At 44.1% G+C, this 72,089-nt stretch overlaps 2 protein-coding genes across 5 annotated transcripts; one reads left to right on the top strand and one right to left on the bottom strand.

The window, feature by feature from the left end:
- Positions 1–12,886: 12,886 nt before the first annotated feature.
- On the bottom strand, positions 12,887–64,036 carry SP4 (Sp4 transcription factor). The gene is made up of 6 exons (XM_084793865.1): positions 63,951–64,036; positions 63,413–63,528; positions 61,340–62,894; positions 29,203–29,431; positions 19,547–19,746; positions 12,887–16,242 (listed from the first exon to the last, which is right to left on the bottom strand). The coding sequence occupies exons 1-6, from the start codon at positions 63,955–63,957 to the stop codon at positions 15,995–15,997; spliced, it is 2,355 nt and encodes a 784-aa protein (XP_084649991.1). The 5' UTR covers positions 63,958–64,036; the 3' UTR covers positions 12,887–15,994.
- LOC311604235 (uncharacterized protein) lies at positions 64,031–67,456 on the top strand. Of its 4 annotated transcripts, none has more exons than XR_014781411.1 (3): positions 64,031–64,757; positions 66,059–66,222; positions 67,310–67,456. XR_014781411.1 is itself a non-coding variant. In XM_084793866.1 (2 exons), the coding sequence occupies exons 1-2, from the start codon at positions 64,132–64,134 to the stop codon at positions 67,401–67,403; spliced, it is 720 nt and encodes a 239-aa protein (XP_084649992.1). In that variant the 5' UTR covers positions 64,031–64,131; the 3' UTR covers positions 67,404–67,456. The 4 variants fall into 4 exon arrangements, 2 of the variants coding, with proteins under 2 accessions (XP_084649992.1, XP_084649993.1); XR_014781412.1 differs by having other exon boundaries at positions 66,059–66,311; XM_084793866.1 differs by lacking the exon at positions 66,059–66,222.
- Positions 67,457–72,089: the final 4,633 nt, after the last annotated feature.

Raw genomic sequence — 72,089 nt, 5'->3', positions numbered from 1 at the left:
TCACAAACCGAAAAGGCAAAAGACAGAGTTTCTCTGTGTAGCCTTGGCTGTCCTGGACTCTTTGTAGACCAGGATGGACTCTAACAGAGAGCTGCCTGTCTCTGCCTCCCTGAGTGCTGGGATTACAAGTGTGCACCACTGTGCCGGGCTCAATACTATTATTTTTATTTTTTTAAATTTCTTATTAGTTCTTTGAGTTTCATTTAACATGTGTTTTTTTCTTTTTCATATCGATCTCCTCCCCTAATACTTCCAAGGTCCACTTTCCCCTCCCGACTCCACGGGGCAGTTTTGTGCCTTATTTCTCTTTTCATCTATGGAGAGCATTTATGCAGAGCAAATACTCTTGGATGTGCGGTCTTAAACTCAAGCATGGTTGACTAATCTAGGGCAACACTCTTAGAGACAATGACAACAGGCATTAGCTCTACAGGTACGGGTGGGACTTCAACCCTAGCTCCCTCCCCATCTTTCATCTATATGTGCGGTTGGAGCCTCTCTGGGTTTATATGTGCAGCTGCTGAGCTGTGTCCAGAAGGCAGTTTCCTCCAGTGATGCAGCCCCTCTGACTCTCACGGTCTTTCTACCACCTCTTCTGCAATGAGGTCACTACAGGGACTCACACCCATCACTACAGGCACTCACACCCATCACTACAGGCATCTCACACCCATCACTACAGGTACTCACATCCATCACTACAGGCATCTCACACCCATCACTACAGGCATCTCACACCCATCACTACAGGCACTCACACCCATCACTACAGGCATCTCACACCCATCACTACAGGCACTCACACCCATCACTACAGGCATCTCACACCCATCACTACAGGCATCTCACACCCATCACTACAGGCATCTCACACCCATCACTACAGGCATCTCACACCCATCACTACAGGCATCTCACTCACACCCATCACTACAGGCATCTCACACCCATCACTACAGGCACTCACACCCATCACTACAGGCATCTCACACCCATCACTACAGGCATCTCACACCCATCACTACAGGCATCTCACTCACACCCATCACTACAGGCATCTCACACCCATCACTACAGGCATCTCACACCCATCACTACAGGCACTCACACCTGTTACTACAGGCATCTCACACCCATCACTACAGGCACTCACACTCATCACTACAGGCATCTCACACCCATCACTACAGGTACTCACACCTGTTACTACAGGCATCTCACCCATCACTACAGGTACTCATTCGCATCACTACAGGCACTCACATCCATCACTACAGGAACTCACACCCATCACTACAGGAACTCACACCCATCACTACAGGAACTCACACCCATCACTACAGGAACTCACACCAATCACTACAGGAACTCACACCTATCAATAGAGGAACTCACACCCATCACTACAGGCAGTCTCCATACCACAAGCTGTTATACTAAAGCAGCTGCATGTGGCGCAGTGGAGGTTGGTTAGATACAGTGTGTAACAGTGGAGCAACATGCAACTAGACAGAAGAACAAGCCTGTGTTCACATGCATCCCGGGCTGCTTTCTAGGATACCTTTGCACAGAAAAAGAAAGAGAGACGAATGAGTGTAGTTTCTGCCATCGATGAAAGCGGGATATTGTAATATAGCATTTGCCTATATTTTGTCTTAATAAATGTAACAGAATAATCCCCAAACTAAAATACAAAAGTGTTTATACATGGGTCAGGAAGAAGGAAGACAGGCTTTCAACATACTTTGTATAATGATTTGGCAGCACCTAAAGATACAAAAGCTTAAACTTTGAACCAAAATCTATAAAAATCTAATGTAAAATGGCACCAATGCATTGTGTGTTGAGTCCGTGGGGAACCAGATGGAATGGTTTCAATTGTAGAATTTACAGTAGCAGTTAGATAATGTGTCCCTGACGTAGCTCTAACCCAAGGACAGGCAGAAGTGCACAAAGCCACAATAACATACCATTTAAGAGGTTTTGCCCACAACTGTGCTGTTGATAGTCTTGTTGGGAGGCTGCGCATGTGTTGTGAACATGCTGCGGTCACAGGCTGGCGTCTCCAGCACTCACACGTTGTTCATAAGGGAATGCTCCTCGGGGACTGAGGACCAAGTAGAGGCAGAAGGTGGACAGTCATGCAGTTGCAAGAAAAGCCGTGCTCTTATCCTCATGGAGCTCTTTCAGTGGAGGCTAGGGAACCAACCACACCGTCAGGGCTCTCCAGCCTCAAGTACGGCAGCCTTTGGATGTGAGTTCACTTGGCCAGGAGAGTGCACACTTGGGTAATATTGTGGCCCAGGGCAGGCTTCAGTTGTGGGACACCAGCCAGCAACATTTTTAATTGGTAGAAATACCATGATATTATTGCCAGTGTGTGTGTGTGTGTGTGTGTGTGTGTGTGTGTGTGTGTTTATGCCAGGGTGTGTGTGTGTGTGTGTGTGTGTGTCTATGCCAGGGTGGGTGGGTGTGTGTCTATGCCAGTGTGTGTGTGTGTGTGTGTGTGTGTGTGTCTATGCCAGGGTGTGTATGTGTGTCTATGCCAGTGTGTGTATGTGTGTGTCTATGCCAGTATGTGTGTGTGTGTCTATGCCAGTGTGTGTATGTGTGTGTGTGTGTCTATGCCTGTGTGTGTGTGTGCACCCTCCACACAAAAGCAAATGAATTGAAAATTGTAACTGCATTGAGATTCCACCTCACGTCAGTGGAATAGCCAGAACCAAGAAGAGAAGGGGGAGTGACTGCAGGGGCCCTGAGGTTGGTTCCCAGAACCCACACCCGGTGGCTCACAGCTAGCTGAAACTCTAGCTCCAGGAGTTGCGGCCTGCGTGGGCCTGCGTGCACACTGTGCACACACAAGTGAGTAGGCACCTACACATAAATACAAATTGTTGTTTTAGTGTTTGCAAGGATGGCGCTGGAGTGGGGAGTGAACCTTCACACTCAGTTGGTGGCAATGTATATGGGCGCAGCCACTACGGAAAGGTAAAGAAACGTCCCAACTAAAGGTATACCAGGTGCGGTGGAACGTTATTGTGATATCAGCACTAGAGAGGTGGAGCTAGGAGGATGGGTGTTCAAGTCTAACCTCACATACATAACACGTCCAAGGCCAGTTTAGGCTACAGGAAACTCTGAATCAAAAACCAAACACTAGCTGGGCACGGAGGCACACGCCTGTCATCCCAGCACTTGGGAGGCAGAGGCAGATGGATCTCTAAGTTCAAGGCCAGCCTGGTCTACAAATGGAGTCCAGGACAGCCAAGGCTACACAGAGAAACCCTGTCTTGAAAAAAACCCAACAAACCATAAACAACAACAACAAAAACAAAACTATCCCCCAAATACTACCATCACCACTACACACACACACACACACACACACTCACCCACATATATGCACATGTGCATATCTCATGCACACACAAATATATATACCACATACACAGAGAAAAAAAGAAAGATAATAGCATAAGATAAACGATGGTAAATTGAAAATTCTTCATACCTGGTTTTGAAATTAAGGTTTCAATATAAACTCATATTGTATTTTATCTTTTAAAAATTATTGCTTAGTTTAAAATTAGAAACAAGTGGGGTGTTGACATGATAATTACTTAAGAGTGGGAGGAAGCTGAAAACACTTTCAGGAAGTGTCTGTACAAATGGTTGGAGGTGCTTTTGAGGAGGCAGTGGTGACGATGTCAGATCTTACAAAGGGATAGCAGTAGTTCAGAGCTCTTGCTGCTCCGTCGGAGGACTGGGGTTCTGTTCCCAGCACCTACACTATGTTGGCTCAACACCACCTGTAACTCCAGATCCAGGGGATCCAGCTCCCCCTTCTGGACTCTGTGAGTACTGCATACTCATGCTGCACAGACATGCGAGCGCCCGCGCACGCACGCACGCACACACACGCGCGCGCGCACACACACACACACACACACACACACACACACACACACACACACACACACACGATGAGACTCAGAAGGAACAGCCTTGTAAGGCAGCAGATTATCTGGTAGCCCTGTCACCTGCATCCGGAGGGATGCGGATAGCTAGTGAGTGGGTGACTTAGGTAGGGGTGTTTCCAAAGGCTGCTCGGTTTCTTCCCACATACAGTGAAAGGAACAGATGGATGAGGAAGAGGGCAGAAGCCAGCACGGGCAGCACACTGTCGCCCCATGCCTCTGCTGTGGGTCAGCTGCGGACCTATGCCTAGGAAAAAGAAGCTGAACGGAGGTGGGGCGCAAAGGCGTGGGGCGCAAAGGCGCGGTAACGCTTCCATCCCTCGCCCCAAGCCCGGTGGCAGCGTGCCCGGCCTAACGAAGTCTGAGGCTTAACTAGACCGGACAGCCTCTCGCCATCACCACCAGTGCTGTGTGACAGACAACAATAATCTCATTCTGAAGGATAGGTGGGGACATGCAGGGACACGCTGAGGCCTGAGCTGGAGCCAACAATCAAGCAGGCACTGGGACACTCTCTGGTGAAGCGGTCCCGGCATGAGCTCAGCTGTTGAGGGACTTAAAGCCTACAGGGCTCAGAGGGCAGCCACAGCAGGAACACTCCAGACCAGGCTGACCTAGTGACCTTGCCCCCCCCCATGCCCCCCCCATCCCCCCCCCCCCCGCACATGCATGCGCATGGGCGCACGCGGGAGCGGGTACACACACACTCTCTCACACTCACACTAGAGACCAGAAGGGAAAATGCCAACAACCAACCAACAGAACCAGATTCTGGTCTGACAAGGTGTCCAGATTCTCAGGAGGAGGTGTAAATAATTAGGAGTAATTGTTATAAAGTTTCTGATAGAAAAGATCAGAAAGTAATTTGATCAAAGTGATAAAACCAGGTTTTTTTTTATTTGTTTGTTTGTTTTTGTTTTGTTTTGTTTTTTAAGTCATGGCAGTGCGGAAGCAAAGCACCCACGCTGTATAAAGAGCGCCCACAAGAGCCAACACAGTTAGTGAACTTGAAAACAGCTCAACGGAAAGACACCCACGGCCCCACGCTGCACAGTGATGCTAGTCTCAGGGTCAGAAGTGGAACCTGGATAGAGAAAAGAGAACTACTAAGAAGAAATGTTTTTGTTTGCTTGTTTGTTTTGTTTTGTTTTGTTAAATAACAGCTGAGACATTCTTCTGAAATTAACAAATGTCAAACCACAGATTAAACAAACAAACAAACAAACAAACAAACCCCAGAGGACACCAAGCAAGGAAGACACCAAGCAAATCAGGATAAAGCAACAAGCCACCATGTAGGTGCGTCCCACTCAACCTGCAGAAGATGAAAGGTGCAAAGAACACCTTGGGAACAACCAGAGGTTAAGGTCAAAGATGGAAAGAAGCCAGGCGAGGTGGCGCACGCCTTTAATCCCACCACTCACTCAGGAGGTAGAGGCAGGTGGATCGCTGTGAGTTTGAGGCCAGTCTGGTCTACAGAGTGAGTCCAGGACAGCCAAGGCTACACAGAAAAACCCTGCCTCAAACAAAACAAAACAAAACAAAAACAAAAAACAAAACCCAAAAAACAAAAAACCAAACCAACCAAAAAAAAAAAAAAAAGAAAAGAAAAGAAAAGAAAAGGAAAGGAGAGAGTTGTATAGACTTCTCTGTGCCAGAAAAGAACGGGGGCACGTGGGTAAGGGGCTGAAAGGAAAGAACACAAATTCAACGGAAGCTCTCCTGTGTCACATTTAGGGTTCTGCCAGGGATCAGAAGCAGTTGAGTGAACATATACGTACAAGGGGGCTTATTAGATTGACTTCTACAAGCCAGGCTGCGGATCCAACAATGACTGTGCACTAGAAATGTTGAGAACCTGGTAGCCGTGCAATGTCCAAGGCTGCTGCCTCAGTAGAGAGATCCTGAAGAGGCGAGTGTCTGCAGTCCATGTCGCGGAAAGCCACAGAAGCTAGGTTCTCGTGTCTTCGGAGGGCGGCAACAGTAAGATAGACACACCCACTGGGTGTGAGAAGCAAAGATCCTCACTTCATAATGAGGGGACTGGGGGACCCAGAGTAATGAAAGTGAGCAGTTCGTTCACGACCTTCTGAAGCTCAGAGCAAGCCTAGAGAAAGGGTCGCATGGCTGCTTTGCGGAGCTGGCGAAGGGCAAGAAAGCAGAAGTGGAAAATAATCTAATATTGTGTCTACTTCCTGTCAGACAGGAAGCATTGCTTTCTGCTGCTGCTGTTCACAGAAAACCCAGGGCCAGCAGCTGGTGACACACGGCAAAGATGTCTGCAGTCCTCGAGAACTTTGAATGTATGGGACGTATTGGCAACGCAAGGCCAAGACTGAGAGATAAGGATGGGTTATTTTCAGTTCCCCTCTCCCCAGTGACTCAGCAGTTACAGTGTCGCCATGGCTAAAGACTGCCTTTTGTCCCTGCCCTTAGGCGACAGTGTCCTGCCAGATTAGGGAAGGTCTTTGAGTCTCTGCTATCAGAGAATACTACAAACTGGCTAGTTTGTAAAGAATAAAAGTTTGTTTGGCTCAATGTTGTTCCAGAATTGAAGTTGAGCAGGTGGTGAAGACCGAGCCACTGCGTGAAGAGCAGGGAGCCTGCGGGGCCCATGAGAGGGCTGGATGCATTTGAGCAGGAGCCCACTTCCTTGTTATCCGAGGGAGTACATTTGTGTCGTATCCTGTGGCCAAATTACCTCTCAAAGGGGCCCTCCTCTTAATACTGTGCCCGGAAGAAATTTTAACTCACTTAAAGAGAATATTCAAACAATAACAAGGAAAACCTTCATTTTTCAAGCAGTGAAAAAGAAAAGAGAAAACTTCACGTAGATGCCCAGAAACTTCTTCCTGTGTCATGGCCACTAGGATGAATTCTCCCACTGTTGCCATGGCTTTTAAGGCTCCACAGGCTATATTCAGACAACAAGCCCCATATGACCATTAAAGGCTTGTTGTGAAAAAAGCACGGGGGGTGGGGGGGGTGGGGGGGTTGGGGGGACTTATTCAGACAGCAACACAGGAAAAGAAATGAATAAAGGGTAAAGTTACCCACAGTTCCACCTTCAGGATACTGACATTAAGTTAACGGAGGGCAAGAAGCACGCACAATTAAGCAGTCCTGGCCAGAATGGGTTCTATCTATGCGTCATTAAACCACCACCATCTCAGCTGCCGTCTCTCAAGGTGTCAGACAGAATATGCACTTGCTTATCTGTGCGTCCTAGTCCATTCACAAGATTTGCTGCTCCTGGAACATCGTGTGAGCCAGGCAAAAAGGTGAAGGACCGCGGTGTAGCTCTGAGCCTTCGGCCGAGGTGCAGACCTGAAATGCAGGGAGCAGTTCCAGGCTTCCCTCACACTTCAGTTCCCTTGTGGGCCAAGAGAGGAAGGAGCCAATGCTTTTTCTGCAACGGCTAGTTCTACAAGCCTTTCTCAGAGACCAAGTATAAATGCTGCATTTCCTTGGAGGAATGTGGCTTCCTTGGGTGGCTTACTTTGGACCCATCTCCAGCCTCCCTCGGGCAGGAGGCCACGTGAGCGGAAGGGAGGGGCTTCCGGTGGTCGCCAACAAAGACAAGTTTTTATCTTAGATGCTCCTCACAGCACTTGACTAACAGTGAGCAAGCCACCTGTGACAGCGCTTAAGACTTTGGAAGGCAACAAAAAGAGTATGAATCCAAGAAAACCACATTACTTGGATAATGGTAACATTTTGGCCTAAAGGTTTTATTTAGCAAGACAGAGAAGCTTGGTGCTGCTGTTTAGGTTGTCGGCAGGGAGGTGTGGATGAGGCCGGAGGCAGCCAAGGGCTGTGGGCCCAATGAGGTGGCATGCAGGTTCCCATCAAGAAAGCTAACTTCCTAGAAGGGTCATTCCAAATGAAAGCACCATCTGTGTTCCCTCCTCGCCCCCTTCTCATTTTGGCAGAACAAGTCAGAAGATAACAGAAAGAGAAGAACTTAAACATCCTTCTAGACCATAGGCGTGAACTTAATAATTAAAGAGGGAAAGTAACAGAAATCTGAGAGGTTTGCAGTAAGAGCAATATTGTAATATGTACATAGGACTGCCCAAGAAGAAGTCACACAAGACTCACCCAGGACGTAGCCCGATGCCTCCCTGGACCAGTGATGCCTTCAGCCTTAAGTTGCTCTTATTTTCATGGTTGGCTCCCCATTGGCAGTAACTGAGCCCTGTGAAGGTAGAGATGTGAGCAGATAGCAGAGTTTGGTGGGCGTACTGAGGGAGTTCGGGTTCTTGTGTGTCAAAGAAGCCATAGAGCAGAGGCACACAGCTGCAGCAGAAGCAAAGGTAGAAAAGATCCACTCCCAGGAGCAAATGGTGGTTGGCCAACCCAGAGGCCCTGCAGTGCTGCACAGGCCTGGGAAGGCCAACCGTGTGGTGGTGGGGCGTTCCAAGAGCAGGATGGAGGTTCAGACAGCGGGCAGCAGGAAGTTGGGCTGGGCATGAGCAGCCACTAGTTTGAATGGGAAGACTTCTACTGAGTTGGGACTCTACAGAGTTTGGAAAACAACAACAAAGGTGATCTTGCCTTACATTCAATAAATAGCAAAGACATTGTTGGAAGAAATCAATCTTGTTTCTCTGTTAATGTCGCATTCACTAAGCACTTCTCTGGTTTACCTTTTAGGGTCACAGTGTGATGATCAGATTGGTTTGTATCCTATGCTAGTTTTAGGGGAAGTTTTGAGTTAACCCTAACGATTTCTAATGAAAAACGACTTCTGCCTGTATTTTTCTTCATTCTCATGTTTAAGCAAAATTCCATCTAAAAGCATGGGATTTATCATAAATTATTTTAGCAGTTAAGTGGATGTTTGGCGAACTAGGTTTTTCTGTTCAAATATTGAAAGCAAGGGTATAGGCAGAGCACAAAGCCACCTGGGACCATACTGGCTATTAAAATACTGAGAACGTTCCACACAGCCGTAGGAATAGACAACTCCCCAGCTCCATCCCAGGTCCCAGCAAGGAGGGGAGCAGAGGAAGGGCAGCTGCTCTGGGCACCATGTACATCTCCTTCGCTAAATGGACTGGGCTTCATTACGTAAGTCTCTTGGTTGTCACCCTGGTCTTTGAGTTGCTGTAGCAAACACCACAACCTAGGCAGCTAATCAAGAACAGAAAGCTTGGGCATGGGAAATTCAACTGTTGCTGCTTTGAGAAAAAAGCCATCGTTATTTTACCTATTGAGTAAGATAAAAACAAAACAAAACAAAACAAACCCGCAGCCCGGGCCTCTGGAACAGGCTGTGAGGTCTTCGGGTTTAGCCTACTGCTACTCTCCAGCTTAAAAGAGAACAAGTAACACAGGTGAGTGGTGTGGAACTTCCTGAAAAATCACACTTTGGGATCATTCTGAATGCTGGAGTTAAATGCGTTTTCTATTTTCCTAAAAGACTTAAGTATCTAATTCATAGATCTAATTAAAATTCCATTAGAATAAAGTATATAAGCAGAAGTATAGTATTTAGATTTTTTTGTTGTTGTTTCCCCCCCCCCCCCCTAAGACAGGGTTTCTCTGTGTAGTCTTGGCTGCCCTGGACATACTTTGTAGACCAGGCTGGCCCCCATCCTCCTGCCTCTGGCTCCCAAGTGCTGGGATTAAAGGTGTGCGCCACCATGCCCAGCATGCATGCATATATATATATATATTTTTTTTTTTTTGGGTGGGGGGAGAATCTTACCTCATAATATGTGCTTTCAAGAATTGCCAAGACCATAGGTTCAAATAAGTTTAATTAACATTTAAAATTCACTTTTATCAGCAAGATAATTATTTTCCTAAAAATACAGAAAAAAATGCCTGTGTCTGCAAAATGATTAACTCCAAGAAATTTGCTAGGTTTGCTTTTTTTTTCTTCACTTTTTAAGTATTTTTTTTCCTACAAATGGGACGTAAAAGGAAAGAACTTCCAGTTACTTACAGAATTTGTGGACCAATTTACAGACTTTTAATACAAACTGCCATCCATATTATTAAAAAAAAAATAGCCAAATAAACATAAACAACCAACAAAAAAAATCACCATGGGTTCATTAAATAATATATGACCACCAAAATGAGGCTTGCTTTTTCAACAATATTTTTTTCTCCATGAAATTAGAAAAGAATACAATATAAACTCTTAAACTTCATTCTTACAAAGCAGCATTAAAGATAGAACATTCCGCCAAACACATACAGGAAGCAAAAGCTAGTGGAAAAAAAGCTGTGAAGATATAAACTGTTACACTAGCTAGAGTGTAACTAGTTACACTATTGTTGAATTGGATACTTTTCTTTTTTGTTAGCTTGTTTACTTTTATGTGATTTTCCTTAGTAGTGGTTTTCAAACTTGTCATGTGATCAAATATTTAGAAATAATGATGCCCTTCACACAGTACCATAAATTACTCATACATTTAATTCCAGCATAAAACCACACAAGCTAGAAACAATTTTTATCAGCAGAAAATAAAACTTTATTATAGCTTCCACATCACAAAAATACTACTATAAATAAAATATTTATTAGACTGCATTTCATAGTAGGATAATAAATAACACAATTTAAACTGAGCCAACCACTCAGAAAGGTAGGATGCAAAGATGAGATGTCACCTGAGGCAGCTGTACAGGGGTCTCATCTTTTCCTGTCTCCCATCCTTTGCTGGTGCCTGATCGCTGGCCCCGATGAACTTTCTTAGTTGTCTCGAATCGTGGGCATCCTTACTGTAGCGCCCTGCTTCGCCTCCTCCCAGGAGGCACCATCACCACGTACTTCCGGATCCTGTCTTGTTCCTGGCGAGTCATGCCACTCCAGACACTGTGGTGATGTAATTTTGAGGTACAATACCACAAACTAGCTCAACTTGAGATGAACATGGTTGAGATGGGAAATTCCTATTTCTTTGATGCAGTTGAGAGCCGGCATTGCAGCTTGGTGCCCCTTTCTGGGCAATTCATCATTAACCTTGTTGGGAGAGCTATTCAATGCCTCTTGCTGTGTCTAATGGTTTGTCTCCCCGGACTCCCATGTCGAATTCAATCCCCAACATGGTAGACGAGGTGAGGCCTCTGAGAAGTGGTAAGGTCATAAACATGGCATCCTCCTGAGGCAGAACTAGCACCCCAAGAAGAAAGGCCCCCAGAAAGCTGCCTCACCCCTTCCACCATGTGTCGTCATGGGAACACAGAGAACTGGCTCACCTCAGACACTGGGCTTGGCTTGGGCTTATTCCGACTGTTAAACAGCCATCCAGTACAATGACTAAAGCATCCCCTCCTAGGTTAACTACTGAAAATGCCGCTCCTTACCAGGTGCTTGGTGTAATTCCAAACGGTATCAGCCATAATTGTGCAAATAAGGACAAGATGCAAAAAGGTTAAGTAGCAACAAGCAGATCAGGAGCCCAGCTTGAACACCGGCTCCTTCTGCCAAGTGCTCTCATCAGGGAGAGATTAAGTGCATTACCAACAGCCCTCCGTGTTCTTGCCTTTCCCCCTCTGCCCTTTTTCCTTGTTTCCTTCTACTATTTTCATTGAGATGTTGCACATCCAGCAAATCTTAAAAAAAAAAAGCCTTTAAAACCCTGCAACACAATTATAAATTGAGCATATTCGGCACCTCACACGCGGGCAGCAGTCACTGAGGAATCAGAGATGCCACATTTCTTCCTGGCATCTGAAGTCTCTGTACCCCTGTAACTTAGCACCCAAACGCTAAATAGAAAAGCTGTAGGCACTGCTGGCCATAGCTGTCACAACAGCGGCTCTTGCCACCTCAGCGGCCCACGGGATGGCTTCCTGTCTGTCAGCAGTCAGCTTGTGACGAGCCCACTTTACGCTTCAGTCTTGTGCAAGCAGGTGAAACTCCTAGTCGAGAAAGCAATAAGGGGAGAAGCTTAGGGTTTGAGTTTTGTGACCGTCTCATGCAGGGTCATCCCGATGAGCACACACCCTTGTTTTGTGAGGGGTAACAAAGCAGAAATTTAATTGTTGCTCACTGGTAAGAGGAACAGATGAGCTCAAGAAACGGTAAGTTTATCTTTGGGGACCAACAAGAGTTTTGAGCTTAAATAAAGAACTTAAGTGAGCAAGAATCAAGCATAGCTAAGCAGTCCTGGTCAAGACAGATACCTTTACTTTTGACATGAAATCTTTGGATCAAGTTGCTACTTGGTGGAGGGGCATAAATTTAACTGCCCCTTGGTTTGGCCGCCGTTAAGAACATGTGCTACGTATGTTTGTACGCTGTAATAGAGCCATGCCCTCAGGCTGTGCTGTGCAAGCTATGTGCCCACACAGTACGCCACCCTACCTACTCCATGTTTAAATACTAGTTGGAAGCTGTGGGCAGCTCACTTCCCTTTGTGCCTAGCATCCCGCAGTTCTGCCGTCTCTGCACACTTTAGAAATGTGTCCACCCCCGTCACGTTGTAACGTGCTCGCAGGGCAGAAAGGTTTCTGTGAGATGTGCAACTCTCTCCTCAAAGGGAAACACAGTTCTTCCTTCTAGACCGTTCCACACCCAGGAAGCCGACAGTGCTTCTAGGTGTTGCGGTGAACTTAAACATTATTTTAATTTTGTTTTTCATTTTTTAGACCATCCTAGTATTTCCTAACATTTATTGCTTTAAATTATTGGGATAGTGTCTCTAAATCAAAATTTAATTTCCATAAATGTCTACAGCAATGGCCACAAATTAACATGCAATTTAAACTGGTGCTCTTTGGTGGTGTTTTCAGAGGGGTGCTGATCAGAGTTTAACACCAAGATTAAGAAGGGTTGCCGATACCTTTTCTAGTGAGAGGCATTTAAGCTTTCAGGTGTTCACCGTGACGAGAAGTGTGCACACTTTATTGCTGCTCTACAGTATACAGAGTTAAATGAAGCTTGATCAACCCAAGAGAACTTTAATAGGTTACTTGCAATTGTTACCGCAGGCAACAACTTGTACATGATTTTATTTTCAAATCCACAAAAAAACAAATTTTATACAAATCAGCACTGTAAAAATGTCAGTTACAGCCCCAGAGGCTTTGCTGGCAGAATAATTGTCTAAATTCTAGAATATGGGAAAACAGGTTTTTTTCTGGATTCATCTTTTTTTTTTCATTTTCTTTTTTACAAAAAATTTACAAGTGAAATGTTACTACGAAACTTTTTATAAGGAATTTTTGCAAAACATTTACATTTTACCATCAACTATTTCTGTTTTAAAATCATTATGTAGATTTAATACCCTATGCTGCACATCAATTTATGTGGGATGACAACTTAGTGACATGCATAAAAAAACCACCACAAGGCATTAAAATGGAGACTTAAATACAAATATTGTTGCAATAAAACAGTTATAAAATTGAAAAATAGGACCTAAACATGCTTATCTAAGTTTGACAAATTAACTTTTTCCTCCTAGATTACACACTTTTATTACTGCTCGCATGAGTGTGATAAATAATGACTTAACATCCAGTTCTAATGTAACCAGCCACACATACACAAAGCTAACCAAAGAGCGTATACTGTCGGAGAAGACTATGCTAACACTGGAGCCCCACGTGTAAACGCAGAGCTCTGCACTGAGAACTGTACAACGAAAGCTTCCTAACGGCGGCAGAGAGTGAGCAGTGAGCTGCCATCGGCCCGACTGCACTGCACAGCCATGGCCCACTGAGTCACTGACGCTGACGGCTGCTCTAAGACAGACAGGTGGACTCAGGGTGGTATGCAGGACAGACTGTCAAAATATTTCTAATTTCAGTGGTGAAAATGTGCCTGCTGACAGATTATTGTATATGCTGTGAGGCTATCCAGATTCAATCTGATACATACATTTATACTAGGCCTCATGCGGGTTGAGGACAACCTGCACTTCTGATGGGCGTGTGTGGGCTGCATGAAATTGGCTCATGGGCTGGGGATGTAGAGTGCTCATACTTGGTGCTAACAACAAAAAGTATAGCTCGAAGCAAACATGAGTAAAACATTAAGAAAGTCTCTTTGCATAAAAAAATTTATAGCACTGATTGTGTAGCATGATAGATAAAATATATTTTTGATGTTTCAGCTCCTATATAATAAAATTAAAATTAACACTACCAAATGCTCTTCTGTACCAGACAAAACAACAAACTGATTCTGATGTTTTAAAGCCAGATCCATCAGCTGTTAAGAGTACATTAAATAAAATATACAAAACAATTTACAAAATCCAACTAAAATTTAAAGACTTTGTTACAAGTCTACAAAAGCTTTAAGAAACTTGAAATTTATAACCACAGTGTAAAAATTTTTTCCTTTAATCTCAAAGCTTTTTTATACAAACCGAAAGCACAAAAGGCCTCCAGTTTTATATAACGCTACAAAGGGCTGGCCTGAAGTGTACATAGTGTAAACAGTGATCATTACAGTATTTCTCCTTCATCAAAAATACAAGAAACATCACAATTTTGGAAGAGAATTCTCATGAGTAGTATTTTCCTGAAATAAAAGAGTGCACAGGAAAACACACACCTATGTTCAAACCAGTGACACAACAAAGGAAGTAGGAACAAACTTTTCTCTCCAGACTGTCAGTTTCAATAGTTATGATTTTGTGTAAATGCGTCCTAAAAACATGAAGTGTCTTACTAATGTTTAATCTATTAGAACAATCCAATTGTTTTTCATATGAAACGTTTGGCCATCTTTCCTAATAAGACACTGCTCCATAAGACCCTTGCACAAACAATGAAATATATTTTCAGTCACTATTTGACTGAAAAGTATTCTGGTTTTCCAAAAATAATTTTTGCTTCATAATATCATATCTATTATATATTTGTTAAGCTGTCTAGACCTTTAGGGAAAATTCTGTTATTGATACAACATAAAGATGTCACCGTGATGTACGTTCCTAATTAATCTAATACAGTACCAGAAATAAAATGGGATTTGCCAATTTTTAGTAAAGGAAATGAAGGTTATAATGCAGTTAAAAATAATTTTCTGCTGGCCTTGAGAAGTATGATAATTCTTTCTTTGGCTACCAAGACAAAGTATAAAGAATCCAGCACATTGTCAAAATAACCCATATTTACAGAATATGAAATTACATAGATCTGTAATCTATGCATGTATTTCCAACATGAACATTTAAAATGAAACTTTGCTACTGAACCCAGGGTTAGGCACACAGTCAACCCTGACTTTAAAACATTGTTGAACTGCTTTGTCTTGCCTTTTTCTGAAGACATCATGGATTCATTCTAACAAATTTTCCCCCAGCATTTTCTTAAGGTTTCAATCTAAAATTTAACCTAAGATTTAGCTCTAAGGTTTGCTTGTGTCTCCAAAATGGAGAAAATAATTGGGTTTCACTGATTGTCTGCATACACACTACTACAATGTAGTGTAATAAAGATCTGAGACACAGCTCAGATTACTATTTTGGAACTTAACCTAATTCAGCTTTTGAAGAATTTTTGATATTTAGAAAAGACGGCCAAAACTATTTTGAACAGATTTTTCTAAAAACCAAGCTAAAGAAACACAGTATTATCCCTATTGTCAGATCAGAATCTGTTTTCTGTGCTAGAGAGTAAAGAAATGATTGTAAGTTATTCCTGACTAAATTTTTAACAAAGTACTTCCAGACAGAGTAAGTCCAATTAAGGCCTGGCCTGCAAACTCACGTGGTTTATGTAGACATGTCCACAGCACAGGACGGAAAAGGAGGGAAGATTCTGCTTAAAGGTTATGTGATGTATTTCCAAATAACTACAGCAACTTATACCATGGAAGAAATACTTTTCTGTTTCCAGTATATTGGTTTTCTTTTTCTATTTTTTTTAAATTTCAACACTTTCTGTGTTGAACCAAAATCCCTGGAATACTTAAAAGACGCCAAGGATGCAAACATGTTTCCTACTCTGTAGTTCACTTGACCAGCCCATTTCCAGATTTTCAACGGTGTGTAAACTTAAGTGCAGCACGAGAGGTCTTTGTTACAAACAGCGTTTCAGAATTCTTCCATGTTTGTTGAAACATTGGGAGTTGCTGGATTCGAATCTTGAGAAATGGCCGCAACTGTGACAATCCGTGGAGAGCCAAGCACCTCTGTGACAGATGAGTCCAGTTCCCCCGAGGTCACAATGGCCAGAGCTGTCCCACCTCCCTTCTTATTCTGGTGAGTTTTGACGTGTTTGGAAAGGTGATCACTCCGCATAAACCTTTTAGAACATTCTGGACATTCAAATCTCTTTTCACCTGTAAACACAGCATTAAATAAAATTATATACATTTTAATTAAATGATTTTTAATTTCTAGTAATTCTCTTCCAAGCATACTCCATTTGTTAAGATAGAATACGCACAGATATGCCTACTTTGAGTAGGTACATGATGAATTTTTCTTGTTTCTAGGATGGTAAGGGGCAAATCCAGGGCCTTGTTCATGGTGGACAAGCCCTCTACCACTGAGCTATCTCCCAGCCCTTTCTGTTAACAAACAAAACAACAACAACAACAACAAATAAAACAAACAGTGTAGAAGAAAATACTTGTGGCTGAAAATAAAAGACCTGAGCTTAGAAGTTGTGTTTTTGCCATGAACTGGGAGCAGGGCTGGGTGGGGGCAGAGTTGGACCAAGTCGAATAGCCACCCTGAGCCTCAATCCTCCCACCACACTAAAAGGATTCCTGACAAAAGAGCTCCTAACAGTCTCTACCAACTAACAAAGCAGAGTGTGCAGGATCACGTGTGCTGAAGTTAAAGTTGATATAGCTGGTCTCACCATTAAACCTGAGATGCGTGGCATGTTTTACAAGTATTTTAAGCTCAGATTTAATAGCAGTTGAGTTTTACAAGTAAAAGTGGGAGCTGAGTATATATATTTCAATTAAATAGTTTTAAGCTTTCAGGGAACAACAGTGATACTTTGGTCCTTAAATATGTTTTCTACAAAGTATAAGACAATTCTAATTAGAAGCACTTCTATTTATTGAAATAAAAACAAATGTTAACTAAAAAAAAAGCCCTCTTCTTTTTGAATAATAGAATAAAATACGTGAAACTGGACTGACAGCTCTGTCCTGATGCTCACAAATGGCTAACATTTAGTCTTAACTCTATCTAGTCCCTCCTATTGACTGTCACGGCAGTGAAACGGGTTTTCTTAGTGAAATAACAAAACTCGGATAATACACAGATTCATTCAGTGGATTTTTTTTCCTTATCAAGAGAAAAATCTACAATTTCAAAATTTTCCATATCAGATACTCCCTCCTTTTATCTCCAGTGCATTTGCAACATAGAATCTTTCTTTTCAAGGCTAAGTAGATGCATTGGACAAACTTCTCAGAGGCACGGAAAATTCAGGCAGCAAATCTCTACAGTAAAGGAGTCTAAATATTAGGAATGCTGATCCTCGGTGGGGGGGTGGGGGTGGGGTGGGGGGGTGAAAGTAAGATCCAGCCGACAAACAGCATTGAAGTCATTTATCTTCTATTTTACCATAAAAAAAAGTCCTCTGTTTACAACTTTCAAGCTGGAAAAATCCCGAGGATCTTGTTTTATATTTTCATTTATATATGAGTTAAGCTGAGGCTTATAAACTAATTAGCTTGCCTGGAAGCCATAGAACTTAAGTATGGGCTTTTTATGTTACCCCACACCACTGTTACGTCACACCAACCGAGTCCGCTACAGGCCAGAGGGGGATGGCGAAGACACGGGCAGGGAGCCGTCTCTAGGCACACAGCTGGAGGTGAATCTGTACAGTAACGGTCTAGCAAATACTTATTAACTGCAATATTCATAAACCCAGTCACTTTCCAACAAGTACCTGTAGACTATCTGCCCAAGGTGCTGACCACAGAAAAAACTGACAATTTCTGACTTTAATGTCTGTTCTCAAGTTACCTGTCACCATGCATGCAGACATACCGTGACACATGGCAAGTGGGAAACGGTGGTGTCTTGCGCAGTGACTTGCCCAGCCTGTCTACCATCCATCTGGCTACTAAGTTAACGTCAAGTAACTAAGGAACAGACCAGAATCTTAAATATTCAAGTCATACTGTACAAAAATTCTTTCCTTAGGGAGTGACTCCTTTTAGCTCTACATCCTTCAGTGAAGTGTTTTCTGGTATATTGGGTGATAATTTTTTATTTCTCACCTTCAGCAAACACTGTTGTGAACTTTACTTCAAGGATGTAAAAAAATCCTTACATTAACTACAGATGATACAATTTTATAGTCCAATAATATTTGGGCCTTCAAAATTCATGATTACAAACTATCTAATTAATAAATCAATTGATATTGGCTACTGTCATAAGAGAATGTGGTCCTACAAGGATTCTATGTCCCAATCCCTGGAAGTTACATATATGTTACTGGGCAATGGAGTTTCATAGCTGTAACTAAGTAAGTTATGGAATTGGATGGCATAAAATTATTTTCAACTGTCCAGATGGGTCCAATCTAATCACAGCAGCTGTTCAGAGCGACTGCCCTGCACCCAGAGCTGGAGAGATTAGTGGGGGCCAATCAGAGCTCTGGGACTGTGTCAGGACACATGTGAGAAGAAAACCAGGCACCTTCCAAGAGCAAACACTGGCCAGGTGACCAACAGCAGGGAAGCAGGGACCTGGCGTAAGGTTGAGGCTGAACCAGCTGACTGTGATGGGCTCAGAAGCAGCTTATTTCTCCGAGCCTCACGGAGTGCAGCCCCACGCACACCCTGACCTGTGCCGGGCAGCAGCTTCTGACCTAAAGGGCAACTGTGTTAAGATGTAAATTTGTGTTATTCTTTTCAGTTCAGTTTTATGAACTTTTCAGGACAGAGAGTCTTGCCGAATACTGTATTATTTAAACCACAGTCACTTTGAGAATTCTGTTTAATTCTGTACCCCATTTTTTTAATTAGGTAATTTGGTTTAATTGGGTAATTTGGTGGTATTTAATTTCCTGAGTTCTTTATATATTTTAGATATTAGACCTTTGTCAGATGTAGGGTTGGCGAAGATCTTTTCCCAGTCTGTAGGCTGCAGTTCTATTTTGCTGACAGTGGTGTCCTTTGCCTTACAGAAGCTTTTCAGTTTCGTAAGGTCCCATTTGTTAATTGTTGGTCTTAGAGCCTGAGATATTGGTGTTCTGCTCAGAAAGCTGTCTCCTGTATCAATAAGTTCAAGGCTTTTTCCTACTTTTTCTTCTAACAGATGTATCTGTCTGGTTTTATGTTGAGATCTTTAATCTACTTGGACTGATGGGCTGAGGTCAGATAATGGGGGAGGAGGGCTCCCCCTTTCTGAAGACTAGGGGAGGGGAAAAGGGGCTGAGGGGTGGATGGGGGAACTGGGAGGCGACGAGGGAGGTGGGTATGCATACACAAACACACACACACACTTAGAAAAAACATTGTATGAATTTAACATTCTAAAAAGCAAAAGGAACAAATTCCAGGTCATATAAATATGGTGATAAAATTTAAGAAGTAAAATAACTGTGTATCAAAAAGAAGGCATTATGACCTTCAACCAGCTGCAGCCCAAGATGAAGCAACTGACCTGTGTGGGTCCTTCTGTGTCTCTGCAGCTCGTCACTCCGCGTGAACCTCTTGCCACAGAACATCCAGTTACATATGAACGGCCTCTCCCCAGTGTGCCAGCGCAGGTGTGCTCGCAGGTGCGAGGTCTTGCCGTACACCTTGCCGCAGCCTTCTATGTGGCAAACGTGCTGCTTCTTCTTCCCTGGCTCACTGCTGCCCCTAACAGAGCAAACCACACCACACCCCAAACTCAGGCCATCTTGTGATTAGAAAACGGGTTTCTGAGTGTGTCTGAACACAAAGAAACACATGAGAACATTTTTCATTGAGGAAAAAAATAAAATACGCCCCTTAGCACACAAAAACTTGCATGAAAATGAGGTAAGCTTCAGAATTTATTCTGTCTATAGCATAGCTCTGACTGCCTGAACTTGCTATACAGTGGAAGTTATCCTCAGATTCACAATCCCCCGCCTCAACCTCCCTATTGTTGGGACTGTAGGCATGCCACCCACACCCGAGGAAAGAAAACAAATCTCTTGAAAATTATCCTCTAAATATCAAAAAGATGGCTAACCTCATTTAAAGCTGTAGGGTGCCATGACTGACTTCTAGCAGGTCAGGGTGATAAGGAGTTTCATGAAAGCCTTCCAGCCAAACTAACACATTACACATCTCCCTCCCAACCCACTATTCTAGAGTCTCTGGTCACTGCCCTAAAAACAAGTAACAGCAGAAGTTACTACTCACTCTGAAATGAGAAAGAAGTGTGTAAGAACAGTGAGTCTATACACTCACTCCTTTTGTTCTCTTATACCTCCATGACAAAGGAAAAGTACAGACTGGCACAGCTGTCAACAGGGTTCCCGCCTGCCTATCTTCCTGAGAGGGGCAGAGTGCAGTGTTTCTCATTCTCCTGCCTGCTGCTAAGGCTGAGTTCCAGTTGAGTGTGGCTGAAAGGCATCCAGCGCTAATTCACTGAGCTCTGCAGTAACTGTGACATGATGAAAGTTCATGTAGTTCATCAACTAGAGCGCCCAAGCTGGGAGAGGAAAGGCTAAGAAAACCTGAGACTCTTGCTGTCTCTCCTTCCAAGCAGTCAGCTCCTGTAACAGCACATCCCTCTGTCCCACTTCCTGCCTAAGAGCCCTGACTCCAAAATTCTACCCAGAAACTGACAATCTGAAAGAAAGCTGAAGTTTAACTGGAGGGCTTGTTTTAAAAAGGAAACAACTATTGCAAAGGCACCTGGGGGAAAGACACAGTGTCACTGGAGATAAGGCTAAATGACAGGTTGGTGAGTCTGTGGAAGGAAGCAAGGGTAGAAAGGAAAGTGAGCTTTGAGAGCAGATAAATTTCAAACATACGCTTCTTGAAGTCAACAAAATGATAAAGCTTCAGCTAAACTAACCAAGACAAAAAGAACCCCTCACAGATGAAAAACATTGCCAATCTCATCAAAACAAAAAGGATCTTAAAGGAACATTAGGAATACATCTGTTACTAATCACTTACGCAGAGAAGTTCTTAGAAAAATTGAAAACTGACAAAAAACAATCAAACAAAAACAACTGGTCAATCAAAATAAATCTGTAACAAAAAGAATTAGTCAGAACTACACAAAACCTAGGGCCAAATAGTTTTACTGGTGCAATTCTTTCCCCAAATATATATAAATTTTTGTTGTTTGTTTTTTAGATGTACCCCTGGCTGTCCTGAAACTCACTATATAGACTAGGCTGGCCTAACACTCAGAAGAGAGCCCCCTGTGTCTGCTCCCAGTGCTGGAATTAAAGGTGTGCACTACTATAGCCACCTCCCCTGTATTGTTGGTGTTTTTGTTTTTGTTTGTTTGTTTAATTTTTTTTTCAAAGACTTGTTCAAAATAAAACTGCAAGGAACACTTCCCAACTAATTCACTTCATGAGGCCAATAATGTCATCAACAAAAAACATAAAAAAAAACAGACACCAGCACCTCATGAACAGAGATGAAAAGCATCCTCACTCAGCATTACAAGCTAAGCAGTGTGTGCGGCACATGCTTATGGTGTCAGAGTCTCTGGAGGCGGAGGCATGTAAGAGAGGCTGGCGAAGGAAGGGAGGGGGAGGGAGGAGAGAAAGGGGCAGCAGATAAAATCCCCATCATCTATAAGAGAATTATACGCCATGGCCAGGAGGATTTTACCATACATATGCAAGAATCCTTTGACTTGTAACAACTACTTCTATAACAAACTATACAAAAGTATTTTTAAAAGCTCATGATCATTATACCAAATGCAATAAAGTGTTTGGCATAAAAATGGCTAAATGAGAAGAAAAGATAAAATGGTAGGGAGCGTCTTCACCTTGGTCCAGGGTTCTAGAGCTGGTCGTATTTAAACAGTGAGAAACTAGATGACCGCCCCCACCAAAACAAACAAACAAACAACAAACAGGACTACTCCAGAGTGGAAAAATGAAATAAAATCAAGTTATTTTTATTTACAGAGACTATAATTGCATCTATATACATACTATAAGTACAGTACTATAATGCATGCAATGCTATAATATAGAAATCTTTTCCTTTTATTATTTTTCTACACACTATATTTTGATCATGTTTTCCTCTCTTCTCCCAGAACGTCACCATTTTCCTATCCAATAATTTTATGTTGTGTCTCTTTTTTAAAAGAAAACAAAACCACAAAAATAAAGTCAGAACTGGTAAAAGATCAACAAGACAAAAAGTGCCACAACAAAGCAAAATGAAATAAAAAGGCTACCCCCCCCCCACACACACACCCTAGAAGACAGAGAGTTAGTTTTGTGCTGACCAACCATTCCTGGTGATGGGGGCTGCTCTCGAGTGTGGCCGATAAACCCAGTGACGCTCCATTAGAGAAAACTGATGTCCTTTTGCTAGTGGGTATCAGTTGCAAATAGCATCTTGGTTGGAGATGAGACCCCATGTCCTCTTCCTCCTCTCAGGGCTGGGACCCTGTCTAACCTGTACAGGTCTTGCACATGTTTTCAGTGTCTTTGAGTTCATATGTGCATCAATCCTGTTATGTCTGGAAGACACTGCTCCCTTGGATTCATCCACCACCTGTGGCTCATGCAATCTTTCTACCTCCTCTTCCACATACAACTCCAGGCTCGAAGGGGAGAAGTCTGATGAAGGCATCCCATTTAGAACTGAGTTCTCTCACTCTGTGCACGATGTCCAGCTATGGGTCTCTGTTAATTCCTATCTACTGCAAGAAGCTTCTCTGATGAGGACTGAGTAAGGCACTGCCCTGTGGGTACAGCAGGATGTCACCAGCAGTCACTCCATTGCTATGTTCCTTTAGCAGAGGAAGGAGGTTTCCCCCCCCCCGAGGCCCATGACCTATCTAAATCTAACCTCAGGTGTTTGGGCGCTTTATCAGTTTTAAGTATTGTAGTGGATGTAAACATGGGCTTTTGTTGGTTTGTTGGTTTGTTTTTTAATCCCAAGTGTGGGTTGTGAAACTGCCTTGTGTGAGGGCATGTGATGTTTGTCCAGTAGAAAGGGAACTGGCTCTTGGGGGCGGGGCGTGGTCTTTGCCAGTTGAAAAGCATCCTATATGGACTATGGGAGAGTGTAAATAGTCCAAACGACAAAGATCAATCGCTTTTGCATCGCTCTGCATCTCCTGGCTGTTTATTGCTCCACTTTGAGATGCCCCTAGGAAAAACTGCTCCAGAGGATGCTTCTAGGTTCTGGCTGCTGTAGTTGTGGCGGCTTGTGCTTTGTTGTGGGTTTGTTGTTTAATAGGTCTGCTGCAATCCTGATGATGAAGAGTGGACCGCCCCGAGGAACTTAGTGTAGAAGGTCTGCTTCCACTGTCCTCATTAACCTCCTTTCTCTCCTATCTACGGTAGGTGGGCTGGAAGGGAGGTATAGGCATTAAAGAATCCCAAATAAAGTAGGTATTTAAAAGATCAAAGCCAACGAGGTATGGGTTTCATTCATGAAGAGAGCATTGAATTTTAACAAGTAGTTAATTGCTCCCATAGCATTTGTGCCACTGATGTAGCAAACTATCTTGCAACCAGGTTGCAGGGTTTGTAGCTCAGCCATCTTTCTCTTGCAGCATGCAGAGGACCTTCTCAAAACCATGAATGCCAGCTAGTAGAAGAGAAGCCTCTTGTTAGGTATTAGTTTAACATAAGGATTGTCTTCAGAAATAGGGCCTTACTATTAAGATGCAGAGAGCAACTGATAGCCTTGGCAGTAGCCTGCAGTGTTTGGGAGCTCGATGGAACCCCATTGGGTAATGACTCAACAAGATGTGACCGTGTGAGCAGCATTACACACTCGTCCCTGGCACCACAGCTCTTCCTTAGAGGCACAGTGTCTAGTCAGGGCACTGCCATCCCTGTTATTTAGTGACTCCATTTAAATTCCTTTCATATACACTCAGGAAGCTGCTACAGTAGCAGGTTTCCATATGCAGTAGCAGCAGTTCTTTCTTTTCCCAAACAGCTGATGGCACTCGTTGTGCCTCTCCATCTCCCCCTTTACTCTTCTCCCCCACCTCCTTTATCTCTCCATAGCTTTACTTTATCTTTCCTGAGAACATGGATCTGGGTTACCTTACTCAGCATGTTTTTGCTTTTTATGGCTCCATACATTTACCTGCAAATTATATTCTTCTTAACAGCTCAATAATATTCTACTGTGGAAATGTGTCACATTTTATTTGGTTTTTTTTGGTTTGTTTGTTTGAGACAGGGTTTCCCTGTATTAGCCTTGGTTGTCCTGGACTCGCTTTGTAGACCAGGCTGGCCTTGAACTCACAGCGATGCGCCTGCCTCTGCCTCCCGAGTGCTGGGATTAAAGGCGTGCGCCACCACGCCCGGCTGTGTCACATTTTATTATCTATTCATCAGCTGATGGACATTATGAACAGCCAGGGTTAAAGACTTTCTAGAATTCAATGAAAATAAAGGCACAACAGACCTAAACTTACGGGATACAATAAAAGCAGTGCTAAGAGGAAAGTACATAGTACTAAGTGCCTTCATAAAGAAATTAGCTGATAACAGCACACCTGAAAGCTCTAGAACAAAAGAAAGGAAACACATCAAATAGGAGTAGATGATAAGAAATCATCAATCTCAGGGCTGAAATCAATAAACTAGAAACAAAGAGAACAATACAAAAGAAATCTATGAAATCAATAGCTGTTGAGAAAATCAAGATAGACAAACCCTTAGCCAAACTAACTAACCGACAGAGGGAGACCATCCAAATTAACAAAATCAGAAATGAAAACGGGGACATAACATACTAAGGGGAAAATCGTTAGGTCTTACTTCAAAAACCTATATTCCACAAAATTGGAAAATCTAAAAGAAATGGATATTTAATGATAAGATTTCATTTATGACAGTTTGAACAGTACCCCTAAGGAAATAGAGGTAGTCATCAAAAGTCTCCCAACCAAAAAAGCCCAGGGCCAGATGGCTTTAATGCAGAATTCTACCAGACATTCAAAGAAGAATTAACACCAAGACTCCTCAAACTATTCCACAACATGGAAACATCACCAAACTCATTCTATAAAGCCACAGTCACCATGATACCCAAACAACACAAAGACTCAACAGAGAAAGAGAATATCAGACCAGTTTCATTCATGAACACTAATACAAAAATACTCAATAAAACATTTGGAAACCAAATCCAAGGACACATCAAAATATCATCCACCATGTCAAGTAGGCTTTATCCCTGGGATGCATAGATAGTTCGAGATAAGGAAATCCATCAATGTAATTTAACATATAAACTAGCCTTCCTGTATACAAATGACAAACAGGCTAAGAAAGAAATTAAGGAAAATACATCCTTCACAATAGCTACAAATAATACAAAGTATCTTGTTCTAACTCTAACCAAGCAAGTGAACGACCTGTATGATAAGAACTTCAAGTCTCTGAAGAAAGAAAATGAAAATATCAGAAGGTGGACAGATCTCCCATGTGCGTGGATCAGTAGGAGTAACATAGTAAAAATGGCCGTCTTACCAAAAGCAATCTACAGATTCAATGCAATTCCCATCAAAATGCCAACACAATTCTTTACAGATCTTGAAAGAAAAATTCTCAACTTCATATGGGAAAAACAAAACAAAACAAAACCCCAAACCTCAAATAGCCAAAATAATCCTGTACATTAAAAGATCTTACATAGGAACTGCCATCCTGATCTCAAGCTGTACTATAGAACAACAGTAATAAAAACAGCATGGTACCGGCACAGAGATAGGCTGGTTGACCAATGGAATTGAATCGAAGACACAGAAATGAACCCACACACCTATGGACACTTTATTTTTGACTAGAAAGCCAAAAACCTACAGTGGGGGGTGGGGGTAGGGGGATGAAAAAGAAAAAAAAAAAAGATAGCATCTTCAACAAATGGTGCTGGTCTAACTGGATATCCACATATAGAAAAATGCAAATTGATCCATATTTCTCATCCTGCACAAAACTCAAGTCTAAGTGGATCAAAGACTTCAACATAACACCAGACACACTAAATCTATTAGAAGACAAAGTGGGGAAGAGCCTTGAACTCATTGGCACAGGAGACAACTTCCTGAACTGAACACCAACAGCTCAGGCTCTAATATCGACAATTAATAAATGGAACTCTTGAAACTGAAAAGCTTCTGTAAGGCAAAGGATATTGTCAAAAGGACAAAGTGACAGCCTACACACTGGGAAATGATCTTCACAATCCTACATCTGATAAAGGGCTAATACACAAATTATATAAAGAACTTAAAACATTAAGCATCAACAATCCAAATAATCCAATTAAAAACTGGGGTGCAGAGCTAAACAGAGAATTCTCAACAGAGAAATATCTAATGGCTGAGAAGCACCTAAAGAAATACTCAATGTCCTTAGTTATCAGGGAAATGCCAATCAAGACAACACCGAGATTCTGTTTTGCACCTATCAGAATGGCTAAGATCAAAAACTCAAGTGACAGCACATGCTGGAGAGGGTGCAGAGAAAGGGGAACACCTTTCCATTGCTCGTCAGAGGTGCAACTGCTTTAGAAATCAATCTGGCGCTTTCTCAGAAAACTGGAAGAGCTTTACCTCAAGACCTAGCTATACCTGGGTATATACCCAAAAGACGCTCCACCATATAACAAGGACACTTATGCAACCATGTTTACACCAGCCTTATTCATAATAGCTAGAAGCTGGAAACAACCTAGATGACCTTCAACTGAAGAATGGATAAAGAAATTGTGGTACATCAGCTATTAAAAACAAAGAAATCAGCCGGGCGTGGTGGCGCACGCCTTTAATCCCAGCAGAGGCAGGTGGATCACTGTGAGTTCGAGGCCAGCCTGGTCTACAAAGTGAGTCCAAGACAGCCAAGGCTACACAGAGAAACCCTGTCTCGAAAAAAAAAAAAAACCCAACAACAACAAACAACAACAAAAAAAAAACAAAAAAAAAAAAAACCAAACCCTCCTCACTCAAAAAAAAGAAATCATGAAATTTATAGGCAAATGAATGGGACAAGAAAAGACAATCCTGAGTGAGGCAACCCAGGCCCAGAAAGACACACATGATATGTACTGACTTGTAAGTGAATCTTAGCCATATAATACAGGATAAGCACATTACAATGCACAGACCCAAAGAAGCTAAGTAACCTGGTAGATCTAAGGGAGGTTTATACCTCACTTGGAAGGGGAAATAGAATAGACAGGAGTAGAGGTTGAAGAGACGGAACAAAACAGGAGAGGAAACAGATGTGAGAGGGGAGATCAGATGTTGGGATAGCGGGGATAGAAGGACAAAAAGAGAAAAGAGAAACTGTGGTCAGGGGCATCTCTGTGACAAGGTGGAGTCTTAATTCAGGGTAGACTCCCGATATGAGAAGGACTCCAGCAGAGACTCCTAGCAGGAGCCATAGAGACTGAAGAGGAGACCCTCTAACTAGACAAATCTCCTAATAGAGGGAGGGGAACACCAGCCCACCCACAAAAACTTTGACTCAAAATTCACCCTGCCTACAAGATGTGCAGGGATAAAGATAGAGCAGAGATTGAGGGAATGTCCAACCAATGCCTGGCCTAACCCAAGACTCACCCCACGGGAGACAGTCAATCCCTGACACTATTAACAAAATTCTTCTATTGCTTGTCGACAGGAGTCAAGCAGAGTTGCCCTCTGAGAGGATCTACCCAGAAGTGCCTCGAAACAGATGCTGAAACAACTAAACATTGGGCAACGCATAGGGAGCCTTGCAGAAAAGTAGGGGGAAGAAGAAAAGGACCTGGAAGTGACAGGAGAGTCACAAGATGACCTACAGAGCTAACTAGCCAGGGCCCAGAGGGGCTTGTGGAGACTGAAGCACCAACCTTGCATGGACGGGACCACTGGGGACCTGGGCCCCCACACAGATGGAGCTAGCGGGAAGCCCTGACGTGGACTCTGCAATGGAGTCTTCAATATGACATCAAAAGCAAAAGCATCCAAGAAGAATGGACAAATGATACTTGAAAAGATCTTGTGTTTTGAAGCGCACACTCCTTACAAGTATTTGGGCATCCCACACACTAGGAAACAATGTCTCTACACCATGGACTGCTGGGATCTTATACTCCAAATATATAAGAAACCACTATTCAATGATTGTTCTTTTAAATTAATGCAACTAAACGTGGAAAAATGATCTAAATACACACTTCTCCAAAGATACAAAAACAAGGAAAACCACACAAAAAGATGATCAACATCACTAATCACTAAGAAAATTTCAATCAAAACCACACAGTGATACCACTTTCAGAGAGTAGTAACTGACTTTTAAGAAGTAGACAGTCAGGTAACGATGAGCAACTCTATGGAGAAGTGGACGCCTCCTCATATAGTGCTGGAGGAACACAGTAGTGCAACCACTTTAAAAAATCGTGTGGCAGTTCCTGAAATGGTTAAACACAGCAGACTATCTGGCAAGCCTATTTCTATTCATGTGTGCACGCGCGCGCGCGCGCACACACACACACACACACACACACACACACGCACACACGCACATACAGAGAAGGGGGAACTGAATTCTGCACAAACATTATATACATGTATACAGTGGCATTACTCATAATGGTCAATAAGAGTTTAGCTGTGTATAAGATGTTTCTATACACACACACACACACACACACACACACACACACACACACACACACACACCAGAAGAAATGAAGGGGCCATCACAAAAATTCAAATACTGGATGACTCCATAAATACAGAAATCAGTTCAGCAGAGCTGAGGAATTTGGGGTCAGGACTTTTTGAAATGACAGGAGTGGTTCAAAGCAGACCATGGTGACACCTGTGTTACTGTGACTGGGCTCCAAGCTACTGTACTATATACGGAGAACTCATAAACAGTACGGCACAGGAGTTAGTCTGAAGTACATAGAGCCGTTCAAAGATCTTACCTAGTAAGTGAAAAGGAAATTCATTTACTAAGAACTTAAAAAGCACAACACAGGACTGCCTCACACAGTCCAACTTAACTCCTGATGTAACCCTGCACTCCAGCTTCTGAGAGACAAGGCTAGAGGAAATGGCCAGGGACTGATTTAATTAACTGCAGAGAGCCAGGGTGAAACAGCCATTACCTTCCTTCTCCTTCCCTACAGTTAGGACACGAGCAGGCGACTCGCCGAAGCCTCTTGCCAGGCTGCACGTCTGCATCAGGGGTCGGCTGGCCCTGCTGCAAATGCACTTGTGTGAGCTGGTCAGGACTGACAGCACCGATCGTCGCATTAGCAATGCCTCCGACTGCCACCGTTACGGGAGCTATCGTAGCTTGCTGAACTTTCACTCCATCCTGTCCTTGTTGCTGGCCTAAAAGAGACAGACAGAAAAACAGAGCATTTTAATACATTCTATTCCTAAAAGAATATGAAAAAAAAATTAATGTGGACATTTTAAAGTTTTAAAAACATTAGTTTTTAGCAATTCACAAAAAGCAAATGCGTTAATGATTTATACCAGGTTAACCTTTCCATAACATGCGACATTCATCCAGCTGCTGGGGTCCTCTGTGCACACAACCCCCTGACTGAAACACTGTGAGGACACGTGAGATGTCTGAAAACCGTGACGCCTAGGCTGAAAACCCTACATAAATATAAACCAGCATTACTATTTCCTGCCAACAACGTATCTCATATGGTAAGGAAATACAGGAATAAAGATAGTGGTGGCACCCACCTTTAATCTCAGTACTGAGAGGCAGAAGCAGGCAGAGCTCTGAGTTCGAGGCCAGCCTGGTCTACAGATTGAGTTCTAGGACAGCTAGGGCTACAAAGAGAAACTCTGTCTCAAAAAACAAAACCAGAAAATACAGGAATGAGAAATACATAGGGAAAGGATTAAGTATTATGGATAGTTATCATTTTTAAACAATTAAGCAAACATCTCCTTAATGAGGACAAATTATGTTTTTGCTTTTGTATAGAAACAGAAACAAATGTTTTCTTACTTTATTGGTTTGAAACAGGGCACTGCTATATAGCAAAGGCTGACCTGGAGCTTACTACATAACTCAGCGGTCATTCTCCTGCCTCAGCATCCTAGTGCTCGGGTTACAGGCAGACACCACCCCGTGTCTATCCTAAGTGGTTTAAATGCAAAACCAACAATGACATACGTACAGCCAATAGAGATGAAAGAATTTCTATTTTTAACTTTAGTTTTTTTTCTTATGCGTTTGCTGTTTTATTCCTTACATTTGTCTCAGGTCAAAACTAGCTTCTTTTCTAGGGAGAGTATAAAAAGTGCAGAGTACTGAAGGACAAATATGCCCATTCACCTCTGTCTCCAGGTCTGACTCATGGGAAGGGCCTGGAAGGAAAATGTCAGTTGATGAGTGCTCTGCCTCAGAGATTTGATGTAAGGATAAGTTAGTACTTACAAGTCCCACGTGTTAACTGCTGTCACCTCTAGTCACTGAGGTGAGTGGCAATACATGGATACAGTATGCCAGGAGAAACAAACGTGGGTGTAAAATAAAAGAGCTCATTTTAAAACTGTACTTGTAGTACTTTAAACATTTGGGAAAACAGTAAAAATCACCAAGTAAGAAAGACTATACTTTTTATCAACAAACAACCCCTGACTCGACTCCCCCATCCAATTTAATCTCCACTCCCACAGCCCCTCACCTCCTCAGGAGCCCCCAAGGCTAAGTCACAGTGGCAGCCATCCTTCAGGACCGCCCCCCTCCATCACCATCAAGTCCCTCACATAAAATGGCATACCCAGCATATTCCCACTAGTTTATATCACCACTAGTTTACCTGTAACATCTAATACAACCTATGAAGAAGCTGTAATAGTGTACCACGCTTTTAAAGTCTTCCAAGTTGCTGGGTGTGGTAACACACCTTTCATCCCAGCCCTCAGCAGGCACAGGCAGGGGGATCTTTGAATTCAAGGTTAGTGTGGTCTACAAAGTGAGTTCCAGGACACCCAGGGCTGCGTAGTATCCCTGTCTCAAAACAAGTTAGCCGAAGCCCTACATCTCAGGCCCTGCCCAAGTGTTCCATTTGTGGGTTGGTTAGATCTTAGGGCTGAACCATAAGACGCAGTAGTAAGCTCAGTGTAAAAAATCCAAAAACCAAAACCAACCAACCAAAAAACAAACAAACAAAAAAAACCTTTGTTGGAAGGGTTTCAGGAAGTTCACAACGTGCTCACCTTTGAATCAGCACATATGGTAAATGAAGTGATCCAAGTGAGGCCCCAGCTGTGAAATCACTGCACTCTTGGGGACTCTGTGCTCTTACTCCAAGCAGTCACTCTGACTTCCCTAAAAATCCTTGCATCTTACTGATTTTAAGAATCATTTCTGCCAAATACTGTGGTGCATACCTTTAATCTCAGCATTAAGGAGGCAGACGTGTAGAGAAAACTCTCTCTCTCTCTCTCTCTCTCTCCCTCCCTCTCTCTCTCAATTCACAAAGCCTGACATTCAATCCCCACTCAAAGAGGGAAGAGGGTCACACTTCTCATTATCAAGTTGGTTTTTCATAGGTAAAAATCTTAAATTGTAAAGCAATATACAAATACAAAGTATAATTACTATGCTCAAATGAACCTTGAATATTTGCAAGTTTGATGTATTCCATAAGAGATTCTTGGCTAAGCAAACTACTCAAACTACCTGGACACCTGGGATCACAGTGATGTCCACCATGGAAACAACAGCTCTGGAAACAGAGTTCCGTGTGAGCAGACGCTGCACAGAATCTTTACAGCTCGGCACTCAAGGAGCAGAGATGCTCCCACACGGGAAACACTCTTTACGCCCCTGAGGTCACGACAGTCTAATCACAAAGTTCTAGCTATCACTTACACAACCGTGGGTTGTAACATCTACCACGACCTTCACTGTTTTAAGTAGTGGCTGTAGGTCCCAGCATTCTTAGAGCCCTGACCACATTGCTGAGTAACTCCAGCTCTGCACTATGAGTATTTCCATCTGCTCAAGGTCTGTACAGCTTGACAAATTACTCTGATGGGTATTTTAGGGCAAGGTATAGTTGGACTTATATGGTTAAGTCTGGTACCATTCTTCATCTGGACAAGTTTCCCAGACAACTCAAGTTCAATACACTGACTTTATTTCCACTACCAGTAATCCACGGAACCCTGTAGCAGAACACGTAAATGTCCTGTGAGCAGACAGTACAGTCTTTCCCTGGTCTACTCCTAAACAAATTAGAGTGCTCTTCTTTGTAGGGCTTGTGCACACACTCTCCAGCTTGGGCAGGGGCACTGTTGCTTCTAGATCTTTGGATGGTTGGCTCTTCAGCGATGCTCTGGTTTCAGTTCTCTTTAGAAATGGCACTCCTAATCACACACTGACAAGGTCTCCATCTCGATCATTACCTGGCTTTGTCTGTCTGTTTCTTGTTTGGTGTGTGCACACACGAAGCCAGTGGCAGACCCTGGGTGTCCTGCTTTATCACCCTGCTTTGTTCTTTGGAGACATCACCTATTAGTGGCTCCTGCCTCCTGATTTTTTGAACTCATCTCACTAGATGATGCTCCATCTGCCTCAAGTTCTCGTCTAAGTCTAAGAACACTGTAAGTCAGCAAGCTCAACGTAGGCTGCTTTCCCCAGAACCTATTGCAGCCAACGCAGGCAAAAGAGGTGGCTCAGAAGTCGTGTGCTGTTTCACGCACCGATGTCAGATGCTTACCTAACACCTGTATTAGTCTACCTCCTCGGGATTCAAACACCCTATTCTGACTCCTGAGGGCACTGCACTCAGGTGTGCAACCACCACCCCAAGATAATTAAAAAATAAAATCTTTAAAAATGAGAAGGTCCTACTACATAACAATTGTTCCTTTATCTTCTCTATTACCAGGGTCATTATTGTGATTGTGTTAATATGTATCTTTGCCAGGAGGTCAGGGGTGGAGTAGAATGCGACAAAAAGTTTTCAAAGGCTGCTATTCTGAACACAACACTTCTGTGCTCACTGTCAATGGTGGGCTGCGCCATGCGCGTGCAAAGCACTCCACCACACAGACCGCACTTCTGACCAACAGATCCTTCCAACCCAAAGTCAGTACGTCACAAGGTCCCAGGCTGCACTTGCTGCTGCTCATTAGCCCACCCGACACTGCACTCGATGGGCTTTTGATTTTGTCAGAAACGTCTCCCTTCTCTCCTAAGTTGATCCGTTAGCCAACACTTACATCCACTCTTACAGATCTGCTTTCTTTATTCCTCATCACTCATTCCCTTTCCAAACTACTCAAGTTAGGTATGTCTCCCACCACTGCTAAACAGCATGAGAGGAATAACTGACAATGCATGTGTTGGCAAACCTACAGGCTGTCTTCTACGGACTCTTCCGCTCCCCTGATCACTCTTCCTGAGCTCTCCTGTGCTTTACTGACCTCTGTCCACTCTGACCACCTCACTGGGCTGCTTCTCCCTTACAATCCCATGTGCTTTCTACGGTTCTGGCTTCTCAAGTTGTGAGGGTGATCGCATCTGCTTTCATGTTTACTTCTATGTGTAAGCTAATGCTCACCAATTCTCTCCCTCCTACTCACACGCACCCCAGGAGCGCCGCTCTGTCACTGTCTTACGCCAGGAGCATTCCCAAACAGATTCCTCAGAGGCAATCGGTTTAAAAACCAGACAAGTTAGTCTAGCTCTTTATTCTGTCCAAACACGACATCTGGAACCCCTTTCTGACTCCCCTCCTTTTCTATCTTCCACAACAGAAGCTATCATTTAATACCTGCTGTGAGGTAAGAAATTTTACCAGACATTTTACATACTAACATCCCAATGGACTTATATTAAGCTTTTAAGGGGTATGGAAAATACTCAAGGTCACAAAGCACATGTGAAAAGGCCAACTTCAGAGGCCATCTTTGTCGTATTACCATACAAATTGTTTATTTTGGTCCACTGCCCACCCCACCCCCCCATTGAGACTACTCCGTCAAAATATCTATTTGTCCACATTATCTACCTGTTGCACGTCTAGTTCCCTCCAGATGTCGTGGGGTGAATCATACGGAGTTAACATTTTTACCACAGTCCACACTTGCCGAGCTGACAGCATCTTCTTCCACTCTACTCTCATCCCTACAGTCAGCGAGCCCCCATCTCCTTTATGAAACTCTAGCTCTATTTTCTTTAGATCTCTGGCACATTCTCCTATCCCAAGACCCCAGTCTTACACTATTCACTACAACTTCAATGTTTATACTCTCAACTATAGCCCTACAATCAAACACACCTCAAAGTGCACAAATGAAATTTAAATATGGTGCACTGTGTAATTCTGTGCCAGTTAGCTATAAGTAACTGGCCTACGCCTTTCAAAGACGTAGACAGACGTAGGGGCTGGAGAGAGAGAGCCTGTGGTACAGGGTAAAGCAAACACGCCTGCACTGAGGGTTTAGCACTCGCTTTTGCTGTGGTCACGGCTTTGGAGAGGGAGGATTTATTTGGCTCACAGCTTCAGAGGCTTCATTCCAGGGTCACTGTCCTGGTTTCTAGGCCTGGAGTGACGGAGGTGTCATGGCAAATGGATGTGGCAGAAGAAAGCCAGTCTTTCATGCCAGATACTGAGGTCAAGTTACAGGAAGAGGTCAGGAATAAGGTCACGGACTTTTGAGACGGCTCCAAGGGTGAAGGTGGCGCTTGCTCCCAGGCCTGACACCTTGAGCTCAATCCGTGAGACCCACATGCTCTCCTAAGGTGATTAAGATCTGCCTGTCCACAGCCTCGCTGTTCTGACTGCCCAGCCCGTGCCCAGCCCGTCACAGCTCATTCAGTATGAATTCATCAATGAATGATTCCATGAATGAAGGTAGCAACCTGATGATCTAATCACTGTTGGGGGGCGCCACAAGTTGGGGACCAATCCTTCAATATATGAGCCCTCTTAGAGCACATTTCATATCCAAGCCCACCAGCACATCTGGATATTATGCGTCTCCATTAGAAAATGATCTTGTATCAGGTGAGGGCTGCAACCATCTGCTTCCCTTCAGGTAAACTACAGCCTGAGAACATTAAGGCACAGCCAAGCCACTTCTTCTCAATGTAAGTGAATGAATAACAAATGACTTCCAGGGCTCCTTACAGACTGTGGATCATGTACAGCTTGAAAACCAATATTCAGATACTGAGTAATCACAGTGTTAACAGTGCTTACAGGCTCAACGATCTTTGAGGCAAACACTCCTCTCTAAGAGTTATGGCTCCCCGGTCAGTCTCTTCTTTTGAGATGAGGGAAGAACAGGAATCAACTGAGATGAAGTGTATTTATTTAGAACCCAACGTACAATGTCTGGAATACAATAAACACTCCAGAGAAATGTGAACTCCAATAAAGGTGAAGCTGTAAAATCCATAAAGTACAGCTGCTAATAGCAGACATTCCGATTTCTACATCTCTGCAGGAGAACAGCTGTAGCTGAATCTGGAATTCACCCCTTGAAGGGCCAGCTCAGAGCCTGGTCCCAGCCTGGTGCTACTGGGAAATCATGGGCACTTTACGTGGGACCTAGCTGCAGCGTTTCATGGAGCGGGGATGCCTCTGGAAGGAGACTATGGATTCTGGTTTTTCTGCCTATGTCCCTGGGGTGAAGGAATGAGGATGTGCTGCACCCTCCTCTCCCCTCCCCTGAACACTAGGGGGTAAAACCTACAAAACTGTGAGTTATTTTAGACTTTTCTTTTTGTAGTTTCATTATTTCAGGCATTTTATAGTAACAGAAAGCTAATGAACACAAGAATGCAGTATATAAGTGAGATTTATCCACCCCAAAACACACCTCCTAAGTACCCACTTATATTTGATGTTTAATATTTCTAGCAAAATAAAAAATAGAGAATCTAATGTAAAATACTTCCTGTAAAGATAATAAACTCAAAGTACTTATAATATGCACAATAAAGCAATGTACACAATATATCTACACTAGACACAAGAAAGTATTTACAATAAAGAGCAATGATAAGAACGTATTTAAAACCCCAACTCCAATGCAGCATGCTGCTAGGGATTAAAGTTTTAAAAAGTGAAGAGTTAAGTAGTAAAAAAAAAAAAAATCCTCCAAGAACGCAGCGTCCCAGCAGGATTGTTAGTTTAAGGCCAGTCTGACCTGCAGAGCCAACTCCTGGTCAACAAACCACACAATTCCCTTTAGGATTGGAGGATAAACAGGAAGGATCTTAATCAATTTAAGATATTCTAGATTAGGGAAAGGAGACCATTGTTGAGACATGTCATCCTCCCCTATGCAATGCACAGAAAAGCTGCCACTTAATGTCATTTATGCTTAAGCAGTTGACTAAGCGGCTACAATGATCGTCCCTGTGCACGTAGGCACTGGGTGTTCTCTTCTAGACCACAGAGGCTTGACAGATCCCTCACGTCTGTGCAACTCACCACCTGAGCAGTAACAGGCACGGACCTACATTAGCCAGAATTCAGAGCTGTGCATCCTTTTCAGGACGGCAGCTGCGTCCTTTCTTGGGAATTAGGGATACTATTTGAGGTTTGGAGACACAAAAGCTCTATATACATATTACCCACCCACCAATCAGATGTCTAAAGACATTCCTCCTTGGAATATCCCTAAACTAGTAGGAAAGAAAGCAGCCATGTACAAAGCCAGGCGTGGCCATGGCTGCATATGCCTATAGCCCTAGCTTATGTGGTGGGGTGGGGGAGACAGGCAGACCACTGGCACTCGCTGGCCAGCCCTGAGCCTACCCAACCAACGAGTTTTGGGTTCTTTGGGTTACCCAACACCAACACCTCTGGTTGCCACATGAATGTGCACATACGTGTACACATATACGTTATGTGCGCGTGCACACACTTAGTCCAAACAAAGACACATTCCTTTTTTATTTCTAATTCTTTCTACTTATTTCAACCTTGTTAAACAAGTACAGCCGCCTGTCATCCACTATCCGTACTGAGCCATCTTATACATAAGTGTGACAACAAATATTCCACGAAGTTCTAGAAGACTACTTTTCAGGACAGACTTTTGGGGGAGGGGCCAGTTTGAGACAAGGTTTCTCTTGAAGTTCTGGTCGTGCTTTGTAGACCAGGCTGGCCTTGAACTCACAGAGATCTGCCTGCCTCTGCCTCCTGAGAGCTGGGATGTGTTAAGGGAAGAATGTTCACGGCCTGGTCCTTGCCGTCATGCCTCTCTAAGGAGTGCTGTGTCTGTGATTCCCTGACCACATCACGCTACTCCATGAGGCTGTGCTTTGACCATGAGTGTCCTTACTCTGTCAGTCTGACTAGCCTCTAGCCGTGACTCCTGAGTTACTTTCTATCACCTTCTCCGGGAAGCTTCTTCACAAATTCCTTCAAGGACAGTTTCCACACAGGAGGACTCATATCCCACGGGACAAGGATTCTTGTATTTAAATGCACTATCACACTGTGTCTTTACAGCTAGGATGTCACACACACCCACAGCCCTCATTGAACATACAGATTGTAACACAGATTCTATAAAGCCCTCTTTCACTTAGTTTCTGTAGCTACCACAGCACCTGGCACCTAACAAGGTCAATAAATATTTACTAATCGAATAAATATAATCTCCACTCAAGCTTTTCTGTAACAGTCCCAAGGCATCACCTTCTCTCTGTTTTGAAACTATCCTGGTGTATTCTATACCTACACTCTTAGCACCCTGTTTCAGTAGCGGAAGGCTTAGCTTAGCATGCTTAAGTTTTATGGAGTAGAACTGTCCTGCCAAGGTTTCTGTGTAGTGCAAATGCTGAAACAGTGCAGGGACCTGAGCCCAGTGCCTGGCGCCCAGGTGAAGATCCCAGCGATGGTAATGCACACTGCAGTCCCAGCGCTGCTGGGGTGGAGACAGGAGGATCTCTCTGCCTTGCCTAATGAGTTAGCAGTAGGCCAGCGAGACCCTGGCTCAAGGGAGGTGGACAACTAAGATTGTCCTCTGGCTCATACAAATATGCACAGTGTACCTGTGGACACCACAAAATACACGTACATATGTCAAGAGCAGAGGAGACCCCGAGTGAGTGACGCTGAGTGACTGTGTACTGCTGCTGCCACAGGCATGGTCATCTCGAGGGCTCCAGTGGCCTCGGGGAAGCCATTGCCATGTAGGTCAGGCTCCTAAAGGCACAGCTGTCCTCTGGGCTCTAAGTATGCGCTACTGCAGCCTGACCTAAAGCCTCGCTTCAGCTCCTGCCTCCAGAGCGCCCACAGCCCGACACTGTAGGCCTGGAGACTTCCTACTGAGAGGCAATTCATCCCCTGTGCTGTACTTCACGGCGGTGCTGAGGCTGCAGGCTATGCAGCAGGTGCCGCCCCACCGCAGTATACACATCCTAGCCTCCTGGAGCGTTTCTGTACACGTGTCTTGAGTATCTGCTCTTCCTTCATCCCTTGACGTCCCTAAGTCAGGGTTCCAGGACCCAAGTTAAGAAAGAATAGGCACACATTAAACAGCCACAACAACAACCACCACCACCATTCATCATTCGTTTCACTTTTAGTGTCTGATATCATAGATTTATTCCTACATACTAGAACGTCGACCTTCTAGAACGCAACAGCTTATACCTTTACCGTCTCAGAATCTAACCCTAACTGGACAGGACAGACATGCCTGCAAATCCAGCACAAGGAAGTAGAAACAGAGCAGCCCTGAGTTTGGCATTGGTTATGCAGTAGAAACTTGGTAAGAACAAAGGACACAATCTTAGCTGTGCTTGTTTTTAGTGAGACTATAGGAGATAACCAGAGAGCACATGTGTCTGAGAGGCAGGAGGAGCTGATCCACAGCAGCCAGGGGTAAACAAGGAGAGAACAGTGATTTGCTATAGTCAGAGAATATGAGCAAAGGCAATCAATTTTATTACTGTAATCACCCAATAACCCTTGAGATTTTTGTGTTCTATGCTCAAAATACATGAGAAAACACATCTTCTGAATGTCTTTTATTAATATTTATTTTAATGAAATCTGTCACACCAAAGGAAGCAGGAGCTCGGTAGATGGGTGTTAAGAATTCCTAAACCATCCCGAGCGTCTTAATTCCACAAAGGCTTATAGCCAGTCTTCCCAGCGCTGGAGATGCAGAGCTGGTACGGTACGCTCTGTCAGTTCTTAGGGTCATCTCCTAAAATAGACAGACAGTGTAGGGCCAAGAGAAGCCAGTGTAGCTCCTGCTGCCACAGAGTAGGCTAACCTCAGAGGGATGGCTATTTTAAGATGCATCTCTAAACAGCAAACTCAACAACCAGGAAAACACTTGCTTTCTACTTTCAAGTGTAGCCACAATTTTCTCTAAACACTCTGAGGGGGGCCCTCCTGCCACACCACACCCAGCACCCAGCACACTCCACCATGCAACCCGGCCTATCTTCAGCACGGGAGCTCAGCGGCAGCCACTCTCCTCTCATTTCCAACTAGGACAGGAGAGCGTGAGTATTTTTGAGGAAAAGAAGCAGATTATCTGGTAAATTTTCTTTTGGGTACAAACAACATTCAGCTCATGCTAGAAGGGTCAAAACACGGGCTTCGCTCACTGTCCTGATGAGTTAGTGTGAATGTTAAAAATCCTTTAGGGTAATAAACACGAGCAAAAGAGCCACTGTAAATATGATGGATCAGACTAATGTAAATGATACACAGAGACGCTCAAGAAGGAATGAGTTTTACTGTGAAACTAATTTGAGCTTAACCCTTTCAATGGACAGCTACATTTCCTCTTCAAAACTGTTGCGAGAACCCAAATTCTACAGTATTTTTAAAAAATTTCCTTTATTTCAATAAATCTCTAAACCATGGGTTTGTGATATTGGTGTTTCGGTTTTATATTATATTTTATTTGCATGGGAGTTTAATATACACTTCTGTCTAATACACACCCATATCTGCAGAGGCCAGAAAAGGGCTCGATCCCTTGAAACTGTAGATGCAGATGGCTGTAAGCCACCATGCAGCATGTGGTGCTGGGAACCAAATCCGGGCTCTCAGGGAGAGCATTCAGTCAGTGCTGTCACCCACTGAGCAGCCTGTCTCTGCAGCCCTTGAAGAGCTCACTGCGGAGACATCCTCGGAGCGCTGCACAGACGCACACTTACCCTGACTCATGAAATGGATGAGGGGCATGATTCAAGGCAGAAGTGCCAGTGGCGCATCACAGTCACAGCCCTTTCCCCTCCACCATCATGGGATGAGCGTTAGTTTAGTTTTCTACTGTGTTGCCTCTCAGAAAAACTCAATGTGCCTTTACAGCTTGGGCAGACAACGATCTAGTCATGACCAAGAAGCAGTTTGGCACACTGACCCTTGAAGATTCTGGAAAGAAAGAGATGTAGTAAGTGGTGACTCCACATGAAGCCAGGTTGGGGATTGCTTTTCTGAAGTGCTTGGGACTTAGGAGTGTTTTCGATTTCATTCGGATTTTTAAATATTTACATATATACTAATGAGGGAAGGTCACCTAGATCCAATTATCTCATACATACTATACGATGTCTGAAGGTAATTGTGTACATTTCCAATGTGCCTCCCTGCGTTCTACGTGACCCACTGTAAGATCAAGAATGGAACTTTTAAAAAGAATGGAAGTTTTTACTTAGGAAGTCAAATCAACCATACCACTCAGTTATATTACTCCTCTGTACATACCCCCAAAACTCTACATAACAGAGATACTCTTACATCCATGTTTATTGCAGCTCACTTTACCAAAAGATGAATGGAAAATAAAAATGTGGTATATACACACACTGAAATTTTATTCAGACATAAAGAAAAATGAAATAATTATATTTGTAGGGAAATGACGACCTGGAACATGATCATTAAGTGAGGTATCTCCGTCTCAGATGATCACTGCATGTTCTCTCCATGTGGATCCTGGTTTCTAAAGGTTCAACACAGATGCCTAAGTGGGAGTAAGCATAGGGAGAAGCCAGACAACTAGGCAGAGGGGCGTGAGGTGGGACGGGAGTCAGCTTAGGGAAGGGAAAGGGCAGCAGCACATGACCTGAAGGGAAAAAACAGGAGAAGGGAGGAGGGGAGAGGAAGGCGTGGGGACTGCAGCTGTAGTAAATGGATACAAAGTTTGTATTTCACCAATACTGCATTTACATTGTTGTGAATGTTACATGTATTTAAAACAAGACACAGACATTTGAAATCATAAAGCTCTTTCAGAAGAGTTATCAGGCTGGTGTTATATACAATGTTTATAGTTTTAATTATGAAAGATTTAAAAACCATCTTGTACAGCAAGCAGTTCATGTGAACATATACTGTTTCAGTATGAAAATAAACTATGTTATAACACAAGAAAAATGTAACTATTTAATGTAACTTTTATTAGCAGATACAAAACCCATATTCAAAGTAAAGCAGATAAACATTAGTTTTTCTACTGCTATTGTGAACCTGTATGTTCATTTGTGTGCACGTGCAAGCAGAGGCCGGCCTCAGGGGCTGATGCTCAGGAGTCTGTCAGCTCCTTCACCTGCCTGGGGCTCACCAAGAGCGCAGGGGTGGCCAGCAAGCCCCAGGCCCTGCTGCTCTGCCTCCCCCATGCTGGGCTCACCACTGCCTGCCATCACTTCTGGCCTGCGCATGGGTGCTGGGGATAGAACTCAGGTCTTCTGCAGACGAAAGCACTTTACCACTGAGCATAGTCTCAGTAAGAGCGTATCTGGCGTTACAGCCACGTGGAGTAGGTTAAAAACAAAAAAACAAAACCAAAAAAACAAGACATGCCCAGAGTATCCTTCCATGATTCAAGGTTGTGCTATTAAAATGGTAAGAACAACAAAACTAAGTATTTTATTCAATACAATTAAAGAAAAAGAAAATCAATGAGGTGAGAACAGTCTGGCTCCAGCCATAGATTCCCGGGTCATCAGACCAATGCTATATGTACATCTGTTCTAGATTATTCACTTAATGCTTTGTTTAAACCACTTTAATTTGGGGGGGGGGGGAGGGAAGGAGGGGGTAAAGGAAAAGAACTATTTTCATTAAGGAAATTTTAGGTACCTTAAAAGGCAGTTTACAGTTGTAGAAGAACATGCCAAGATATGGTAGCAAAGACTTAACACCCTTTTCACCGAGTTACAACTTACCTAAGCATCAAATGAAGAACACGTGAGTTTAACCTAATCCTACCTTTCAATAGTTACAATTTTCCAGTTTTTCAAGGATACGAACAATCTTAAGTGTCTACATGGAAATCACTTCTTAGGGCTTCATTGTTTTCATTTGTTCCTTGAAACGCTGAAAGCCAACTGTGAGTCCATATTTACATAAAGATCCAGCAATATAGAATGCACATATTTATCTTGTAATATTCTGGGTACCTCCACCCGCAAAGAGCAAAGAACCAAACAATCAACTCTACAGCATACCCCATTCCCTAATCATTTTGGGGTGTGCATTAAATGTGTGTGTTGTGAACATGTGGGTGCAGTATAAAGGTCCATGTCAGGTATCTTTTCCAACCACTCGCCACCCTAACTTTTGAGACAGGATCTCTCACCGCACCTGAAGCTTGCTGACAGCGAGACTGCCTGGCTTTGACTGTCTTCACGCCCCAGTGCCATGGTTACAGAAGAATGACCATGACCAGCTTTTGCCACAGGTGACAGAAAGCCAAGCTCAGTGCTCATGCTTGCCAGACAAGCACTTCACCAACTGTGTCATCTCGCCAGGGCCTTAACTTCTCATTATAATCCACTGACCTCCCCTATCAACTTTTCCTCTTATTATCTCTGTTCATAATATGATTACTTGACACTAATTTATCAGAAAATGCAAATAGGACTATGGAAATGGCTCAGCAGGTAAAAACTGAGCTGTGCAAGCCAGATGACCCCAGTTCAGTCCCCAGAGCCCATGTAAAAAGCAAGATGGGGCAGTCCACATCAATAAACCCAGCATTCCTAGGGCGACGTGGGAGGTGAGACAGGAGGGAATCCCAGCTAATCTGGAGTAGGCACCACAGTAGCACAAACACTGGAGACGGCCTCAACAAAGCAGAAGGTGACATTCCCCCAGTGTCCTCTGACCTCCATGTACACACCATGTTGTGCTCAGGTGTGCTCTCTCTCTTGCGCGTGTGCTCTCTCTCTCTCCCTCTCCTCCCCCCCCCTCACATACACACACACACACACATACACACAGAGGCTTAACAGCTGTTACAAGTTTCCAAGTTTGCAAATCTACCACCGAAAAAAAGTATAAAAACGAGCAGGTACTATTACAGATAGCTAAGTGACATACTGGGTTTGGCTATTAAATAAAATTTAAATAACCATATTAAAATTTAGGTTTAGTTTTTCTAGCTGGAGAAACTATTCTACATGTCAGAGCAACTCCTGGGCCAGCAAACCCTGACCTCAGACGCAGGGGCAGCCACGCTTAGTTTCAAGACCGTCTTTCCCTGGGAAGAAGAAAAGCCAGCAACACAGGCCTATGATTATTTTTGTTTTCTAACAAAAAGTTTCTGGAGCCTGAGTGTATCTTTAACCCTAGAGGACTTACAGGTATTTTAAAGACAACAAAGTTATCTTCACCTTGCCAATAACTAAAGGTTTGATTTAGGTAAAACACATCCAATACAGGCTTTAGGTTTTGTTGTTGGTTTTAAATAAAGAAAAATAGCTACAGCAAGGTAACATGTTAAAGTTGAATCTGAAATGTCCTTTACTTGTTCCCCAGCTGGGGGCACTATTCTGGGTTCTGGAAATTCTTGGGAGGTGGGAACACTGAAGGTCACACTGGTTCCTAGTTCCCACTCTCTGTGCTTGTCTGCCATGATGTCAAAAACCTCGCTCTCCATACACCTGCAGCCATGCCTGCACACAGCACACACGCCTGCACATAGCACATAGCACACATGCCTGCACATAGCACATAACATGCATGCACATCTACCCTATCACCAATCTGATTCAATTCGGATGCCTTTTAAAAAAACCAATATTCCATAATTCAAGATAATGTTATTAGTAGAAAATAGCCATTGAAGAGTTTGTTACCTACGTTACCTACATTTTTACAAGAGGAGGTGTCAAACAGTGCCCCGGGTTTGGGAAGAAGTACACGGGGAGGCAATGGGTGGCTATCAGGAAGTGGAAGGGGAAGAATGGTGGGAAAGAGCCTTCCGTGTGGAGTCTACAGGAAGGAGCAGGCAGGACAAGGGAAGCAAGATTAGAGCAGCAGTGTAATTGAGAGGACACTAGGGCATGGCTGCTGCCCCAGCCACCTGGGTTGGTACAGTTGGCCTCAACTACCAGAGCATCATAAAGAACCTATTCAGTTGGCAAAGTGTTTGCTGTCCACCATGAGAGCTTGAGTCCAATCCCCAGCACTGATGCATGTAATATGCTGGGCACAGCGGCATCTGCTTGTAATTCCAGCACTGGGGAGACAGAGAAAAAAAATTCTAGGATTTACTGGCAAGCCAGCCCATCTGAATCAGTGCGCCTAAGTGCCTGGCTAACTGTTGGAGAGGCAGGGCCAGACAACAAAGTATCATTATTTATTTGTATGTTTGTTTATTTACTTACTTAGTGTCATTTTACATCCTGGTTGTAGCCCTATCCTTCCTCATCTCCCAATCCCATCCTCCCCCCCTCCTCCCTCAGAAAAGGGGAGCCTTCCCTTCCCATCCACCCTTGAGACTGAAGCAAAGCATCATTTTGAGACCTTAACTTACTAAATAAGGCGGAGGGGGCAGCAGACACTCCATGGGTAAGAGTGCTTGCTGTGTGAGTAAGAGAATGCAGAATGCGAGCGTGGATCCCAGCACCCATATAAGCACCAGCGTGTGGCCAGGAGTGCCTGTAACCCCCGCGGTGTGGTGGAAGGGGAGGACCACTGGGGTGGCTCCCTACCAGCTGGGCCCAGCTTTAGTCAGAGTCAGCTTCAGTGGAATAAGCGGAGTGACACAAGCAGGACACCACCATCCGGCTCTGCCATCTACACACACCTGCACAAATGCAGACACCCATTGCACAGATGCACACACAGGGGGGCTGCAGAGACCGCTTAACCCTAAGAACACTTGCTGAACTTGCACAAGACTTGGGTTCCGCTCCCAGCACCCACACAGCAGTTCCTAGCTGTCACAACTCCAGCAACAGGGGTCTCAGGGTCTCAGGATCCTCTTCTGGGTCCGCAGGCAGCAGACACTGCACACGCTGTACACACACATGCACGTAACATATAAAATAAAGGCAAATGAACCTTTAAACAGGCAGAAGGCTCCTGAGAATTACCTTCTGAAGTTGAAGCTCAGGCCTCCACACATACGTACAAACATAAGGAAGAAAATGGTTGGGGTCCCGAAGCGTTGTAGTGGAAATCAAAGTGGCAGAGTAGCTCCCACCTCCACAAACTGAGTAACTACAGCAGGCCAGCCATTCCATGGCCAGGAAGGCCACAGACAGCAAAACATCAGCAAACATGAAAGATAACACTTAGTATGCCTATCTAAGGCAAGTAAGAAATATATTCTTAATGCCTACTATATATCCTCACTATAGTTATAGATGTAAGTGACCACATAACAGGAAATAAGATGGAAAATACTAAATATACACACATTAATTCAGAAGAGGAAAGTCAAACATAACAGTGACAAGACAGCTACTTAGTGCTCTGGCACTTACAGAACATTTTCACATATACTACTTATTGACTCCTCAGAAAAACTTACGTGGATGTAATCTATATTTGACAGTTGTTTATAAGGAGAGTCAAGGAACACAGTAGATACCTCCATAGGCCAGACTTCAACTCGCAAAATAAGGGACAGAGTTTAGGTGCTGTCCACTGCTGTTTTCACTAACACTAACATCCCTTCTGCTTAACTTATCTACAGATTGCATAGAAATAAAATTATTTATTCCCAAAGCCTGCTCAATGATCTTACTGCAACAAGCGGGAATAACCTAATGAAAGAGCATGAGATGCTTAATAACCCATTCAACACCAATCCTTCACCAGCAGCACTTCCAAATGGCTGAGAGGGTTTTCCTTCAAGTTTCTATAACAGCAGTGTGCTAGACCTCACATAACCTTTGATACATATAAAAATTTATTTCTCAGTAATCATTGTTAATTATAGTTTTAAAATTATCTCTATAAATTTGGATTAACCTACAAAATTAAATTCAAGCAAATGTAACATTTAAAACTGCTATTACAGCTATTACAGATTGAGTATTAAGCATGCTCACCACAAATGGGGTAATAATCCATTTTCTAATTAGCAATCATATATTTAACCACACCACAATATACAAATACTTCAAAACTTCATGTTGTATATGGTGAATATAAGCTATTTTGTCTGTCAATTAGGAATTAGCAAAAAGTTATAACTAAAAAGTTTTAAATTAAAACCTCGATATTTTATCACTATTTCATTTTGAAAGTAGTCTTACAGGAGTCATGCTATTCAAGCAACTGCTGATTGACTTTAATGTAATCAGCATTTCAAGACGCATTTTCTTGCTGAAGTACACCTACAATCTAGTACTGCACTCTGTAACTCTCCTTGTTTTTCTACCTCTAATGGAAAGTTAGGAAGTTCTAGCAAACAAAGACAGCACCCTGCTCTCATGAGAACACCTGGACCATAAATCAGCCATAGCAGTCTTCACCTGCTAGTATAGGAAGTAAAAAGCTTTCTCCTTTTAAAGTAAGGACCAAGATCCAGCTAAGACCTGTGCTTTTAAACTTCTAGATTTTACAAAAACCATGTGGCAAGTTTCTTAGTAGTCAAGCTAAGGCAATAAGGCAGGGAGGACAAGACAGCTACTAAAAACAGAGACAGCAAGAACGACCTTAAACTCCTCGAAATCAGGGACTGGCTTCTGTAAAGGCTACAGAGCATGTCAGATAAATTACCTCTGTTCAAAGGCATGTAGTGAGACCCTACCCAAAATAAAAAGATCAGCTGACACTGAACAGGCACCTTTGATGTATCTGATGTCGAAGGCTTTGGAGGTGAGATGAGAGCCACATGGCCATCGGAATGTCCAGGGTTAGGGCCCTACCCTCACCTTTGCTGTCCCTCAGGCTGGGTGTGTACATATTTACAAGGATGCTAGGAAATGAACCAGTTCCTAAAACAGTCTGTGAGTCCACAGTAATGACTCAAGCCTGGATACTCTCTCTTCAGAGGAGAGCAACATCAGACTCATGAGATTTGGCAAAAGAAAAAAAAAATCTTGCAATCTGTTGAAATACTGATAGACCTCATTCAGAGTTTACTTCAGAAAGTAGTCAGTTTTAAAACTAGCAATATTAGTGAATGAAAAATTCCCCAAGTTTTACTCTTGACCTCCTAAAATTAAGTTCAACTTAATATGTCTATACTTTAAATTACAGTTATTTTAACACTTGCATGAAATTTCTCCACTATTTAAATTTACAAATCACATATAGTATTAATTTGGACAAAAGCAAACCAAATAGCCAGGTGGGTGGTGGCATACGCTGGAGAGAGGAAGACTGGGGCCTTGAGGCCAGCCTGGGCTACAGGAAACCCTATCTCAAAAGGGCAGGCGGCCCATCCCCACAGGCACACAGCTGTTTACGGCGGAGACAACCCACTACTCAGCTGAGAATTAATTTCCTACACTTATCAGTACCTCTGTCCATCATAAACTGATTATGAATGAAATGTGTGCCCCTCAGTTTGTGAATTAGTCATCACTGCAGACAGCTGCCAATGAACTAATTAAAATCACTGAAAGCCATTTGAGCACCTGGGTTTCAATAATCAAGCTTTCTTTGTAGTTTTGAGGTAAGGCTGGGAATGTAAAGAAGTGAGCTGCTTTTTTGACTTTTGTTTGTTTTGCTTTTGAGACAGGGTCTCTGTGTGGCCCTGGCTGTCCTAGAACTTGCTCCGTAGACCAGGCTGGCTTCAAACCCACAGAGATCTGCCTGCCTCTGCCTCCCAACTGCTGAGATTAAAGGCGTGTACCACTACCATGTGGTTGGTGAGCTGATTTTTAATGAATATCATGAATTGGGCTGATATTTTTAATTATAAAGTTGGGATAAGGAAGTTTAAAGAAGCATATAATACGATCTCAAAATTTTCATCAGGATTTTTAATGAGCTAAGGTATCATAAATGTATGTAGGCATATACACAGAGCCAGAAATAACCAAAATAAAACATGCACATTAAATTTACCCTCTCTCCACACACCCACATGCACACACTCGTCACATGCACACGCTGCACCCCCCCCCCCCAGTGACATAATGACACCTGGGCCTGTAATAGGTGTCAGTATTAGAACGCTTGTCTACTATGTTTGAGACTCTGGGCTTTATTCCCAACACTGTAAAAGAGAACAAAACAGAAAATTCCTATAGATAAGCTAAGGGGGAATTAAACAAAGCTTATGTAGAACAGAAGACAGGCGTGGTGAGTGCAGAGCTGCTTCTCCTGTCCCAGCCATGGCGCTTCATATACAGTGGCAGACACTAAACACAGCTTGTTTACTGTAAGAACATCATCCCTGTTAACTGAGCTAGTATCACAAAAGAGGACTCATGCGACCGCTCACCTCAAAGACATGCATTCCATGATCTTACAGTCATTTTAAATGTAATTTCCTTCTAACAGAGGGTGTTACAACTGTAAAGCATGTTCATTGGGGGGTGTTATGCAACTATTAATGAAAATGAAATGTAAAACTCATTTCACTTATATTCTTGTAATGTTTTTAGAATGATTTTTAAAATTTACTCAAAGTTCTGGGGTGCATGTAGGCAAGAACATATTCTTACTAGCCTGAAATTTCCAATCAAAACAGGATTTCGGAGTTATGAAATGTGTCTTGTCTTCTAATTCTGACCACACAGGGCGAAAAGAACCCTCTGCTAAAGACCCAGGGACACGTGTCTCCGTGACTAGACCAGAGTCTCAGTTACAGTGACATGTGTGAAGTGGTGCTGCGTAACTGCAGAGGCTGGTTCCCTCCAGCCCTGTGAGGCTCCCCACTTGCTAACGTCCTCTCTGTACAGCCTCCGCCGTGCGGACCTGTCTGACTGCTCTGCTGTCTTGTGAAGGCCCAGCACCACCTTCTCCACAGGACTGTGAGATGGCCAGCAAGAGTCCTTCAGCAGATGGCACAGGAAAGGCAATGAGCTAGTTCTAGAAATGACCACAGGAAGCAAACACTGTCATATACAGGGGGCACACAAAGACACAGTCAATGCTAAGAAAACTAGACTTGTGAGCCACGGAGCTGAGATTCTGGGTCAGGCATTACAGTGCGGCCTTGAGCAGGTAACCCGACTCCAGACTTTGGCTTTCACACCTGAGAGGAGGGATGGCAGCGAGATTTAGCCTCCACTGTGCTCTGCAGGTTCAATGAGTGACTGTATCAAGAGCGGCACTATAAACACGCAGTAAATGTCAGGCAAAATATAAATCAGCAAAAGGGAGCCCTCTTAGTACTTTATTCCTGAAAGAAAACTGAGATTTCCTTCCCCATTAGGGACATCCATAAAGTGGGAGTTCAGTCCCATGGGACTCAGCCTTATGAGGGATACATCAAGCTGTTCAGAATTGATGCCGTGTGTCTATCGGAAGTCACTGGTGTACAGTGAGGAATACAGACAATGAGTAAGTTTACCGAGGGCTCACTAAAAACCATCTACTTGCCCTATCATTTAAAATCAAAACACAGTAACATTCTAATGAAGACAAATGAGAGAAATTCTAGAGATAACAGAGTGCTTTAACTTCATAATAATAAAATCACAAACATACTGTCATCATTTATAGAATGCCAACTGTTTATATCTGAAATTGGTTCATATACAGACTTAGTTAGGAAAGCCCATCAGACTTATAAATCACTTGACTCCTCAACCAATCCAGTTACTACTTAGAATTACACTCATGTAAGCCTTCCCTCTGTCCTCTTCTTCAGTTCCCTGAATAGGTCTCATCATCTAGCCTAACAGGTCCCAGCCCCTGCAGCCCATGCCAGGCACAGTGGCCACTGACCACAGCACGCATCGCTATCTGGCTCCTACACTCTTGTGCATAAGCAGCTCAGCTTCTGTAAACAGAATGCTGTGGTGACTGGGCTCAGCATTTACAGAACTCTGCAGAGCCCCTCTGACTGGCTAAATTACAAGGGATCTATAATTTCGGAGGGACAGAGCAATGTTTTCCATTTCTCCTAAAAGTCCCATCACCTGAAAAATTGCCAAAACAGATAAATCATATGTATGTCTCTGTCCCTTTTATTAAGCACTACTCTATCCTGGTCATATGCTCTCATGCCTTCTGTTCCAAGGACTACATTCTCCTACAGAATTAAAGCTCTCCACCTGTGTACTTTCTCTTCAGTATCAAGATAATAGATAATAAAAACAACACTTACTGGTATATTACATGTATGTATGAATGTATGTATGTATGTATGTATGTGACACAACTACAACCTTCATGAAATTTCTAAGTCTATCCTAAATATATTATTATTCCTTGATCCATGTCTAAATTTTATCCAGGTGTGGTGGTTCAGGCCTTTAAGGCCAGCACTCAACAGCCAGAGGCAGGGGGATCTCGGATTTCAAGGCCAGCCTAGTCCACATGGTAAGTTCCACAACAGCTAAGGATACATACAGTGAGACTCAGTCTCAAAACCAACCAACCAACCAACCAACCCATGCACACACACACACGCACACATACACATACACACACACACACATACACATACACACACACACACACACACACACACACACACACACACACGCACACACACACACAGTGGACGTCCGCCTGGCCTGGCAGGCTTATTTTTCAGTTGTGCCCCTCTTCACAAAAGCCACTCTACTCAAACTATATGCGTAAGTGGGCTGAGTCTTCTACCTCATGGGTTTCCAGAGCCTTCATTCATTATTTTTAGAGCCAAGTACCACACGGTATTCTAATTACACATGTGTGTAAATAAAATTTGCAATTTCAACTTAAAGCACATGTACATTATGTTCTAACTGGTCTAAGATGCAAGTGACCACAAGAAAATATTCTGCTAACTAAAGTATCAAATGCCTTTGATTATTAAGTTATTTAAATTAAAAAAGATTTTTAAATATAAAGACTTAGTTTTTTATATTTATTTTTACATATACATTTATATTATTCCACATACATACAATAAACTACCTATAGCAAGAATAACCATGACACAATCAGGAATTATATAAATGTTACATTCTTAGTGTTTTGGCTATTTGTATTTGACAGCCTTGAAGAAAAACATCTTTCCTATCTTGGTGTGTCTAAAATTCTGAATGTAAATCAATCTCCATCACATCTTGTCATTATCAACTTAAAACTTCTATCTAGACCTAAAAACAACTTAACCCCTAAACAACCAAGCTTCACTGTAAAAACTAAGTTCTTACAAGGCAGGAAACCGTCTCCTGTGTTGTGTGGGGAGGGGGCAGGGGGGAGGGGGTGGAGGGGAAGGGGCCAGGGGGGAGGGGGACGGGGGAAGAGGGGACAGGAGGAGGAGGGGGAGGGGGACCCACAGCCCCTTCGGCTTTAGCCTCTCGGTGTCCATTACCTTGTAGAACCACTGAAGTGTAAAGAACAGCTGAGGTTTCGATCTAATTCTTACTATTTCTCTCATACCAACAGCATTTTACACAGTGACGCTTCCTCGTCTCAACCACCGTGACCTGTCGACTAAGTTAGAAGGACGGCAGCATCTTTCAGCTGGGCTCCTGATTTCTCTGCCATACTTTTTGCTTGTTTCTTGTTTGTACCTGTGATCCTAGCTCAGCCTGCCACCTAAACTCTGGGATTACAGAACGCACTACCCGACATTCTAGTAGAAAAGCTCCAGGTTTTCCACTAGAGAAATACTCCACTAAGTATAACTTGAAACACCAGCATCTCTAATGACTTCCGCGTGTACTCTGAAGCTATTCTACAGCAGGCCTGTGTTTCTACAGAGCACACAGAGAGCCCACACACTTGTGTGTTAGCTATAAAGCTCCCTGTGAGAGCATTATGCTTCTCTCCCAAGTTCATCAGCTTCACTCAAGATTTCCTCTTCACTTCTCCACTCCAAAGGCTCAAAGTCCACTTTGCAGTCCAATCATTGAGGCCTGTTTAAAGTCCTCTCTTACCTACAGACATCAAAGTCCCCAATCTCACCTGCCTCTGAGCTCTCATACTTAAAAGTACAAACAGGCAGTTGCCGGCCCACACAGCTATACCATGTCCTCAGCCGTCTGTCCTTTAAAGAAAGGTGAATACTTTCAGGGTCAGGGCTAAGTACGAACAGAGCAGACGTTTACTTCTTGCTACAGGGAACCACAGGGCTTCTGCTGGGCTTTCAGGCACACCCGTCCCTAAATCCTTGGTTGTACTTTACCAAAGCTTTCTCATCTGTTTTTACAAATTTCACTTAAGATATATAACTCAAAAATATAAAAATACTGACAAAATAGTGTCTCCGCACTTGACTATTCCCCATTTGACTACATTCTTCTGGTGAGTGGCATTCCAGAGACTTCACCATGTTACCACCTACATAGTTTTAACTATAACATGTTATCCGGTCTCATCTGTGTAACATTATGAAGAAGAATGAATGTCTATCACTATTTGGCAAGTTTGCGCAGTAGCAGCTAATGGAACCATTAATGAAGGGCACATACAAGCACAATCTAAGTTTTAATTCTTAGTCATGTTACCTGTATCTGCAGTAACTAACAATAAGCCACATCTCTGACCAGCGGAGCAGAGCATTTTCTACTTCCTGCCCTGCATCCCTAATGCAGAGGAAGTTTCAACCATATGCCAGACACACCCAGTACAGGACCAGAGATTCAAACACCCATGCTCTTAGGTTTTAGAGTCAGATGCAGCCAGACGTTCTACACAGAATGAGCAATTCTTCCACAGTCTACAGTCTCTGACACACTGAGAAAAGCCAACTGCCTAAGAAAGGCACCATCCCCTTACTGTAGAGCTCTGTCGCCTTCCTGCCCCTCCTCTCCTTTGTAAATATGTTACACAAACACACTTTGCTTCCAAGGGTCAAAACAGAACAGAACTAGTTCCACTTCAAACACTGAAGACAGAATCACAGTATCTTCTCTTGTTTCTATTTAACGGAAAAAACCTTGACTCTGATGATCACTAATATTAAGTATTTCCTACTCTTCACCCCAGGATCCTGGCCATGAGCACCATCTCAATTACAATGTGCTGCCCAGCACTGCACAGAGCAGTGCAGCCGCACAAGGAACCACAGAAGCCGCTGAGTTCCATGTGCACTGGTCCTACTGCCAGAGTCTTGGGGTCTTCACCCTGTAGGTGCACAGCTGGCCCTGCTCTAAGTGCAGCATCTTATCTGCTTTACCCATCTACCCAGCAATTAAAAGCATCTGAATCTCAATTCTATCTCCCATCATACTGGCACCATCGCTCAGCCTTTTTTCATTTGTGAATTCCTTCAGCCCAGCACTTAAAAGGGCAATGGGGGTAGAGTCACACTGTATCAAGGAGAGAATCTCATACCAAAGCATGAGACATTGCTATTAAGGTAGATAGCCAATAAATTTTTCCATCCAATTGTGTATACAGCTATGAGTCTCTGAGAAGCTGTGACCAGAAATGCCAAAATCAAACTACACTGTAGTTCTTAGTAAGCTATTGTACACCTGTATTCCCAGCACCTGAGGGCGCATGAGGCATGAGGATCAAGAATGTAAGGCCAGTGCTTGCCACTAAGCCTAATGACCTGAGTTCTAGTCCTGTGACCCCCATGATAGCGGAGAACTGACTCCCACAAACTGCCCTCTGGTCCCCACATGTGCTATGCTCCCTCCTCATAAACAAAACCTTTAAATGTAAGTTTAACAAGTTTAATAACACTTTCTATGGGACCCGAGAGCCGTGGGACTGGGGGAAGCAAGCCCAGAGCGGGAGTGGGATAGGGCCAAGGCCCAAAACCCAAAAATCCCATCCTGAGATGGGTAGGGTAGGGCCGCAACCCCCCCTGCCCTGGGTTTCCTTTCCCAGTACACATAGCCTTGCAGAGGAGGTCAGGGGGCCTGGTAGCCAGTGAAACTTCCTCTCCTCTTAATAAGGCCATGTCCTGCAGAACCCGGAATTCCTCCTTATGCAAATGAGGCATCCCCAGCGCCCTGACCCAGCCAATGGTGTACACTCACCTCAAAGCCCCTCCCCACCCTCCAAGGGTTTGAGTGGCCTTTGTTTCCCCCAATTACAAGAGCTGTCTCACTGAAGCTGCCTCCCTAGAGTCGGCTGTCACAGCACTCACAGCCTTTCCTGCCTCACTTCTCCTGCCAGGACCCAGAGGGCAGGACCCAGAGCCTGCAAGGCCGCCTTCCACTACATAGCCAGTCGCAGGACAGCAACTGGGTTGCATGACTCTATCTCCAAACACATAAAACAAAAAGATACCACTGACACAGTCCATGTGGCTGCTTGAAACCTCCACCGTAAGCTCAACTTGTAAACTGCAGACACTAAGAATGCCTGACACTAAGCATGATGCTAGCGAAGCAGAGACACACGCTGACGTCAGGGTTTATGTACCTAGGACAACTGGTAAGGCAGGAGAGAAACTCACTGCCTAAGGGAAAGTGTGTGACATAAAGGCAGCTTCTTCAGTGGCCTTATCCCCGCAGGCGCTTACCACTTTTATGTAGCAGGACTGGAACCAAGCATGACAGTAAATCATGACTCTCCCATTCTTTCCTAAAGAAACTAAAGCTCAGTGAGGCAGGAGGCAGGATGAACACAGTAGTAAGCGCTTGCCTTCTCCCTCCATAGGCCACACATGTCCACATCCACGGCCTGCCAGTCAGCCTGGAGTTTCCAGTGAGCTCAAGGCCAGCAAGGCTACAGAGCAAGATCTTTTTGCCTTTTTTATTTTCTCCATCCATTTCTAGCTACTGTTTCAGAGAAAATAAAATTCTTTAGCCTGAGGGTCATACACAGAATTTACTAATATCATCAGATACAAACTTTTTATTTTTATTTATTTTTTGAGATAGGGTCTCTTTGTAGTCCAAGGTGGGGGTGAAATTAATTATGTAGGCTAAGCTGGCCTAAAGCCGGTGGCAACCCTCCTGCCCAAGCTTTCCTGAATGTTGAGATAATCCGCATAAGATACCATGTCCACTTGAACTTAAGTCTTTCAAGATGAGAAAAATAATAGCACCTAGGTAATACCATTAAGTTCAGTAACAACAGACCAAGAGAGCTGTTTCTTCAATAATATTATATTTAATATGCTAGCACTGAATATCCAGATGAGGTAGGTACAATCTACCTATAAGGAGACAAGTAGGATAATTCTAATTCTCTAAATCCTAACTCTGGTTTTATTTTCTCACATGGTAATAAAAGATTTGGGTAAACTAGAAATAAAGTGGAAAAACAACCCTAACCCTGAGTGGAAGTCAAGATGATGTGCCCTGCCACAAGGTACACATCATTCATTTCTTCATTTCCAATTAGGACTAAGGGAAGAGAACTGAGGAGGAAGGGGGGGAGGGGGGCAGCTGGGGAGAGATAAAGCGCGCGCGCACACACACACGCACACACACACACACACACACACACTTGGTTTTTTGAGACAGGATTTCACTGTGTGACAACCCTGGCTGGCCTCAAACTCACAGGCATCTGCCTGCCTCAGCCTCCTGAGTGCTGGGATCACCCGCGCACCACCACACCCAGCTTTGAGTATGTTTTAAGCTGTCTTAGTAACTTCACTTTCATTAAGGTTTCAGTCGCCATGTTCAAGTTCCTCATTCACCAGCAGTAAAGATGGCACACATTATGTACCTGGAGGATCAGAAAAGCACAACTCGTGTGTGGCCTGAGGTCAGGCTCCCTCCATACTGCCAATCCTCAGAGAGCCATCCCCACCTACCTAATGGAGAAGCTGACCCATGTTTCTAGCTTCACTTAAAACAGTAAAATAAAATGCCTTTAAAAATAAACTTTCACAGCAATATGAAAAGGTCACAGCTGTAGGCTATAATCTCCAACATCTTTTCCAAGTAAAAAGCCATCTCTTGGGAAATCTGTTATTTCTGCAAGATTCTCCCACAGCATCTTACCAAGCTTCCTTCCCAATCAAGCTTCCTTTTCTATTTTCTTCTCAATTTGTCTTAATGCTTGTCCTAATATTCCTTAAGTATCACTTATATACTCTCTAAATTAGAAACTGATAAACAGCCAGGAACACTTGAATCTCCGCACTCCTGAAAGTTGGATCACAAGTTCAAGACCCATCTGGCCTTAAAGTAAGTATGAGGCCAGCCTGAGTTACACAGGGAGACCCTGCCATTTAAAAAGAAATAAAAAAGGACAAAACAAACAAACAATAAGAAAAGGAAGTGAGAAATGCTCTTTGTGCCTCTGTCCTTCAATTCCACACAATAGATGTCGTCTTAGTTAGGGTCAGTGTTGCTGTGATGAAACACCATGACCAAACAACTTGGGGGGAAAAAGGGTTATTTGGCTTCTGTATCGAGTCACAGTCCATGGAGGGAAGGCATGAACTCACACTCCAGGAACTTAAAAGCAAGAGGCGACGCAGTGGCCCGAGAGGAGTGCTGCTACCAGTTTGCTCTTCATGGCTTCCTAAGCTGCCTCTTATGGAACCCAGCACCACAGTGGGCTGAGCCCTCCCACACCCCCCGCTGAGAGCGTGTCCCACAGGCCTGCCGGTAGCCTAATCCTGTGGAGGCAGCATCTCAGTGGAAGGGACCTCCTCTCAAATGACTCTAGCCTGAGTCAGGCTGGCATAATGCGGCTTACAGGGAATACTTTTTAATCTTCCATGAAAAAAATAAAAAATGAAAAACGCTTCTGAAGGCTAAAGTCAAGCTGGTAGTTCAGAACCTAAACTTATAATGAAGTTCAATCTATTGACTGAGTATTAGAAGACGTTACTGAAAAAGTAGCAGAAATAACTGAGTCATCTGAGAGGAGATAGCCAAGCACAGGGGTGAGGATCACAGACACAGGTGTGGTTTTCAGATGCTTAGAAAGGGAAATCCAAACCAATACAGCATATGCAACAAAGAAAAACAGTATCTGGGTTAAATGTCAAACCAATTTTCTACTTTGAGTAACAGAGAAGAAAAGGTAGATGTTAAAAAGTTCATTCCACTAAGTTAAATTTAAATTAAACGAAAGCTTTCCGTTCTCTGGCTCCCGTTTTAAAGACATTAAGAACTGGTTCTTCCATTCCTAGCTTCAGACTGTATGCCCAGATTTTCAACTCTAATTCCCTGTACAAGTAAAGGAATTATATAAGAGACAAGTTCTTGAGCTGCCAGCAACATCTCCTCAAGTCTCAACCTCCTCTATGGGAAAACTAGCATAAGAATTTAATTTCTCTGAAACCGACCAGCAGCTACCTAAGCAAGCAGAAGGCCTACGTGTGAGTGTGGACACTCCGGGTTAATTACTACGACAGAAACCAAGAGGCCCCACTAGCTCTCATGTATAAAGAGATGTAATTCCTGGAGAGCAGAGGGCGTTGAGAGACTACTGGGAACACGTCTGTTTCACTTAGTTTAAACACAACTCAAGAGCTCGGCCGCCCCTGCTGTGAATAAAGGCGCAAGCCACCACACCCGGCTCAAATAAAGGTTCATAAACCCAGTTGTTACCCATCAAATTCTTCTTCCCAACAAGAAAACAAAGTATGTAGAGGGTCCAAGTATTTGATTATGACTACACTCCTAACTAATTAAATGTTAGATGCTTAGCCTAGAAATCAGGATTTCCAGACAAGACCAGAGCAAATAAAGATATTTTTCTGAATATATTACCAAGGGGGGAAAAGATGTCATGTCACAAATTGTGAAGCGCTCCAGCTTCAAACTCTGGGCTCATCCAATCGCCCTGCACGGTTCCCCGTTCTGTCCACATCATGGTGACCTCCTCTACTTCCTGAGAAGGTAAAATCAGCTCAGACCACAGAAAATCTAAGTCTTGTTCCTGGGCCAGTCATTATTCTGTCACCGGCAATTAACAATTTTTCCAAGCTCTAATTTTTTCATGAACATATTTTCACTTATATGTACAAATTAAAACGTTATTTTAAAAAAAAGAAAGAGTGTCCAGGGATGTAGCACAGCACGCATGAAGGTGCACATCTGCAATCCCAACGCTGGGATCAGCTGCTTAGTGAGTGTGACGTCTAACCTGGACTGTATGAAACCCTGTCTGAAAAGTAGAGACTGAAACCCTGGGGACCAGCATGAGGGGACGGTTGGGGAGGAGGAAAAGTGCGTACAGTGACTAAGGCAGGAGTAACTCTAATGCGCTTCTAAGCATAGTAGGATAGCTGTGGCTGGCAGCAATTCAGTAGCCAACAAAATTTAAATGTTCTCAAGACAAAGAAATGGCAAATGTCTGAGGTGGTGACATAAGTGCCCTGATCTTTCCATTACACACTGAGTAGTGTATTGAAATATCACATAATTATGTACATGAATTATGTATCAATTAAAAGTAAAATAACATTTTAAACCTGTGAATATTAACAGTAAATATTTTTCCATAAATTCGACACCACCATTTGGAAGGAAAACATGAGATAGCAGAAATTGGAGACCCAAAGTATTAACTCTTAGATGAAGACTCGTTTATAAAGGGTGCATGCAGGTGTTCTCTCTCCTTCTTGTTAAGAAAGTGCTTAGAGCTCCACTTCTAGTGTATTTAAAATGTAAAAAAAAAAAAAAGAAGTTAATGAAAACAGAGTAATTTCATTAGAATCACTGCACCCACTCTCGGGCATTGCTCCGACATTCCAAACCTTGTTAGAACTCTGCCAAGCACCTGCCTGTTGGTAAAAGGATAAAGCTGCTAACAGCTCAGCCTAGATTAACTGCACTTCACACAGGAGGCAGGATCTGTTTCTACTCTTTATACTATAGTAATCCTTTAAAGTATCAACAAAATTTTAAATAGTTGTGTTTCAACAATCCTTCATATGCAGTTTTCCTTATGCACTTAGGCAGATCTCCTAAACTATGTAAACTCTTAAGTAAAATTTTGCCCATGAAAACATAGGAATAACATATCTAATGGGAGTGTCCGGCACTGGGGTAGCCACTGGGGTACGGGGTGTGATGAGAGTAAAACTAAAATGGCATATTTGTCTGCAAAACATACCCTGGGCACGTAGGACCTGGCTTGGCACCCACCTGCCTCCACATTCTGTCTTCTGGGTCACCGCTGATTAGACTCTTGATTCCCAAACTTTATGTAGAGTTTTGGAATCACCTGGAAAAGTCTAAAAGGCAAATTCTCTTACTATTCTACTTCTGCCCCCAAATTTTATTCCTAGCAGCTGTATCTTACATTATTTACAATGCAACATTCCAGGAGTTGGGGCATCAGGATAGTGAATTATCTTCACAGTTAGTAAGAGGGAGCCTCTGGATTGCCAGATATTAATTACACAGCAGAAGAACTGATCATTTTTAACCTAGATTACAAATTACTCAATGCTATTAACCACAATTCAGTATCTTTTAGCAGGCAAAATGAAATGTAAATTAAATAATTTTTGCTTTGACAATGCAAACTGTTACTCAAACCACCAAAACCTGACGCTGTTCTGAAATACTCCAGTTAGTGCTCATGTTTAGAATGAGCAGGAAGTACGCAGAGCCAGGGCTGGGACAGAACAGGCACTTACATCCTTGGATACTAAAGATTTTAGGGGAAGAATTCCACTCAAAATACTGGCAATCTACACTATCAACCTAAGAGCCACCAGCTAAATGTGGCTACTTAAGTAAAACTTAAAATTCAATTCCTGGAGGGGCTGGAGAGATGGCTCAGAGGTTAAGAGCACCAGCTACTCTTCCAAAGGTCCTGAGTTCAATTCCCAGCAACCACATGGTGGCTCTCAACCATCTATAGTGTGATCTGATGCCCCTTCTGCCCTGCCAGCACAGCACTGCATACATAATAAATAAATAAATAAATAAATAAATAAAAACCACCTCAATTCCTGAGTCAGGCTGTTTTCATGAATTGTGTGCCCAGTTACTGCGTTAGCTAGTGGCTAATCCTGGGTAGGACACCTGTGCTGGGCAGTGCTGGTCTCTGTGGATAACTGAATTCTACAAGTACACACCAGCTGTATCAGCTGTGGAAGAAGAGCACCACCTAAATTTTTCTGCACCTTATTTTGAGAAAGGTCATTGAAAAAGGACAAGCATACTTATATTCAATTACTGAAATAGAAATTTTTAGTTAACAAAATCTGAAAAGATCAAAGTACTAAAATCACTGCCAGTTTCCATAACTCAGAATCAATGAAGTCAAAGTATTCATAAAGTAAGGTTGCTTCTTCCCAAAAAGATTATACTACGTAACAGAACTAGGTTTTTAAGTACTTTAGATGTATCTAATTACATGCATAAGAAATAGCAACTGCTTTTATAGCTGGTTTAAAACAACATGGCCACAATTAGTTCAAGTTAGTGATATTTTACTACCTACATTTTTAATTACTTTTCACCAACCTAACATGTTCAGATAACGCAAGGACCACAAGACTTTTCCTTAAATTTTATATATCAAGAGCAATTAAAGTCACAAGCCTGAGTGTAGCAAAAGACAGTCATAAAACTTAATGAAACAATTTGCAACTTAAATTTCTATCTTAACTACAACTGTATCTAGTTTAAAACTACTGTACACTAAACCAAAAATACCTCACAGACAAAATGCTGAAACATAAGAAAGCCCAATTAAAAAGCCTTATCACTCAGAATTAACATTTCCACAGACTTACAACCATATACCAATTCAAGTTAAGTCAACTTTCCATCAAGAAGAGATGAGCTCATCTTCACAAGAAGTTCAAGTGTACTCAGATATGATCTCTGCAATTATGCTCTAATCAGAAAATGATGCTTTATGAAATAATTTAAATTATTTAACAATCTCAACACAGAAAACCAAGTGCTAAAAGCTACAGAAGTAACAAATATGGCTGCTGGTGTTTTAGTCCCGTTTACTTTTGATCGCACTCCAATATGTGTACCTCAGAGCTGTATCAACTCTAGGGAGGGCGCCCAACGCAGTAACTCCATGACTAATCCCTGCTAATAACGGATTAAGAAGAAAAGATGTAGCTTACCTGCAACACTAGTGATCGTTACTGGGACTCCCTGAACTTGAACGCCCGCAGCACCCAGGTTGGCCACGCTCACCGTCTGAAGGTTAGGCACTGATGCAAGCTGGGCAGTGTTCAAAGTTATTGGGGCACCAGCAACAGCCACGGGAGCAATCTGAGCAAGAGCTGTGCCACCACTTGAAGACACTGGGGTGATGGTTAACTGCTGGGATAACCCAGAATTCTGAACTTGCAAATTTGAAAGACTCTGAATATTCTGGACCTGGACAGTTTGCCAGCTGATCTGCCCTGAAGGTGTTAAAGTTGGAGCCCTGATAAGCACCTGAGTCGGGTTGACTGCCTGAAGCTGAACGTTCTGCAGCGGCTGCTGCTGGATGGTCTGAACCGTCTGCCCTGACTGGAGCTGAAACGACTGTGGTGGGATGGCCTGGATAATCTGCTGCTGCGGCTGCTGGATCTGGATCTGCTGCAGGATGGGCTGGCCTACAATCTGCACCTGCTGAAGAGAACTGGACTGGTCCTGTGCGCTCTGTATCCCGTTGGACTGAAGCTGGCCGGAGCTCTGGGCTTCGGGCTCAGTAGCAGCAGGTGTCTGGGGCTCTTCAATGGTGCGCTCGGAACTACTGGCCGAGGTGCTTGCGTACTGGCCCGTGTCTGCTGAGCTCACCAACGTGTCGCTGCTCGTCAGAGATGTTGATGCAGTGGTTGTGCAGGTAGTAGAGGAAGAAGGGGACTCAGGCATAGTACTGGCAGAAGCAGCGCTGGTGGTGGGCGTGGAGACCAGCTGATTCCCATTGGAAGTCCCGCTATCAGTAGTAGCAGTAGGCTGGCCACCCTGCGCGGCCCCTCCCCCGGCTGTCACGTTGTTTATTACTGGCAAAGCTAATGTCACTCCTCCGATGTTAATTGGCAGCGTGGTTACAACCTGAGCCGGAGTACCAGGAAGGGTCTGCAACTGCAATGGGATGGAAACACCAGGCCTAATTTGTACTGGGACTGTCTGATTGGCCAGGTTTTGGGCAAGGATGTTCCCGGAAGCTGTCCTGTTGGCAGCCGTGAGGATAGCTTGATTGTTACCTGCAGAGATGAGCTGAATCTGACCCTGCAAATCCTGGAGAGATGAAGCGCTCGTTGGGCTGATTTGGATCTGCTGCCCTTCCACGGCCTGCAGCTGGGGGATCACCTGGTACTGCACGCTACCACCTGGGTTCTGGACCTGGATGACCTGAAACTGACTAGGGGCGGCGGGGTTACCCGGCCTGGCTGTGGTAGGGGATGAGCTCCCGTTATTACTGGCGGAAGAACTGGAGGAACTGGAAGCCGGCTGAGGAACGCTATTTTCTTTTGACGCAGGAGTGGAGGCAACAAGTTGCCAAGCGTTTCCAGCGAGCTGCGTTGTCACCAGCTCCAGCTGCTGCGGTGGGCTCTGAAGCTGCACCAGTCCTTGGCCCGGGTCTATTATGATCTGCTGCTGCCCCGTCGTCGCCTGAGTCTCGCCGGGAGTCCCTATCTTGCTGCAAGTAGCTGCCAGTAAAGCCAGAGGAGAGGGCTGAGAGTCCTACCCAAAATGGGAGGGGAAAGGAGAGGGAGGGGAAAAAAGTGGGCGGATTTAGTGGAAGACAGCAGTCGGGAGGGGGTTATTTATTTTGAGAGCTCTAAGTTAATCAGAACACACTCAACAGGCAGCAGAATTAAAAAGGAAATACGAACAAAAGCAGGTGATAGAAGCTCTATGAATAAGGGAGCAAGCCCTGTTACATGAAGTTTAAATAAAAAGATAATTTAGGGTAAACTTTCAGAAAAGTGTTATTCTTCTAAACTCAGAATGCCCTTGGGAAAATAGACACCGCTTCCTAACAGTCTGGGTTCCTGATGTAATTTTAAACATCGTTACAGCCTCGGCTATGGGAAATCGTCATGGATTTACGATACAAGTTCCTCACTCAGAAAGATGCTTTGAGTGGACACACACGATTTTATTCTGTGCTTTATACTTCTGGGTATTTAAAGGGCACAGCTCCCTGTCTTCCCTAAGGGCTTCGTGTTGAATTTCCTTTCAGCGTTTAGCGTCTTTACCTGGGAGCCTGAGGTTTTGGTTTTTTTATTGTTATTCTCTGGCTCAGAGGTTTTCCCTCCTTCTGCAGCCATCGCCGCCGCCGCTGCCGCCTCCTCCTCCTCCTCCTTCTTCTGGTCTGCAACAACCCCCCCACCCAACACACACGACAACAGGTTATTAGGATTACCATTATTATTATTCGCTCTCCTCCCTTCTTCCCCCCCCCTCGCTTCCTGAACATTAATCTCCATAAACCCGCGATCCGTGCACACCGGCAGGGGGGTGGGGAGAAGGAGGGAAGGGAGGAGGGGGCTCTCACAAAACGTGGTTTGAAACCCGACCCATAGGCTCCAGAGCAACACCCAGAAGGAGGTTGTTCTAGCTCAGGCATTAAGACAAAACACAGCCCTCCTTCCCTCCCCCTGGTTCCCTCCCGCCCTCTCCTCCTCCCCTCCCAGCATCTCGGCGGCCCCGGGGGAGGGGGGAGCGAGCAGGGTCTGGGGAGGGAGGGACGAAGGGAGGCGGCGAAGGAGACCGAGGGGGGTGGAGAATACGTACCGCTCATCCCGCATGAACAGGACAAACCCTCTCACAGACACTGGGATGGAGGTGGGTGGGGGTGGGGGTGGGGGCGAGGCGGGAGGAGAGGCCGGTCCCGCCCGCCCGCCCGCCCGCCCGCCCGCCCGCGGTGGCTCGGAGGAGGCTGTAGCTGGCACAGGCTCTGCCTCTTTTTCCGCGAATGGCCGCCGCTGGGCTGTGGCGTAGCAGCTCCTCTCTCCGCCCGAGCCCGGCTGGCTCGCCCTTGATTGACAGCGGCGGCGCGCGGCGCGGGCCGGGGGGGCGGGGCCTGGGCGGCGCGAGCGCGGCGACTCCCCACCCCCCTCGGCCTGCCTCCGCCGGCGCCGCCGACTCTCCACCCCTTCCCCCAGCGGATTGGCCGCCGACCCGCCGGAGCCGGGGCGCCGGGGGCCGCCCTGTCTCCTCCCCTCCGGCCGGCCGGTGCCCGCCGCCGCCGGGCTGCTGCCTTCCCGGCCCGCGCGGCGCTCGGTGGCGCTCGGCTGGGCCCGGTCGGGCGCTAGGCCTCCCGTACAGCCAAACTTGCTCGTCTCAGGATATCCCGCCCCCTACCCAGTTCCCGGCGCCCTCCACTCAAAAGCGCGCCGCGGCGTCCTGCGAGCGGCCGCGGGAGGAGGACGGGGGGCGGCTGGACTCAGAGGAGGGGAGCGGGGCGAGCGCGGGGAAGCCCGGGCTCCCCGCGGCCCAGGGCGCTGGCCGGACGGCCGGCTGCCCCCGCGGCGCGAGCATGGCTTTGCGAAGGCGCATCCGGACCCGGGCGCCCTTTTTCCCTGGCTCGGCTCTCATTGGGTGAGGTCGCTGACGCGCAGTGAGTCGTGGGAGGGGGCAGGCGGGCCTCTGCCGCAAAGGCTTTCGGGTCTTGTAGTTTGCGCGGGTCTTGTAGTTTCCTGGCGGAGGCCGCAGTGGCAGCTAGGCACCGCCTTCCCCCCCACCTCACCCGCCCCCGTCCCCCCCACCCCGAGCGCGGCCTGGCCGCGGAGCCTGGAGCTGCCCGAGGGGGCGGTGGCAGCAGGGCGTGGCCGGGGCCGAGTGGGAGTTGAACCCCGCGCGGGTGGGGTAGGGGGGAGGGAGGGAGGAAGGGATGGGTGTTGTTTGCCTGGGCCTATCGGCCGAGCCAGGCTGCCCGCGCCGCCTCTGCCACCGCCCCCTCTGCTGAAAGCCGCTCCCCGCGGGGCGAGCTCACACCCGGAGCGCGCGGCGATTGAGCGGGAGGCGGGGTCTGCGGTCCTCCCGGTTTGAATGAAGCTGACTTGGGGGAGCATGCATCCCCTTTTGGCCCCGATTTCTTGGCTCACCTAGCCCGCTGCTGGGGCCTGCCTGCGGTCCGAGCGCGAGGCCTGTGTTCGCACCGAGCAGGGCCTTCCCTTTTATTTGTTGGTAGCTCCCGTCGGATGCTGGTGCGGAGCGGGTGACCGTCTTCCAAGCGTCCGCCTTCTTGGCGCGCTTCTCCTAGCTTCCTAGAGGTCTCACAAGGTTGTCCCGGCACAGGAAAGCCAGTGTGCATGTGGGTCAGCCCTGCTCATGGCTTTAGCGCTAAGCTTCTAGGCAAGTGGAATTCGCATCTAGCTGCGCAAAGCACTTTTGTCAGATGCCCCAGAGCCGGCCTCCAGCTTCTCTCCAAAGACACTAAGTCAAGATACCAGGCGGGGACTAGTGAAGAGCTGGAAGTGAATCCCCAGTGTGAACCCCGGGACTAGACACCGTTACACCGCGGGCTTAAAGCCTTCCGTGGTCCTTGACGTGGACCCCACACGCAGCTTTGAGGGGTTTTTTGTTTGTTTGTTTTTGTCTGATGTGTTGCTAGTGTGAGTGAGGTGCTTTGGTGCTGTACGGGACTGGTGTTTCCTTACTCAAGTACGAGGGCTGATGACAAAACGTTGCAGGAAAACAAAGCAGCTCCAGTAAACCATTACAGTGTAGTCTACTCCACCTAAAGATCTGAAGATGCGACAGAGATCTGCTTCCACACACAGCCCAACTCACTGCACCTGAGACAGACCCAGTCTCTTCTCCAGCACTGCCCCCACCCAGTTCGCCACAGTCGAAGAAGACCAGGCATGAATGGGATCGTTCTTTGTGGTTTTCTTTAGAAAATCGGCCTCAGAGAAGTAATGACAGCGCATAGGTTTACAAAATGCCCTAGATGTTCTGCGCCCTGCTGATAAGATATGCTGGTATCCAGGAAGGTGACAGCCTAACTTTTCACCCTCGGTGGACCAAGAGCTGCAAAGTTTCTAGCTGGTGCGGACCAAAGGTTTTTATCCCGCAGACCTAAATTCCGATTCTGGGGACTCAGCCCCCCCGCTTTGATGCTATTTGGAGTCAGAGACCGGTATATTATGGGTAGGTGAGGTCGTGAATGTGGCACTCCATGAATAAAATTTAGTGACCTCAGAGCGTCTATCCTTTGCTCTGCCGTCCCCCGTGCGGAGCTCGGTGACCACACAGGGCTCCCACCAGGGCCTGCCCGGCCTCGCCTTAATAGCAGGCTCCTAAAGTAGCTAAAATAAGCCGTTGTTCATAACCGCGAGTTGTGCTATAGCAGCCTAAGCTTGAGGTATCGGCCTGGTGACAACTGACCTGCTTCTGAGGGACTCCGTTGTAACGTTACCCACCTAACAGGAGGCTTAGCTAGATGAGATAGCTCCAAGAGGACAGCCACTCCTGTACCGCCAGCCTCATGTCAGCAATGTCCTGTTGTACTCTGTTTACTTAGTATTTCTTTAAACCATTTTGCTTGTTTTTATAACATCTTTAGATGTTTATATTAGCTCTGGTACTTGGAAGGTAGAGGCAAGTGGACCTTGTGAGGTTGAGGATAGCCTTGCCTGTGTAGTGAGCTCCATGCCAGCCAAGCGAGATAGGAGGGTCCTGCCCTTTAAAATGGATGGAAACCTGCCCTGCTATAGAAATAATAATCTGTAACAAAGACTCTCCTTTAACCAAACTTGAGCCATTATCTGAATCTTGTTTCTAACTTAGCTTTGACCTTGAAGTGTAGGTAAACTTAGCTTTTCATGCTTAGTTCAGTTTCAGCAGGAAACCTGATGGGTCAGTTACGGTCTTCTACCCTCAGTATCTGACCAAATTCCCTGTGTCCCGTCCCTGACATCACCCTGGCAGCCTTGTCAGCAGTTTTCTACCCACTGACCCCATTGTCCCTGACTACATTTCTCTACTGGCCTTTGTTGTAGTCCCAGCTGAGCTGGGGATGCTGGCATGTCCATCACACCTGGCTTAGGTGGCGTTGGGTATCAGACCTGGGCTTCATGCATGCTGGGCAGGCAGGCTGTTGCTGAGCGACTTCCCAGCTTGAGTGTTGTGTATGTCTCCTCCTGAAGGTCCAGCCTCCCCTCCCAGAAGCCAGAGGTCAGGCCTCGGACCTGCACAGGCTGCGGATGCTCAGACGTGGGACAGGAGCACTGGGCTGCTTGACTGCGCGCCTTAGGAGAAGGAGCTGAGGCTCAGAGACGACGTGAATGGAAGAAAGGTTTTAGACGACGTGAATGGAAGAAAGGTTTCTCCTCTGAGTCCCCGTTAAGGAGCCGCGTACTGCTTCATTCTGCTCTCCTGGAAGTAGATTGCAAAAGGCTGAGAGAACTGCCAAGCCTAAGACGGCTCCACGCTGACCGTCTACTTTCCCACAGACTTCCCTGAGTGAGAGTAGCTGACCAGGCCTCAGACAGCTCAAACAGTGTGTTTACAAGTGGCCTCATTGGTACATAAGAGACCATGCATGGTACCATAATAAAGGCCTGGAAAGGGTTCAAAACTATATTTAAAAGGTAAATTTCCTAACCAGTAGTAACTATTTTTAGAAAGCAGAAAAAGTTCAAAGTAATTGACTTAAATATAGAACACTTGCAAGAAAGTGGGTAAAAGTTGACTGTGAATGTGTGGGCCTATTAAAGGTTACAACGTTTGTAAGTGACATTATCAAAGGAAAATGACCAATAACATCCAGATAAGCACCCAGCCAGCCTGGGTATGAGCAGCTGGAGTTGATGGCTCGGCACTTCCTGGAGCGCACTCCGGTCCTCAGTGGAGTGCCAGTGTGCCTGCAGGACATTTAATGCATGATTCCTAGGCACAGGCAGGAGGTCACCTGTGAGTACTAGGACACACTTGCCTACATAGTAAGTTCTAGACTATATATAGCCACACTTTATCTGAAAGAAAGAAAGAAAGAGAAAAAGGAAAAAAAGAGTAAACAACAACAAAACCACTACATTTCATGCTTTTAAACATGTCAAGTTTCTGATGTTATCCAGTTTTATTTGTTGTTAATTCAAATTACAATGGAATGAATAGTTCTTGGCAATTCCTGGGACACAGTATAAGACAAAACATTGTTGATTCTCTGCATTGATTCATATGTGCAGAGGTCTATAATGTGGACAGCATTTAACAAAAGACATCTAGTCATTGTAAAAGCTAAAATATAAACAAAATAGTTTCTTAAAGACTATAAATTGGCAATGAAAACATACATCATAAGCCTGGCTTCCTAGTGGGCGTGGCAAGCTCTTGTCTGTGCAGCACAGAGCAACCTTGACTCAAAACAACAAATCTGTGTTTAAAATGGTAATTTTCCGAAACCATTTGCCTATGCTTGATCCAGTACTTTTTTTTTACTGGTAATGGATTGGATTTTTGCTAGAACACATCACTGGAAGCAGACTATTTGGATTTACTTTCTAGTCTGTTACCAGGAAAGCTATAGTCTTGGGCAGGTGATGCTGACCTCTCTGAGCCTCCATCCTTGATGCTCAACAATAAAGACAATAATATTAGCATGGTATACACTTATTTTAGGAACTCAGTGATATTAAATTTTCCTAGAATAGTGTTTGGTAAATGGGGCAATGGGGGGGCGGTGCAGGGAGGTGGAGGTGACAAACGAAGTTCGCTAACTACCTTTTTTTTTTTTTTTGTAGTGCTGGAGGAGGTCAAACTTGAAACATATTCATTCAAAGCAAGCACACTATCATGTGCTAACCCCGTTGTTATAGCATTATCAAATATAACTGCCTATTCACTTCTTACTATTATAAAAGGTAGTTTTAGGAAACCAAATAAAGAAATATGTACAACAAAAGCCTCTCTATTCCATCCAGTTTCTCCTCAAACACTGAGGTCATCTTTGTTAACTACTGGGGTATCCTTTGTCACTTTGACTTCCATAAATTATACTTATGTTCATACTTGAGTATGACATTTTAATATAAAATTAGATATAGAAGCACATATCCAGTCACATATACACAAACTGGCCTTTTTAATGCCTTAATACATTATAATTATCTAGCAGAAAATATTAATAGAAATTATCATTTTAATGCAGTACATTACTTGATACTTGATATTTTATTCAGTATAAATATTGTTATCAATAGGACTGCTGTGCCTGACTATAAATAATTCATAATAAATATATTTGCTCCAGCACCAGCAAAGATAATTTTATACTGACACTCTGTTTTAGTGGGATGTTTTCAGCAGTGGCTTGATTTCACTAAGACTGGATATTTAGATTTTTACTTGATTTTTCATTTTTTTACATATACATTTATATTATTACACATATACAATGAACTACCTGTAGCAAGAAGAACCATGAAACAATCAAGAATTATATAAATGCTACATTCTTAGTGGTTTGGCTATTTGTATTTGACAGCCTTGAAGAAAACATCTTTCCTATCTTGGTGTGTCTAAAATTCTGAGTGTAAATCAATCTCCATCCCATCTTGTCATTATCAACTTGAAACATCTATCTAGACCTAAAAACATCTTAACCCCTAAACAACTAAGCTTCCTTATAAAACTAAGCTACCTGGTCTTCAACCCTATCAGAGACGAGAAAGAATAAACTTGATTACCTGGGTACACATTATATATAAATATTTCTACTATAATCTGAGGTATTTTACCCATATAACTCAATTATAATACAAGGTTTACTTCCAGTACTTAGAAAATGCTATTGCACGTTGTTTACGATAAATAAGTTATAGAAGTTACCTGTTAGCTGATCAAATCATGGTCATGTCAATCACTAGTCTACTTTCATCACAAGAATATGCATCTTAGGTGCGGCAGATAGGTAAGACTCTATAGAAAGATAAGCTAGGATAGTTAGTTACGGTCTTCAAAAAACCTCAGAGACATGCAGAATATGGCATTTAATATGTTTTTATTACTTTAAAGATTCACTGACAATGAGACAGGTTAAATCCTGGCACCACCCAGTCTACCTCACAGAGGATCATGAGCATTAGATTTTTAATAGCTACATTAAGATGACGGCATAAAAGGGCTGTTTTATTCCATATATTCACCTAGTTAAGTATAACAGTGCTCCTGTTTCTACAGTTTCACCAACATTGATTATTTCCAGCCTGCTCCATAGGCCATGACAAGTAGGGTGTGTCTGCCTGACTGCTGGCGAAGGCCAAGGGAGGGATCTTTGCTTTCTAGCCATGTGCTTTTTCCCACACCACAAGCTGCATGGCCATCTCCTTGTGTCTTCTGTTTTGTATAGTGTTGCCACACACACACCCTCTCTCTCTCCCTCTACCTCCCCCCCTCTCCCCCCCCTCCCTCCCTCTCCCTCTTTCCCCCCTCTCTCTCCCTTTCTCTCTATCTCCTTCTCTCTCCCCCCCACTCTCTCTCCCTCTCTCTCTCTCTCTCTCCCTCTCTCCCTCTCTCTCTCCCTCCCCTCCCTCACCAGTTTTAGGAGCTGAATGTATCTGTACAGCATTATGCCTTGCATATAATTTTTACTGTTAATGTAGTTCTCCAATATATTGTCTTTTGACATACATTCTGTGTATGGTTTGAATTCTATTTTGTAGTGGATACTACCAATCCAAGTAAATATTTTCCATATCTTATTAAAATAGACTTGTTCTTTTCACCCCCTAGAATACCTGGCCTATGATAAGCATTCAGTATGTATTTAGTGAGTCAGTGACATTTCAAGATCTAGTACATGATCAATATAAAGTAGCCACTTGAGGGTTTTTGTTTCTCAGATGCTTGGGTTTTTTGTTTTTGTTTTTGTTTGGTTGTTGTGGTTGTGGTTATTGTTTTGGCTGTGTAGCCAACCACTCTCCTGCCTCAGCCTTTGGAGTGAAGGGATTACAGGCATGTACCCTGGAGTGGCATAAATTAGAGCACTGGCTTTAGGAAGCCCTTCCCTTAAGGAAGGGCTAAAGCCATGTGTCCCTAAGGGAGCAGTGCTAACCCCCAGGCACCCAGCCCAGCAGCTGCAGGCATTGATTGTTTTCAGTGATGGCTATGGACTCTCTGAACTGTTCCAAGAGCGCCTAGTGATAACAACATTCTGGTTATGTTCCCTTATTTATTTTTATTCAGAACATTTTTCTTCTCACATAGGACTTGTAATATGTCATATGATATAAAATCAGATCCAATGTAAGTGAAAAAAATTGTACACCAATAGTGTCAACATATATTTTATCTGAGCTTTAATTTGCGATGTGTTTGTATTGCCTCGTGGTTTAAAAAGGAGATGGAGGATGTGTGCCACTTGTTTAAGGAAAGCAAAGATTTTCCTAGATCCCCGATTGATAGTTACTGTAGCTCATAACCTACATGTTATAGATGTGAATTTGTCATTTTAGGCACTTACAATTCTTGGAAGAATTAATAATAATACATTTAAGAATATGCTTTAATAGAACTTCCTGACTTCCTATGTAGAATTATTGAGAAAAAGTTTGTTTGTTTTGAGATTAAGAAAGAGATGGTTCTGTGGGTAAGAGCTCTGGCTGTTCTTCAAAGAGCTGGGCTTCAATTCCCAGCACTACATGGCAACTCACAACCATCTCTAATTCCAGTTCCAGAGGATCCGTTACCCTCCTCAGGCCTCAGTGGGCACCAGGCATATACATAGAACACAGACATACATGCAGGCAAAATGTCCATATGCATAACATAAAATAATATTTAAAAAATTTTAAACATCAACCAACAATCACGTAAGCAATTTTCTTCTATTCTAATGTAGATACTTGAAAAGTGACCAACAATATTAGACATATATGGAGACTCTGTCTCAACAAACAAAATAACTTCCAGGTAAAGGCGCCTGCC

The sequence above is a fragment of the Acomys minous genome (genome assembly GCF_964271855.1).
Source record: "Acomys minous genome assembly, chromosome: 8".
Classification (NCBI taxonomy): Eukaryota; Metazoa; Chordata; class Mammalia; order Rodentia; family Muridae; genus Acomys; species Acomys minous.
The sequence above is the reverse complement of the archived record's forward strand: the minus strand, read 5'-3'. Positions and strand labels throughout refer to the sequence as shown.

What these genes read in the sequence shown, in the direction of transcription:
- SP4 (XM_084793865.1), bottom strand. An exon ending in CCAAAACCTCAGGCTCCCAG is followed by an intron (nt 62,895 to 63,412) that starts GTAAAGACGCTA and finishes CATTTTGGGTAG; the next exon opens with GACTCTCAGCCCTCTCCTCT. An exon ending in AACGATCACTAGTGTTGCAG is followed by an intron (nt 29,432 to 61,339) that starts GTAAGCTACATC and finishes TGTCTCTTTTAG; the next exon opens with GCCAGCAACAAGGACAGGAT.
- LOC311604235 (XM_084793866.1), top strand. Translation starts at nt 64,132, where the DNA reads ATGGCCGCCGCTGGGCTGTGGCGTAGCAGCTCCTCTCTCCGCCCGAGC. An exon ending in CCTGGCTCGGCTCTCATTGG is followed by an intron (nt 64,758 to 67,309) that starts GTGAGGTCGCTG and finishes CTCCTCCTGAAG; the next exon opens with GTCCAGCCTCCCCTCCCAGA.